The sequence below is a fragment of the Adiantum capillus-veneris genome, chromosome 12 (genome assembly GCF_014529385.1).
Source record: "Adiantum capillus-veneris isolate H3 chromosome 12, ASM1452938v2, whole genome shotgun sequence".
NCBI lineage: Eukaryota > Viridiplantae > Streptophyta > Polypodiopsida > Polypodiales > Pteridaceae > Adiantum > Adiantum capillus-veneris.
The window spans coordinates 18,152,271-18,224,359 of record NC_140942.1 but is presented as its reverse complement, the minus strand read 5'-3'; the positions used below and the strand labels follow the sequence as shown (position 1 = coordinate 18,224,359).

The 72,089-nt window shown below is 41.1% G+C and overlaps 1 pseudogene across 1 annotated transcript; it reads left to right on the top strand.

The window, feature by feature from the left end:
- The first annotated feature begins 19,686 nt into the window (after window positions 1-19,686).
- Window positions 19,687-40,257, top strand: LOC147445385 (glutamate--tRNA ligase, cytoplasmic-like; annotated as a pseudogene). The gene is made up of 6 exons (XR_015189765.1): window positions 19,687-19,914; window positions 20,075-20,162; window positions 36,167-36,320; window positions 38,025-39,096; window positions 39,178-39,645; window positions 39,727-40,257. The product of XR_015189765.1 is annotated as a glutamate--tRNA ligase, cytoplasmic-like (transcript).
- Window positions 40,258-72,089: the final 31,832 nt, after the last annotated feature.

The following is a 72,089-nucleotide window of genomic DNA, read 5'->3' as shown; positions in this document are numbered from 1 at the left end:
ACAACATCTCAAAAGGAGCAACAAGTAAAAGCCCTTGTTTGTATTGCATGGGAGGAGTCATTGGTCTTGACAAAAGAAATTGGAGGAGAGCACCTGACAGGCACTTGCAAGACCTTAACTTCCGCCCAGTGTTGGATATTTCCACTATCCAGAGTACATATTTGCACGATGCATGCACTCTGTAGAATCATTGAGAAACTTATGTTTCTGTACATTTGTTTTTCTTGGACCACTCGGCCAGCATCAGCAAAACAAAGGGCTATATTATCATTGGAAACAGTTTTCTCAGATATGGGCTTGCATGGAGGACATGTGAAAATAGAGCAGGACGAGAGGAGGTCTAAGAATGGTCGAGATGTGCCAAAGAAGTTGTCTATTGGCGGTGTGAAAGCCCGTCTCTTCTTTTCGATGCCAACAAGTGGCAAACAACGCAAAAGCTAAAGTGCTCAAGAAAGGTTGACATTGAGATACAACCGGTGGAGAAACCTCCACAATGCAGTGGTTGACCACGCAGACAATGGTGCAGCAAGGACTCTCAAAGCGAACGTGTGGAAAAGTTTGGATTCCATATTCAAGTTTTGTGAGCTCAATACTTGGAGAGATACTAACTATACATTGTTTCAAAACGCTCTGGAGACCTTCCACAGGTCTTTCATAGCTGCATGGACAAATCAACACATAACTCATTACATGGTATATTACTTTATTTGATAAAATTGTGATTATATATTTACATATAAACAATAGGCTGGTTTTTTTTTGCAGCATATCATATGCAACCACATGCCTTGGTTTGCTAGGCAGTATGGTAGCTTGGCTATATGGTCTACACAAGGTATGGAGAAAACTCACTACCAAGCCCGTACTGGCTATTTCAGCCACACTCGTCACGGAGGTGGTGCAAACAAAGCCAACAGTTTGGAGGAACTACATCAATGGACTTATAGAAAACTTATGCATAGAACACACCGAAAGGAATGTGTCAAAGACAGTCAGATTGGCCAAGCAATGAGATTAGCAAGCAAACGACGAAAGAAGGAAATATGGGAGGCATCTTTTGCGGCATCGTGACATGCAGAGTGGCGACTTCAAAAAGAACGCATCGGAAAAACTTGGACAACCCCGACCCAAGTTGTTTGAGACTTCCTAAAGATAGCGCATTGTAACACAATATAATTTTTTGTGCCAAGAGAAGACAACCAATCACAAAAGTGAGAAACATAATGTACTCATTGTTTTGATAGAAAATGTACTATTTTTTGGCATCGACAATATACATTGGAGCTTCTCTATTCTTCATCTTCGTCAGGAAAAGTTACAAAATATTCTGGACTTTTTGCCTGTTGTGTGTTATCGTCTTCTTCTTGCCTTGGTCTTTTGCAACCTAGTCCTGCAGGTTCGTTTGTCGACAATACATTTGTCTCCACCTCCACAGCCACAAGAGACATTTCTTCAGTAGGCAGATGCGCAATTGGTTGTTTATTGCGAAACATAGCATGCTTGTCATACTCTTGTAATTGCGCAGGGTCAGTGATTCCGCATGCCAAACCATATGCTGCTTCGGTCAAAAAATAGCGACTACGCAAACCATACATTCTTGGCCCTTGACCAAACATATACAATGCGGCCTTTTTTTCTAAAAGCATTATTTTATCTGCATTCCACCTGATGACGGCCCCTCCTAAATATCTTGAAAGTGTCTTCAATGTCATCAAGGGTAGCTCCGCGTTGTCATTGGAGAAGGACGAATGGAAGACCAAAAAACTCGGATACTTAAGATTCTTTAAGTATTGGCCGAGAGAGGAATTCTTCCCTAAATCTCCCATGCCTCGTCCACGAGGGCGAGGAATGAAGGTATCATCATAGACCACCAACTACAACAAATTAAAGTTATGAAATGAGATAAGTAGAAACCAAAAAGGTAAGGCAAATAAAAAAATATTACCTTCTGGTTTTCATCTTCCTCAAGTAAGTCCTCATTCCATAGGTTGATGCCGCCCTGACCTCCAGTGGGCGCATTGGAGGTTGAGGCCAAAGATGATGAAGAAGTGCTTGCCTTACCCATTTCTTCAATCCCTAGCTTTTTTTGAACTTCCATGAATTCATTTTCTTTTGGAAGTGTGCGCTCATACCTAGCAACATCATTGTAAATCATCACAAGTGCACTGGCGGGGTCAACGAACTCATCGTCATTTACATGGGCATTTATAACAGAATACTTGTCGTGCTCAGGGTCAATGACAGCATCATCCTCTTCGAGATTCTGTGCCACAATGGCAAGGCAATAGTCCTCTCGAAGGTCAAAAAGCTCCATAATGTTGTTAAGCAAGACATACTGCAAATCACCAATAGGTATGGTAGGTAGAACACTAGTAGGCAAAGCACCCTCCGGAAGCTACACTCCCTCTGAAACCTGCAAGGCAAGGCTTCCCCGAGACCTGGGCTCTTGACACTCCTCAGTCTGATCCTCTAGCAAGGCCTCTGCAGCATCAGCATGCTCATCCAAAATTAAATGCAAATATAAAATAAAACCTGCATAATATTCAGCCACTCGACACTTGCGGTTATGAAGTGTACACTTGTAGTCTGTTATCCACAAGTGCACTGGCAGCTTAAGGCAACTCCTAGAAAATATGTGTTTCTTGGAGGAGTCCGAATTGATATCCTTCATGTGAACAAAACGAACTCCTTGTATCTCGACAATGCCACCAAACGTTTGCTGCTGGTAGGTCTGCTCAAAACCTGATAGGTAATGTTGCGCGGAGACAATCCACTCATGCGAAGAAAAATCTGGATTGAACATCGGCCTGATCTCTGTCTCACGTTGTTGAAGCCCAATGTGGTATAGAAAATGAGATAGTTTGTCTTGGGGGGCATCCTCAGAGCAAGGCACTTCCTCCTCTGCTTCAACATTGAAGGGGTCCATAACGGAAATTCAAAAGCGAAGATAGACGAGAGAGCACAACATCCAAACAAAGGGCAAATGGGGGAGCAAGTCATATTTATAGGACTCCCGAGGACAATGATGACATCGATTGACGTGCATCATGGGGCCGGCGTGCACCATGCAGTCGTCGTGATGATTACGCCACTTGTCAGCTGTCGTGGAACGGTCACGCCACAACGCGAAACCGGTGCCGCCACACCAGAAAAGCACCGCTATCGCGTTTTGGCGTGACAACTTGTTGTCGCGTCATAACAAGATACGGCCAGTCAAGAGTGCTGCAGTCGGCCTCCTCGCGTTGTGCCGCGATGCCTTCTTTGTCACGCCACGCGTGCATCATTGTTGGAATTAGGGTTGCAGAGAAACACACACAGCTTGGAGAAGACGAAGGAAGCTCAAGGCACACAATAGAGAGTGTGTTACTTAGTGTGCAACGGAAAGATAGATAGCCCTAGAGTGATGGGCATATATACAATGCACGGGGGAAAAAAACCTCCTAAAGAGGGAAAAAATGCCCCGGCGGTCCTAGTGTGTTCACACACATCACTACCACATGTATATGGTAACAAATCCCCCCTGGAGTGATGCGGTGAATGAGAGCTGGCACATGAGTAAAGGGAAGTGCCATGCCCTGAGGACAGGATCAGTCCACAAAGGGGAGTAAGCCCAAAGCTTTGCGGAAAGCTTCAAGCTTCTCACGAGACAATGCCTTTGTGAAAAGATCTGCAAGGTTGTCCTGTGTTGGCACATAAGCCAAGCTGATCTCTCCTGCTGAGAGCCTCTCCCTGACATAGTGGTAATGCACCTCAATGTGCTTTGTGCGAGCATGAAAAACTGGGTTCCTCGCAACTGCCAATGCGCTCTGACTGTCAGTGTATTTTCCTTAACACCCCCACGAGATTGCAATTTTACAGAACCGGACGAGGGAACTCACAGACTCTATCATCAATTGCTTTCTTTGGTGTGTGCTACTCTTTTTTTCACAATAAATTCTTTTAATATATTCAATTTTGTATGACACGAATTTCTTTATAGTTTTGTAGTTTCAAATTTGCCTTGGAATATGCAAGCTGATGTCGTCATCCTTGACTCGAACCTCTCGGTCGTTTTGACGGCCGAGGATACATCTTTAGTGGAAGTAGTTGACTGGTTCAGTCAGTGAACATGGATATGGCAAAATTTTTTGTTCTAGCTTATCATGAAGGGTACGCAATGTTTTCAATAGTGAAATTATTTTATCTTGAACTCTAATTTATTGTGATGACATATGTTTTGCTTATGTTTATTTGTAACGGATCTCATTGGAGTCTTGTTCTCTTACACCTTGAACGAAACCGGTGCTACCTTGCTAATTCATCCCATGGATTTCGTGGTGAAGTACGTAGGTAAGAGGTTTTGTCTACATCGCATAGAATTTGTTAAAAGTCGCTTATGAAATTTAATTGTATTTTGCACAGATCTGTTCGAAAGCTTGTGTCTGCTCTTGAAGCTTTAACGCAAGAACAGATATATGAGAATCTTACGATTATTAGTTGCAAAGTCCCTAAGTAGGACGATGCCTACTCTTGTGGATGGAGGGTCTTATTCAATGCAAAAATTTTGTTAAGGGTCATCCTTGATGGAAGTCGTAGAAGTGTAAGCATTTGACACTCGTTTACAGATTTGTATCTTAATAAGTTAGTAGCTATGTTAATAAACATGATGTTCTTAACGCAGGTAATAAATTTGGCAGATTATTCAAAGGCTGATGTTTCTTCCTTTAGAAATAGAATGATTGAAAACTTGATCAATTGCACGACCATGCGTCCAGACGGAGCACGTGATGCTTTTATCCCGCCAGCACCAAGGCCCACGCCTAGGCCCCCGCTGACAAGATACCCCGTGTCTGCCACACCAACACAAGCACATATCAATATCTCCCTAGATGCCTTCCCAACCCAAGCTCCCACCAGCTCTCGTCCTGAAGAAATAGCTCCAGAACCCTCAAACCCCCCACCCAGCACCTCTCCTGCTCATGAAGCAGCTCCAGAGCCCCCCAAACCCCCCACCCAGCAACTCTCCTACTCATGAAGCAGCTCCAGAGCCCCCAAACCCCCAAGCCACCACCTCTCCTCAACCTCAACCAACAGCCCCCACATCACCGCACGCACAAGATTAGAAAGAGATTATGAAATGTACTTTTGACAAATTGATTACAAGCAGTGGATCGAAATTTGACTTTTGTTTTGATTATGGTTCAAAGTTTACAAAATGTTGAGTACAGTTTTCCAAAAAAATGGGAGAGTGAGGATCCAATGGTGTTTGGTAATGTAGAGAGCTGCCTTTGTCGAGTAATCTTTGAGAATAGTATTTGAATCATTGTGTAAAGTTAGTTCACTATTTCAAGTCTGTCCCTGGTAATCTGTGCACAAAGAGTCATTTTCTCTTGTCTGTGAGGTACCTGCAATGCAACGTACACGATAAGACATTGGGATACATGAGCACGATAGAGACATCAACGTATAAAAGTAATACATGTAGCTTAGTACCTTTCGCATGTTACACTTGGAAACAAATTTTGAAGGCAAATTGAGATCGGACTCATTTAACAAATCCTCTCGAACCTGTCTTAAAGTGACATTTGATCTAACCACAACAACTGTAAGCAAATAATTTGAAAACCATATCTTGATGGACATCAAGGGATTAAAAGCATCATCACTTAAATCTTGATCCATAGCTACCAATTGACCATTCACTCGATGCCACCTCATGTAGTAGAAAGAAACTATAAAATTATGTGATGCTATCATACACTTGCACACAACCGAGCGCTTGTCAACTTTGCACAAAATTCCTTCAGAATCACTGACATCCCAATTATCATCCAAAAAATCAAGGCAAATTTGGGATTTGCAGATGAACATGGTTTTTGTTTTTCTAACCTCCTCATCGTGGAAGAAATCTATAAAGACATGTAATGGCATAAATAGACTGACTCGTACTTGCCTGCTTGCAATGTTTGGTCGCAAACACTTCAAAATTTCCTCATGAAGATTGAGTTTAAAACACTCAGAGGTTTCTGAAGTTGGAACTGGCCACTTTGGGGAATCTTGTTGGGGAAGAGGGAAAGGTTTCAAAGTGCCAAATCCATGGACAGAGCAAGGGGCGTTGTAAAAGTAGTCGTAAAAGAAAACTCCCCTCTCTGCGAGAGCTCTTCTCGCACTAGTTCTGTACATAAGTTCTCCCGCCGAAGCATGAAAAGCATCAAAATACCAATTATGCACTCAACTGGTTGCCAGTCTTCTTTGTTAGAAGGATAAATATCTGCAAAAACAAAAGATAAGAGAATGGTCACAAGAAATAGTCAACAAAATAACTTGAAGGATCTTTAAAGGCTTTTTAGCAATATAGTAGTCACACATTTTGGTCTATGAGCAGGAAACCCCAAAGGTGACTGTTGTAGTCGTAGTTCGGAGTGCATATATGCATGCTCAATGAGCACCTCTTTCACTGTCTTTCCCATTTGAGACAAGCGAAAATCTTTCACACGTCCTTTGTAGCTGTTGATGAATTCATTTGAAATCCGTTTTCTTCTTCTTGTTTGAAGTAGAACCCAACTACCAATGGTGACTGTGGTAGATATCCAGCGACCATGGTCTAAGTCAAAGCTGTTGAATAGTTCCACAGATTTAACAGAGACGGATGGTCGTCGTGGTCGTCTTCCTTCCATCTCTGCTTCTATTAGCTGCGAAGTGACACTACACAAAACGATAAAAGAAAAGAGGCTCACTAGTTTACACAAGAAGTAGTAGCTTGAAAAGTGTTCATCAAAAGGTGTGCCTCATTGAATGTGAGTTATGGCACATTCGGCGTTCGTCGCCCATGGCAGCAAAAAAATTTGCACAAATTGCGTTGTATCTTCTTATTGAGATCTTTTTAACAGAAAAAACTCTTTTTTGAAAACGCACAAATTTGAGATAAAAATCAAATAAATTGGAGCTACCGTTGTGGTGACTCAAACTCTATTGGTCGAACAACATTCTCTCTCTAACACCAAAAAGTCCTTTTTTGAGTCCAAACTTTTCCTAATGCATAGGTGGAGTGATATATCCTCCCATGCTTTGTCAGATTCACATCTTTTATACCTAGTGGTTTAGATACAAACCTGGTGAAATCTTTTGCATTTGAACACTTTTTGACCCCCTTAAAGGCCGTTGATAGTCTGCTAACAATCCGTATAGGGTTTGATTCGTGCAGTCGATATGATTTTTTTGTGTGGATTGTGGGCAACATACATTGGTTAAGTGATAGTAGATAAGCATATCTGTCAAATATGGTGTGGTGGTGGTGGTCTTGAATGTCTATGCGAAGCAAAAAAGTTGCAGCTCTGCTGTAAGTCAGAAAATCTCTCTCTCTCTCTCTCTCTCTCTCTCTCTCTCTCTCTCTCTCTCTCTCTCTCTCTCTCTCTGACATGCACTAGAATTGGCTCTACCACCTTTCCCTCAACAACATTACCTTTTATATTATATGGACATTATGCTACAGAGTGTCCATATTTGCCACAAGTGTAGTAGTTGAAATTATGTCTGCTCTACCTCTATGAGAATTTTGATAGTGTCCTCTTCCAACCATATTGCTGGTACTTGATCCATTATCGGTGTTCCCTCGTGGCCTTTCTTGTTTGATTGGATCTAGAGCTATCATGGAAACATATTTTCTTTCCTTAAGATGATGCATCTAGATTTTATAATTATTCCATACGTGCCCAATAACTTTGTAATAAGTGCACTAGAAACATTCATTAGTGTCGTAAAATTATTCCATACGTGCCCAATAACTTTGTAATAAGTGCACTAGAAACATTCATTAGTGTCGTAAAATCTAATATCTACGTATCCCAAAATACTTTCTCATATTGAACTGATCATTTAATGTGGGAAAATGAATAGGAACAAGAGTTAGAATATAGAGTTGTGATTTTAGACATGTCTCAACACGTGACCAAAGGGAGAGAATGCTACAACTCATTTGAGGGTCCAAAAAGGAGATGGTCTACCAAAGAGCAATGAGAAGTTAATGGAGCTTAAAAGACCTTAGGATTAGCTTCATTAAAGACCTCCAAAGGTTAGTGTTAGAAGTCCTTAGACGTAGAACCTTAGGTACTTTAGACCTTAGGCAAGCTAAGCATGTGCTTAAGGTGCTTGTCGTGCTTGAGCTGACTAAGGTGCTTGAGGTGCTTGTCGTGCCTAATGACTAAGGTGCTTGAGGTGCTTCATGACCAAGGTGCTTGTGGTGTTCAAGTCAAACATGACCCTACATAGAAGGGGGCGAGCCCCAAGAGTAGGGGATGAGAGAGAGAACACACACACACTCAAGGCAAGCACAAGACTCAAAGGGCATAAAGGACACATGTCAAGCCCCTAGCCCTGTTGCTCTCATAGTGTGCCTGAATCCTATTGGATGACCTTTGAGGAGGTCCAATAAGATTTTAGATGCATTTATTTAATTAATTAAGCTCTCTCCCTCAAAGGGGGAAAGAAGCACACTTGTCCAAATGCTACCCCTATTGCTTGACATGACCATAGCTTGTGATTGGCCAAGCATGGCATGGACCAATATGGTGCAAGCTATATTATAGAGAGAGAGAGAGAGAGAGAGAGAGAGAGAGAGAGAGAGGTCGACCAAGGCAAGGGGGAGCCCTCCTTTTTGCACATTCTCCCACACACACACACACACTCATGTGTTGATCAAGAACTTCATCTCCTTCTCTAAGCTTGAGAGGTAGAGAGCCTACACCAAAACCTCTTGGCTATGGAATGCAAATCCAACCAAGAGTCAAGCTTCAATGGCATGCTCATCTTCTCTACCATCTATATTACTATGTTCTGCTAAGCTCTAAGAGCAATCTATGGTGAGGAAAGTACTCTTTCTTGTATGCTACATCTTCTTCCTCTTCCCTTCCCTCACTCCCAGCTCTTTCCACCTTGGAAGGTTATTGAGGTCTTGGGACTGAGTCCAAGGACAAGTTAATGTTTTTGCAAGTTAGTTACGGGCATAATATTGGTACATGAAGCTTACCATCTTCATGGCATCAACAACAAAGCATGTATTGTACCAAGTCTCTCTTCAAGGGAGAATCTATAATACAAAAGCCTTTTGGAGAGGGGACCAACTCCAAATAAATCCGGTCCACAATTGTTGTCAATTTCTCTAATTCTCTCTCTCTTTTGCAAGTATTATTCATACCAAGTTAACGAAGTATAATGTTTATTTTGCTATCTTCAATCAAGTACTCTCCTCATGTTCATTAAGAATCCTCTTAAGGAAATGCTCACTATTGTTACTTTAATTCCAATACAATCAATGTTATTAGCCATATTCCGTTACAATTAGAGTGATGCTCTTTGATTTGCCTTTTATGCACCATGTCTCTACTTTCCCTACTGAAGGTATGGTCTTAAAGATCTCATATATCTGCTTTGATAGCACCTCGATTTTCTTAGTGTGAGCTCCATTCTTCCCACTCTTGAATGTGCCTTTTCAATCACTATAAGAAGAGTTGAAGGTGGTTGCCAATGCTTTAGTAGATGATTCACTAGAATTGGAACCCCCTTTTCCTTTTCAGCCCTTCTCTTTCTTAGATTTTTGCTCCAATTTCAGAGCTCTTTGCACATTAAACTTTTGGGAGAGTGCTGATACCTCCTATTCTCTTAATTTCTTTACTCTGCCCAATCATTTTCATTAATGTCCTTTAGATCAACATATTGCTCAAAGGCTTGCATATGGACATCTGGATCATCTCTTCTATTGCCTTTGAAAGTGGGATACATAATTTTTAGATCGCTCGATTGTTCATCATGTCTGGATTTATGGTGATCTAATTTTTTGGCCTTCTAAAGCATTGGCCTTAGTGTTGGGCCCGTTTAGGCGTCCTTCACTCTATGGCATCCACATGGAGGCTAGAGCCGTGTGAAATTTTGGCGAGCTTTAAAGGCTTACAGGAGTCCAAACAAGTCAAGCGCTCGCCTGAGCAGCGCCCAGGGGCTGCAGCCTGCCACCCACCACCAGCGCTTTCCATCACCCATGTGCCCTAGGATATTGGGGTGCTATGACTGTTGGCGCTTCCTCTTGCCGGGTCCAACCCCGTGTATCAATCCATGTCCGTGCCTAGCTGTGGCAGACTACCATCGTATCACTGTGTTACGTTCTCTGTTGCGTGCAGTTGACGCGCATGCGGAGCAGCCTTGATGTTTGTAGAGGCTTAACTGCACCCTCGTTTCGCATTCGAGGGGTGCATACTTAACCGTTATGGAACCTACAAACAAAGCGCAGAAGTCGCTAAGTATATGCGTTACCTTAAGGCAGACCTAGTTGATCCACTCAACACTGACACCATTACTTGTGCTGTTAGCGATCAATTTATTGAGCAATTCATTGACACCCTTACTATAGGAGACTTTGTCCACATCGAGAATGTAACTGTTTAAAAAAAAACTAAGTCACATGGTTGCACATCTCCTCATGTACTATTTTTCAATGCTTCCACAGTTGTTGAAAAAACAAAGTCTTTTGAAGTCAGCCTTAGTTTCTACCTAGAGAGCAAAGTGCGTCAATTTTTGGATGAGGCACATTCGTTGCATGCACAAGGCACCCGTACACACTTTGGAACTGTAGCTTTTGTTGTTATACAAGGCCATGCTAGCACTTCAAAAGCTGGTCTTTCCCAAGGTGATCTTGTTGTTGTAGATGGGCCAGCGACTGAGGACCGTGCCACTGTAAGGCTTACTTATCTTCACCCTCCTATAGATTTACAACTTTCTAATATTTTTTCTCTCTTGCTATCACAGCTTAGCTTTGTGAATGCACGTAAAGATGATTACCACGCTATTTTTCGTGCTCTGGAGACCGATGTGCATCCTATGTTTGTTGCACGAAACATAGGTTGCTTCACAGGTCGAAGTAATACACTCTCAGTCTTGGATATTACTATCCTAGCACATGTCAAAAGTCCTTGTCTCAAGCATCGTTTGGAGGAAGCATATAAGGCCCATATTCTTGATGTTGGTCACAACCAAGAAGTAAGTATTGATCTTGCTTTTCCTTTTTCACCGTAATAACTCAAGAAAACTCTAACTCAGCAGGTGCCTCTACATAGGTAACTGGCACACTACATTTTGTGAATGTGAACTCAATTTTGGTGGAACGTTTCTGCGGTCAATGCAAATCTACTAAGATTCACCACCAACAAGAGGTGGACTTTTGCTCTATTTGCTCAAAATCTACAACTATTGTTTTGGTGCCGAAGCTTGAAGGAAAGATTTTGGCCAACAAAGCTTCCCCAATTGATGTTTCCTTAGCGGGTGACATAGTCGACAAAGTATTGCACCTTGACAAAAACTTTGTTGACTTATATGCTTCTGATGTGCTAGATGCACGTGAGCTACTAGCCTCCCTTGTTCGCACTAGTAAATTCACTGTCAACAAATTAGGCCTCATCACATCTTTTGTCGAAGAGACAAAATAGTGCTCCTCTACAACATTGAGCTCCATCACCTCCATGCCAAAGAACACCCTTTGTATTATATTGCTTTCATCCATGCTCATCTTGTAAATTCCCATCTCAATATTTCAAAAAAAAAGTTCAAAAAATTACGCTATTTTTTTAAATTTTTACACTATTTTTGTCTATTTTGGAGCGGCATTTCTCCTTTTTCTATGTCCTCAATCGGCACTTTTTAAATTGGAAATGACACGAAATTAACACAAACTAAGTCAGACAGTTGCACATCTCCTTATGTACTATTTTTCAATGCTTCGACGGTTGTAGAAAAGACAAAGCCTTTTGAAGCCAGCCTTAGTTTCTACCCAGAGAGCAAAGTGCATCAATTTTTGGATGACGCATGGTTCTTCCATACACAAGGCACCCGTACACACTTTGGAACTATAGCTTTTGTTGTTATACAGGGCCATGCTAACACTTCAAAAGCTAGTCTTTCCCAAGGTGATCTTGTTGTTGTAGATCGGCCAACAGCTGAGGACCGTACCACTGAAAGGGTTACTTATCTTCGCCCTTCTATAGATTTTCAGCTTTCTAATATTTTCTCTCCCTTGCCATCATAGCTTAGCTTCGTGAATGCACGTAAAGACGATTACCACGCTATTTTTTGTGCTATGGAAACCGATGCGCATCTTACGTTTGTTGCACAAAACATAGGTTCCTTCACAGGTCGAAGCAATACACTCTTAATCTTGGATATTACTATACTAGCACACGTCACAAGTCCTCGTCTCAAGCATCATCGAGGAAGCATATAAGGCCCATATTCTTGATGTTGGTCACAATCAAGAAGTAAGTATTGATCTTGCTTTTCCTGTTTCATCGCAATAACTCAAGAAACCTCTAACTCGTCAAGTGCCTATACATAGGTAACTGGCACACTACACTTTGTGAATGTGAACTCAATTTTGGTGGAGCGTTTTCACGATCAATATAAATTTACTAAGTTTCACCACCAACAAGAGCTTGACTTTTGCTCTATTTGCTCAAAATGTACAACTATTGTTTTGGTGTCCAAGCTTGAAGGAAAACTTTTGGCCAACAAAGCTTCCCCAATTGATGTTTCCTTAACGAGTGACATAGTCGACAAAGTATTGCACCTTGTCAAACTTTGTTGAGTTATATGCTTCTGATGTGCTAGATGCACATGACCTACTAGCCTCCCTTGTTCACACTAGCAAATTCACTGTCAACAAATTAGGACTCATCACATCTTTTGTCGAAAGGACAAAGTAGTGCTCCTCTACAACATTAAAGCTCTATCACCTCCACGCTGAAGAACACCCTTTATATTATATTGCTTTCGTCCATTGCTCATCTTGTAAACTCCCATCTCTCTCTCTCTCTCTCTCTCTCTCTCTCTCTCTCTCTCTCTCTCTCTCAGTGTGTGCGTGTTTCATTTACTTATCTTCCTTCCACAGCATAGCGTAAGGGGAGGACAAACTGCATGTACATGGCTTCCTCAACCAACCCTAATGCATCTTTTGAACAACTCATTCAAAATGAGATTGATAGTGCTTTCCTTGATGATCACCCATGGAATAATAATGTTTTTCTCATGCTCAATAAAATAATAAAGTCGCGCTCGTCATTACAAAAAATCACCAACATTATGATAGAGGCAGTGAGACTATCATTGGAGCAAACACCAATGATCACACCTTCTCTAGCACATTTGGCTTCCAGTGAACATCATTCCTCCATTTTGACCCAAGTATTAAATAGTCACACATCATCTATTAGTATTGCACTTGATATTATCCATGTGAAACACAACATTCAATAGTGGAGCCGACCCTGCGACATTTCACAAAATCATCATTGTTGATAGAAGTGGTAACCTATTTTTTTACTTGGGGGACAACCGATCCTCACACAAACGCAAGCCTCATACCTGGGACAAAAATGAGAAAGAGTCATTGACAGCTTTGATACTCCAGCAACCGAATGAAATCCCTATCTCCATCGTGAGGCAATTTGCTTGCTTGGGTGACGGAACAATTCGAGAAATAGGTGCAATAACATCAAAAATTAAAAAAACTTAAGAAAAAAATACACCCCACAGCTCCGTCCAACATAAACATTGAACAAGCTTACCCATAAAAAAAAGCTATACAACAGTACATAGAAACAACAAATGATGTTCCTATATATCGATGTTATAAATGTGGACGTTTAATGTTTTTTTCACAATTAGCTCGAAAAGGGTGTAGGTCGGCACTTGGGAGGTCTAGAAACAATGAAATACACGAAAACTATGTTTGCACTTCATGCAGTCGTAGAAGGCAAAAACATGGTGCACTGCTCGCCCAATTGAATTCCATAGGATTTAACCTTCCCTTGGCTACAATAGAGAAGCTAAATCATTTCGAAAGCCACCTTGTAAGTCCTAGGCTACCTTTCACCAAAATTAGGGAGCTTACATACGATGGTCAATTTGGCTTGCGAGGTAGCGTTGTTAATGTTTTGGCATCCTTGGGGAAAACACAACAAATATTGCCAAGGTTTATTCATGATGAAGCCTCGATAATAGTGGGTATTAAGCGTCGTCTACATTACAATCATTGCTACCTTTCTGGGGGTTTTCGACCATTGCTTACAATGAAAGCCACTGTTCAACTATTGCAAACATCTTTATACAAGAACAAAAATATTGCTTTGAACAACGAGTGGGCAAGCCACTTCCATAGTCTTCATTGTCCTTTGCCTGATGATTTTGTGGATGACAATCAACCATCAGAAGAAGATGATCTAGCTACAGATGTCATGCTCCATGGAATTGAGTCATCACAACAAGTAGTAGATCACAACGACAAAATCTTCTTTGTAGCTCCTGCCGAGGGAAATAATCCTTTGAGTATTTTCAAAGATGAATACTGTGAAGAACTTAGTTTCCCTACTATTTTCTATGGTGAGCCCCGTAAATACCATACACTTGCTAAGCATAAATATTAGCACGTGGCTCAATGAGAGATTATGCATAGTGATAGAAGGTTCTCGCTAAATGTAGAGAATCTTTTTTTCAAAACAGTCAAAGTCATGACTCAAAAAATCCTGGGATCCATTTGGATCCGTATGCGCAAAGGCAAGCTAAACCACAATACACTAGTGGCCGCACAAGTTATTTGAGATACTTACATTGAGAAGGTCTTGACTTCCAAACTTGGATATCGTGACTTCGAGGCATTGCGAACATCACCTGACTACAAAGAGAAACTAAAAAAGAACGCCTTCGCTATGATTAGACAACTTGGACCACCAACATTTTTCATCACATTTTTTGTAGGGTGAGAAACGTTGGGAACCCTTGATTAGAGCACTTGCTAAGCTCAACCCCATCACGCGTGCAAGCACACAGATAGAAGCATCATACATAGGAGATTTGGTACGAGCCGACCCTGTAACAACAACCCGCTTTTACTTGAACCGATTGAATGGGATGAAGAAATTGCTAACCAAAGATATAACCATATTGGGAAAACTCAAAGATTACTTTTTTGTGACCGAGTTTCAGAGCCGAGGTAGCCAATATGATCATGGGCTCCTATGGATAGAAAATGCTCCTATCTATGGGAAAGATCCCAATGAAGATGTTGTGGATTTCATTGATAAGTACATAACAACTGACTCCATGCTCCTTTCTATAGATTTACAAGAAATTCAAACACACAAGCATAGAAAGACTTGTTTCAGAAACTCAAGGGATGCCGCTTTGACTTTCCTCGCTACCCAATGCCTTTTAATATGATTTCAGAACCCTGCCGTTCTCCAGATAACAATATCCAATACAAAGAAAGAAACACAAACAAATGAAAGATAATCTGCTACTACTAGATTATAAAGAAAATATTACATTCGAACAGTGGCTCCTATCTATGGACTTCGATTTAATGATTACATTGAAGCTATATCATCCACAATCTCATGCCCAACACTTTTGTTGAAAAGAAATATCAAAGATATTTACATAAATAACTTCAATCCAACCATTTCAAAGCTATGGGATGCGAATTCAGATATAAAATACATTTTAAATGCACACGGAGCAGCTACCTATTGCACCTCATATATAACAAAATTTGATAACACACTCATCAAAGCAATCAAAGAACAATTTGACTCTTGCATTGAAAACAATGCAACTACATACGATAGACTTCAAAAAATAGGAAACACAATACTAAATACACAGCAAATAAGCTCACAACAAGCAGTATATATTGCACTCTCCCTACCTCTCTACAACGCAACTCGAGAATTTATGTTCATAAACACAAACCCTCCCCACGAGAGAACAATGCTTCTCAAGCGAAAACACCTCCTAGAAAACATAGACCCGGCTAGCACAAACATCTTTTATGAGACAAGCATAGACAAATACTGTTCACTTCCTGCCCAGCTCAATGCCATATCATTGACTGAATTTTCCTCCACATACAATACAACAAACAACACATACAAAAAATGTACCAAACCAAAGATTATACGATATGTCAAATATAATGCCGCAAAAAATCCAGATAATTAATTATAGAGAACAATGTCTTTTATTTCTACCATGGATAAATAATGAAACTCAACATCTAACAAATGGACTCACATGGAAAGATGTATACAATCAAAACAAACCTACCATCGATACAAACGAATCCAAATATAACAAAACCACAATACTAAAGGACAACCTTAACACCAACTCACTAGCCACCAATACACCTTCGACATCTACAACACTATCTAATATTTCCTCCCATAGTCGAGTCGACATCACACAAGACCTAAATATCCAACACCACCAATTGCATACACACACCATACCAACCATAAAAATACTACTGCAGCCAAACGATATGTATTACAAGAGCATTCTACTACTTAACACACAACAAAGGCTAATATTCGATGATATTATGCTAAGAAAACGTATATTTCCTACAGAACCAATCCATATTTTCGTGACTAGAGGCGCAGGCACATGGAAAACTTTCACCCTCCTTTTGATTGTCCAAGGACTTCTACATTTCTATAACCACAGATCACATTCCAACCCAACATCGACAAAAGCTTTGCTAATGGCATACACGGGCAAAGCTGCCTTTAACATCGGTGGAACCACTATCCACTCAGCCCTCCACTTGCCACTGCTCACATCATCTAACACTTCCCTATCTCCTAAGAGACTGAATGAACTACGACTGCTTTATCGCGACCTACAGCTAGCCGTTTTCGATGAAGTCTCCTTGATTGGAACCATCGTCTTCGCTATGGCAGACTCTCACCTGCGTGCAATAAAAAACAACTACAACCTTCCATTTGGTGGTGTTGATGTTGTCTTGTGCGGCGATCTTTGCCAAGCGAGTCCTATGCACGACTCTTGGATTTTCTCCAAAAAACATCAGTTGCTCGAAGCTATCTCACCCTCTTTCTGGCATGACCGCATAAAGTGTTATGAGTTAACAAGCACCATGAGACAAACTAACAAGACATTCATCGACATACTCAACAGGATACGTATTTCAAAACACACCAACGAAGACATTTTGTACCTCAATACACATTACATGCGCACAATACCTCATCCAGCCATCGTCTCCCACCTTTACTATGCAAACAAAGATAAAGACCTACACAACCAACATATTTTCAACACTACCATAGGGACACCACTATTTATTGAAGCACAAGGCACAAGGGCAAAAAATTGCAACAAAACTATTCAAATACCAATAGATCCAAAATTGACAGCAGGTCTTCACAAAAAACTTCACTTGAAACTAGGCCTAATTGTAGAACTTTGTGCTGGAAATATTGACATTCTAGATGGCCTAGTCAATGGAGGCGATAGTATATTCAAAGCGATAACACAACACTCCACAACACAAACAATTTGGATTCACTTTCAAACCACTAAAGTAGGCAAAAAAACTAGGTATGAAAACCAACAACTATACATTACATTGATAGATAGACAATGGACACCAATCCAAAAAATAACACGTGAGTTTCAAATAGGAAAAAACTTCCTAAACACTATTACTAGAACACAATTCCCAATTCAACCTGCAGCTACTGCTAGAACCATACACCGTGCACAAGGCTTGACACTAGACACCTTGGCTTTCGATCCGACCAACATTCGAAGTCACGGCCTTGTGTACACTGCCCTCTCTCGTGTAAGAGATCCCAACAACCTTTACCTCCTGGCAGAATTAACTCCCAACCATATTAAAGTAGACCAAACAGCTCTAACTAGACTGCCTCAAAACACATGCCACTTGGCAACCTACACAGCTTGACCTCCACTCTTTGCCCGGAAATCACTTGATAATACAATCTCTTAACATTGTGTCCCTAAAGAAACACCACAACAACCTTATTCATGATAATAGCTTAATGGCCTCCCACATTCTTTGTCTCCAAGAAACAAAACTACAACATCCTAACACAGTGGCCATAAACGGTTACACACACACTCAAACAAATGGCCCCATGGGAGTATCCCTCTTCACATCAAACACCACAACATCATTTCCACGAATGAAATAGAATGCATTGCAGCGCTCCTCAAGACGCCACATAATCCACCAATAACCCTAATAACATTGTACCACAGACCCTCAGCTCCACTTCCCTTACTCCTGCAACATTGACCACACTACTCACACCTCACCTCCAAGACACCCCTACCATTTTACTTGGTGACTTCAACACCAATGCTAAATACCAAACACCTGAATATCTTGCACTTTCTAACCTTCTCTCCACACACAACATGACACAACATATAACCCAAGCCACAACAATCTACGATTCAACTTTGGATCACATTTGGACTACAAATTCCTTCACTAACATAACAACAGGCACTAAATTCTCATTCTGGTCAGATCACTCCATTATTTACTTGCTGCTCCCACTAAACTCCAAAAACACATTCCAATGCTCCCCTCTTCCTACTTCCTAAAACCACCTCCACAAATCCTTCCATTGGCAGGCCCTCGTGATCCCTCACCTTGTTTTCCTGGCATCTGAATTTATCATTGTGATCTAGTTTTCCCTCCCAATGTCTGCACTTGTTATAATGGTTCGTATCTACTTCCCATCTGTAATTGTAGTCATCACCATTCTCAATTGAATCGGGCTCCTTCCCTCGACCGGATTTTGTGTGTGATCTTTCTCGTTTACTATGCCTTCTGGCACCACTGACATTAGCATGAACTCTTGCTTTGCCTTTCCCATCTGAATGTCGAGACCCATGAGAATGAGAGCATCTCTTAGCTCTCTCTGAATGTCGTTTTTTTGAATGTGCTGTGTTGGGAGGCTCGATGCTTTACACCCCCTCTTCTCCCTAAATTGACATCAATTTCTTTATCCCGTTAGTGTGGTTATTCATCAAAGTCTTGCTCAATGCTTCTCACTCCCTCCTCTCCCCGAATCGACATCAATTTCTTTATCTTGAGTGTGTGATCATTCATCAAAGTCTTGCTCTTGCTCTTTTGTCTACATCTCCTTCTCTTACAGACTATCATACCTATTCTCTTGTGTGTGTGTGTGTGAACGATGTCCTAGAGATGGTGAGAGGTTTTGATGGGTGTGTGTGTGAAGAAGAACAATCTAAGCTTTCATTCTGTCGTTCTCCCAACACTCGTCGAGGTGATTCCTGTGTAGCTTATCTCTAGGGACAAGCTCCCCACCAACTACATATATATCAATATAAATATAAATAAGTAAGTAAATATATAAATAAATATAAATATATAGAGAGAGATGCCTATAGAGACTCATTAAAAAATTATCAACTTTGTTTCTTCTCCATTAAAAGCTACGATTTTAAAAGAATCGGACAATTTTGGCGATATTCGACACAAGATAATAAGAGCGGGGGAGGCAAGGCCAATCATCGACAAATTAGAGGCCGTGGCAACCTTGTTGGCAATGCTAGAAGAGGCAGGCAGAGGGAGCGTCTTGTGGCTGCAAGCATTTGCAACCACGTGGAGATGCCCCAAGCCTTTTTAATAGATAAGTAGATGGATAAAAGAATGATACATGCGAAATAGAGCTAGTAGGGTTGGTGGTCAAAGTGTGGTTTCGAGCACTTGGTCCTTCAACCCCAACAATAACATTTATAGGTGGTTATATAATATTATAGGGTGTTGACCAAGTCTTTATAGTGATGCGAAAAGCAAAAGTCAAATTGTCTGTATAGAAATGCGATACACATGGAGCATGATGTCAATGACTAGGCCAAGGGTCTTGACATGCCACGCTGTAGGGGCTCGAGCCCACTGACAATGGGAACGTTCGAGCTCCATCATCCTCCTGAGGTGGTTCCACTGGCAGCCATAGCTGCAGCTACTGTGACTGATGTTCCGCTTGCTGCATCTCCATCTCTTGCAATCGCTACGACTCCTTTCCTCCTCTTACCTTCTGGGTGATTACTCTGACGATCCGAGAGAGAGAGAGAGAGAGAGAGAGAGAGAGAGAGAGAGAGAGAGAGAGAGAGCATTTATTGAATCTATCTTGGTGATGCTCTGTAAGCGCATTATGCAGCCAAATTTTAGGGTGTGTTTTGAAGGTTATTGATGCCACAGGGAGAAGCTGCATGGGTTGAACACAATATTGAGGTACTTTGCAAGAGAGGGCAATCTGTATGGCAAAGATTCATTATCTGCAGCTCAGGTTTCTCTCTTTTCATTATGTTATTTTTGAGATCGTTCATGTACTAGACTGTCCAGATCACCTCTTACAGTTTTTTTAGAGATTTAGTTCCGAGTTATATGCTATCGAAATTCGGAACTGGACTCTCTGATCACCTCTTCAAGAAAAGGGAAAAAAGAAAAGGATCTGGACAGTCTACACTTAAGTCAACATTTCCTGCCCTAGAAGATGTGTAACACATAGCTTAGTGAGTCTCATCAAGAATTCGTCCTTGAGGGAAAAGCCAAGCATTGACTTTCAATTTTGTAAATTCTCAAAGATGTCATCAAAGTCTTGACCTTCCGAATACTGTTGTCTCATCCAACCTATGATGGTAAATTGCAGAGAACTGCCACCTGTGATTTGTGGGAAAGAGCATTTGCTACCACGTTCTTCTTTTGTGCTACATACACAATCTGGAAAGGGAATTTAGACCAAGGTTACATCTGTATGTAATGGACAAGATCTGTACGGAGTTAAGAAAAAAGTTGGGCGCAGCATGGCTGTTCATGGTCGGATGGGGCTGGTGTGTATGTGTTTGGGGGGGGGGGCACTTTGTGTTGACCATGCAGATAGAGAGTTTGAGAGAGAGCGTTCTCTGAGTATTTCAAAGAAACACAAAAAGAATTCAAAAGAACAGGGTGAGAGAGTGTTGTAAGGTGTGGGGTTGCGTGGAGAGTCACTGTTCTTATTGTGTAATGGATACATGTCTAGTATGTTTGTGAAAATGTAGATATGGTCCACAATTAGATTTTAAAAAAAACTGTTTGTAACGAATTGTAAGGTGTGGGGTGTGCGTGTGGAGAGTCGTGTAATGGATACATGTCTAGTATGTTCGTGAAAATGTGATATGGTCCACAATTCAGGTTTAAAAAAAACCGGTACATAACAATTTCGTATATCCATACAGAATTACAACGTACGCTTACTTTTTGATCACATACCATACACACACCTTTGCACCTTGATTGGGTCCTCGAATAATAACTTTTCCAATCTTGTGTGTTTCTTAGAGAGGCCTAAGTGAGGAAATATTGGTCAGTATGCTCAATGAATTCTCCACCCAACAAGTAGTTTTTCCAGGAGCGTGATGACTACTAGAACTCTTACGCATAGATTTGTGCAACCCGCTCGGCCTTAGCGAGCAATGTATGACATAGGCTATTAACAAGCATCCTACATGGACTGCTAAGGTAAACGGGATGAACAAAGATTTCTTTCATTTATATTGGGAGAGAGCTCCTGGCAGTACTCTTTGTGCTCTATGGGAAAGAGACGGATATGCATGTATTGATTTGGATAGAGTTTTGGGGATTGCTACGGAGTTCTACTCAGAGTTTTTCATAGCACTATTGGCCACATCAAACATGCTTTGTGCTAGAGAGGAGATTTGGTGTCTGGTCATTCACTGAGTCCTGAGTCACTTCGTTGATGAGCTGTCTGTTGTTGGCCTCTTTTACAGTCAGAGAGATGCATGATGCTCTTGTAGGTATTGTTGTTACTTCTTGTCCATGGGATGATGGCGTCACTACGCAATTTTTCCTTGACTTATTGGGATATCTTTTACTTCCCTCTTCGTCAGGGGTTTTTTGTAGATTTTTGACATTGCTCAAATGCCATCTTCACTTACCTTGTGGCTCATTACACTTATACCAAAGGGGGGGATCGCACATTGCTTCGTCAGTGGCGTCCCATCACTCTCCTCTGTTTTGTGTATAGGATTCTTGCTTGTATGGCTAGTGCTCAACTTCGGCTTTTCTTATCAGATTTTATCCCCATGTGTCTCGAACATGTTTTGTGTAGGACCGATGCATCCTCGACAACATTTTCACATTTTATGAGAGAGTGGAGCAAGCCAGACAGTCAAGATAGCCCTTGGTGATCCTTCTTCCTAACTTTGAGATAGAGTCGATTGGGAGTTTTTGGAGGGCACTTTACATGGGATGGGCTTTCCACCGTGTGAGTGGTGTTTCAGTGTTATTCGATCCAGTAGTAGTGCGGTTGCGATTGGGGGTTTTGTTGGAGAGTCCTCATTGTGATTTGTCACAAAGTGTATGACAGGGTAGTTACCGATGAATCTGCAGGTTGAATTTGGTATGGTGCTGGCTGCACAAGAGGGGAGCCACTCTATAGCTTTGCCACAGATCGCCTAGATTGAGTAAAGTCATTGATTTGTCTTCGAGATTTTTGGGATACCGACAGGCTGGCAGTATTTTGGGGAATGACTGTATGAACATATGTACATTGCATTGGAAATTTCCTTGATTAAACTCAGGATGTGCTCTTTCATGTGTGTGTTGTTAGAGACATGTAGAGAAAGATGAAATGTCTGCAGTGTTTGGTTTGATGAATGAATTGAACTTAGTGCACCTAGACATCTGTTAGAGATCGACGAAATCTAGATGTGATGGCTAAGTGAATGAGAACTGAATAAGAAGTGCATGCTATGTGAATGTACTGTCTTGTGGGGATAGTCATAGGCACATTTTGCTTGATTGGAATGTGAAATGAAAGGATATGAATGTGACAGTAACAAGATTTAGTAGATCAAGACATTTGTTGAAAGATCAGTGCGGTCTGGATGTGATTGCTAAATAGGTTACAATGATCATGATGTGTATCTGAGACCCTCGACAGATATGTGATTGATCTATGGCTGATGTTTTTGTGAAAGTGCTGTATTTGTGGAAGTCTAGTGCATGGAGTCAGTGTCTACTTAAGAAAGTTTCTGTCCATTGGTTGTTTTGTAGGTGTAATTGAGGGCGATTACAATTCTTACAAGAAGGGGGAATGTCTCAAAGTGATGATGTGGCGTACCCAACTGGAAAGAAACGGCCAAGTGGACAAGAGAAAGACCCACAAAGTGTGGCCGTAGAGCCTAAGCAGAAGGGGTTAGAGTTTTTAAAAACCTAACTCTACCCAACTTATGCTTAAAAAGGCAAAAGCTTGAACTCTGAGGTTGAAATCCGTAAATTGCGTAGAGCTGCCACGTGGCACTGTTGTATGGATTTTCGAGATTTGCGTTGGCTGAGTTGACAGTTTCTGCGCAAGGCCTACGGGTCAGAGTTTTTTGCATGTGAGTGCTTTTGAGGCTCTGCTTTTGGGCATTTCTTATAAGTTTATAAGGACTCCTCCGTAGAGCATTTGGACGCAGAGTTTTGGTGAGAGTTGGACTCTTGGGAGTTGTACTTTGCGAAGAGTAATAATAAAGAAATACCGAAAGGGGCGCTAGTCTTGGGGACCAATGCGTCTTGGCTCGGAACTCCGTCGTGCCGTGTAGACTCTCCTCTTCTCTCTCTCTTTCTCTCTCTTCAAGTTGAGCGATTTTGCAATTTGTGTTCGTGTGTTGCTATTGATTTCTCGCTTGGAGTGTCCAAGCTTGTAACAAAGAACTTCTTGAAAAGGGTCTAATTCGGCCGAGTACATCATCGTATTATTCACCAGTGCTTCTAATGTTGAAGAAAGATGGATCATGGAGAATGTGCATTGACTATAGAGCTCTCAATAAAAACACCATCAAGAATAGGTTTCCAATATCGAGGATACTTGATAGACTGTATGGTTCTACGTGTTTATCATTAGATCAAGATCGCTCTTGGAGTAGTATACATTGTACAAGGCTGTGTTCAGGACGTCCTTCGGATTTTACAAGTATTCGGTGATGCCTTTTGGTCTCTGTCATAAAGTGATGACGTGGCTACCGAGGGTAGAAACCCTAAAACTTGCAAACCCTAATTTTTGCCAGAAACCCTAATCTGCAAAACCCCTAATTTTTGGAAACCCTAACCCTAACTGTTGGTTGAAACCCTAAATGTGGCTGAAACCCTAAATTTGGCGACAGAAATGCCACGTGGTAGCAGTACGGACTTCCGGATTGTATGGCGCTGAAAAAAAGCGTTTTGGGTGACACAATTTGGCATGGAAGGGAGAGAAGATAAATAGCTTTATTTTTATAAAACTCTCGTGTGAGAGAGAGAGAATTTTTAGCTTTTGATTTGGAAGCTTTTGGGGCTCTGCTTTTGGGCATCCCTTGTAAACTTTAAATAAGCGGTGAGGGCTCACTCTGCACAACATTTGGACGCAGAGTTTGAGAGTGAAACCCTAACCGCTCTCTTGTACTTTGACATTGATTTAATACGTAAAGAAATACCGAAAGGGGCGCCAGTCTTTGGGGCCAATATCTCTAGGCACGGAACTCCGCCGGGCCAGTGCAAATCTATTGTGATCTGTGAATTGTTTTGAAGTGGTTATTTGGTGATGTTGTGATTGATTCTTGACTTGGAGTGTCCAAGTCTGTTAGAGTGGTATCAGAGCACGGCCAATTTCTCTTCTACGGGAAATCCGATCCCCAATTTTTTTTTCTGCGGCACCAATGGCTTCACGCAAGGATCAGTCGACTCCCTCTGCATCTGGAGATGCGGGCAGGGATCACAACGAAGATTCCGGCAGAGAGTATGGCCTGCCTAGGTCTACTCAGGCGGAGCAACGAGAGATGAAGCGTCGTCAATTGATTGCGATGCAACAAAGATGATGCTCAGTTTTGCGAAGGATCCGAAATGGGCAAGATTTATGAGCGAGACTTCTTTTCAAGAAGTGCATGCGTAGTGGCAGAAAACCACTACACCACCTCCGAAACCCGCTCTCAAGAAACCTTCTAATCACAAGCAATATTCAGAGAAGGAATTAGAAGAGGTGGTTGATGCACGGATTGCTCAGCTTTTTGACGCGCAAAAGAAAGCCAAAAAGCACGGCAAAAAGCAGAAGAAAGGCATTGACTTCCCGGGTTATTTGGGTCGTCAGTCGACATATGACAAAGCAAAGAAACAGAAGAAGCGTGTTCACTTTGAAGGAGTACCTAGTTCTTCTTCTTCTTCTTCTTCTGACAGTTCTTCTAGCTTTTCAGATTCGAGTGAAGAAGACAGAAAAGGCAAAAAGCGAAGCAAGAAACAACGCTTTGGAAAGGGCAAGAAAAAGGCAAAGAAGCCTAAATCTCGCCTAGTGAGACTGACAGTTCTATTGAGGACTCGTCTACAGACAGTTCAGACTCTGATGACGGAAACTTTTATGCGAACATGAAGATTTTTTATAAAGCCAACCAATATGACTTTCTGGAAGATAAAATCAAGAAAGTCCGAGAGTTTAAGGAAGGTGGACAGTCGATCAAATTTGACACTTTTTCAGGATACTCAGATGCTTCGAAGGCTTTGTCTTTTATACAGCAGTTTGACATCGCTTTCGCGGAAGGACGCTACTCAGAGCACTCCAAGATTCGGAGAGCTGCCTCTTAGTTTAAGGGGAATGCTGAAACTTGGTGGTCCATGCTTCTTTTAAACAAGACTGCACCAGTTAAATGGCTGAAATTTAAGAAGCTTTTTATTTCTTCTTGGTTGACGCAAGAGTATGAGCGCGATATACGGGCTGCTTGGAACCATCTTCCGATGACCAAGATAGATACAATAAATGCTTACTGTGAGAGATTCTGGAGCTCTTTTCTGCCCGCCTCTTCATTCAAGAAGATCTCGTTCAGAGAAGAGACTGAGCGGTTCACCTTGGGTCTCCCTACAGAGATCCGAGATCACTGCTTGGAACAGAAGTCAGCTTCTATTCGGGAGTTGATGAGTCATGCGAAGCGGGGCTTTGCCATTCACTCAGGCAGTCTGACCTACCCCACAGATGAGGCTATGACACAACGAGCTGAACAGACTTCTGGGGAATGAAAGTAGAAAGAGAAAGAGCAACCCAGGGAAGAAGGATGCACGACCCAAGCTTACTTCTCAGGAGCGAGCTCGCTTCATCAAGGAGGGGAAGTGCTTTGGATGCGGGGAACATGGACATATCTCCACGAAGTGTCCTAAAACGGCACAGAAAGAACAGAATGATAAGGACGACGACAGGCCTGAGAGTTCAAGAGCAGCTGAGGAACGTGGACGAAAAGGCAAGATGAAAACAAGACTGGTTCCAGATTGTGTGGGTACCGATCCCAACACCATGGACGAGAGTACAAAACTTTGCCGAGCTTGGGGCAAAGTTTGATGGAGGAGCCAAGGCCAACATCATTTCACCGGAATTGGCGGCGCGGCTCGAGATCATTCCCGATGGGATGGGACCACTTGCGGAGGCAGTTCTAGCGGCATCCGCAGGGACGTAGCCATTGCACCTGCCATTGGCAAACTTCGGTTGCATTGTCAGGGGTATTTGGGGCATAAGGACTTTTTCATAATGCCTTTGGAGGGTTGTGATGTTCTCTTAGGGATTCCCTGGTACCACAAGAACAACGCCATGGTCGATTATCGGGCGAGGAAAGCGACATTGACTACAGAGAAGGGCAAAACAATTGTACTTGATATTAAATTGAAGGGCGAGTCTGTCCCTATTGTATCGGCTTCGGCCATTTCTAAATTAATGAAATCCAGTCTGTTTGTTTACTCGATCTTTATGAAAGAATTGAGCGATAAGGATAGGACAAATATGTCTAAACTTGATAAAGAACGCCAAGGTTTTCTCCACTCTCACGCCGATTGCTTCTTAGAGGGCCTACCAGGCCAGTTACCACCTGCTCTTCCTGAAGATCATACCATTGATCTGATACCTGGAAGCACGCCACCGAACCGGCCACCTTACCGTGTAAGCCGAGCACAGAATGAAGAGATTATGAACTAAGTGAAAGACCTCTTGGAAAAGGGTCTTGTCCAGCCTAGTACTTCACCGTATTGCTCTGGAGCGTTGTTGGTTTTGAAGAAAGACGGATCTTGGAGAATGTGGATCGATTATAGAGCTCTCAACAAAATCACCATCAAGAACAGATTTCTGATTGCTAGGATCGAGGATATACTCGACAGGTTACAGGGATCCTTGTGCTTTAGCAGGATTGACTTGAAGAGTGGATATCATCAGATCAGGATCGCGCCGGGAGACGTCTACAAGACAGCTTTTCGGACGACTTTTGGGTTATTTGAGTTTTTGGTGATGCCTTTTGGCTTAACCAATGCTCCTGCGACATTTATCTGGATGATGGACAGGATTTTTCGAGAGTACAGGCTTTTTGTTGGCACTTTCTTTGACGACATCATTGTTTTCTCCAAGAATGAGGCAGAACACAGAGATCATCTGCTTCAGGTCTTTCAGGCATTACGAGACCACAAGTTAGTGATTAATGCAAAGAAAAGTGAATTTTTCCTACCAGAGATACACTTTTTGGGACATATTGTCTCAGCAGTAGGAGTGCAAATGAATCCGGCCAAGATAGAGACTATCCGTGATTGGCCCGACTTGAAGAATGTCCATGAAGTTAGAAGCTTCTTAGGACTGTGTTCGTACTACACGCGGTTCATCGAAAGTTTGCAGAGGTTGCTTCCCCTTTGCATATCTTGACACAGAAAGTAGTCCCTTTCTCGTGGGATCCACAGAGGTGACTGCCTTTCAGACATTGAAAGAGAAATTGACTACGGGACCAGTTTTTACTTTGCCGGACTTGCAGAATTTATTTGAAGTATATTGTGATGCTTGTGGTCGTAGTCTGGGTGCGGTCTTAATGCAAGAAGGCCATGTCATTGCTTACGAGAGCCGATTGTTCTCAAGGCTTGAGATGACAACACAGGTTTATGAGAAAGAGCTTTTGGCGGTTATCCATGCTCTTACTCAGTGGCGGCATTACCTACTCGGAGTGGATTTTACTGTCTTTACAGACCATCAGAGTTTGCGCTACTTCTTGTCACAGAAGCAGCTATCGGATTGTCCATGTGCAGGGACAGAAGAATGTGGTGGTAGATGCTTTGTCTCGGAAGCCGTTGGTTCTGGCTATTTCCGCGATACATCATAGGAGCTTCGAGGATATGGTCGACCAGTATGCCACAGATACAAATTTTGCAGATATTTTCACACGGATACCGGAGGGGAGACAGTAGCAGGATACTCCATTCGGGAAGGCTACTTGATGAGAAAAACCATGTTGTGCGTTACACAGCCGTTGAGGGAAAAGGTTATGACTGAATGGCACTGTCCACCTTTTACGGGTCACCGCGGCATTGCTACCACCATGAAAGGGATAGAGAGATACTTCTTTTGGTCGAGACTCAAAAAGGATGTGGAAGAGTTTGTGCGCAGTTGCTTAGTATGCCAGGAGGTCAAGTTTGATAGGCATAAGTCACAGGGATTGTTACAGCCTTTACCCATACCCACCCACCCTTGGGAAAGTATTGCAATGGATTTCATTACACAGAGTGGTCACGATGGTATCTGGACTGTTATTGATAGAATTTAGCAAACAGGCTCATTTCATCCCAGTGAAGAAAACAGTCAAGCCGGATCACTTAGCGAGACTGTTTGTGCCCAGATCTTCAGATTACATGGCATGCCTGAGACGATTGTCTCCGACAGGGACCCCAGATTTACGAGTTTGTTTTGGAAGGCAATTTGGGAGAACATTGGCACGCGGTTGCAGTTCTCGTCATCGTTCCACCCGCAGACTGATGGGCATTCTGAGATTGCAAATTCAGTGGTTCTAGATTTATTGAAGTCTTATATCTCAGATCAGAAGACTCAATGGGAAAAGTACCTACCTTTGGTGGAATTTTCCTACAATAACACGATACACTCTATGACGGGGAAGGCTCCATTTGAGATTGTTGAAGGTGCTGCGAAGGTTCCACCCTTCCTAAGTACGAAAGTTAAGATCTTTGAAGCGGATGAATATACGCGCGACTTAGATACGGCTGTTGCCAAGGTTCGCGAGACTTTGCAGAAGTCTCAAGAAGGACAAAACAAGCAGCAAATCGCCATCGTCGCGACTTGAAATTGAAGGAGGATGATTGGGTGCTCTTACGTTTTGAGAAGGCACGCCTGAGAAAGAAAAAGGGAAAGGAGAGGCTTTTTCTAAAGCTTAGTATGCGATACTACGGACCTTTCCAGATCACTGAAAAGATAAATGACGTCTCCTTCCGACTGAAACTGCCTGATACTTGGAGGATTCACAATGCATTTCATGTGAGTCTCTTGAAACCTTTTAAAGGTGATGTGCCTGATGCTAGGGAGCCTGATGAGCAACCCGAAGTGGAAGAAAATGAGGAGATCCTTGTTCCTGAACAGATTTTGGCACATAAGGATACGAAGAATAAAGGTAAAGTCCGAAGGCGGTTCTTGGTTAAGTTCAAGAACTATCCTGCATTGGATGCGAAGTGGATGGAGGAGGAAGACCTAGTAGATACTCCTCAGATTGTGAAACTTTACCTCGATGCTTTTGGTTTAGCATAGTCTACTCCAAATGGAACCCAGAATTCAGCTTGGCCAGAGATCTGGTGTAGTGGGATGCACAAGAGGGGAGTCACTCCGCTCCTTTGTCAACAGATGCCTTGATTTAGATACTAGAGTCACTGATGTCTCTTTGAGCTTCAGGGATACTGAAAGCGACAGTATTCTGCTGTATGACTTTATGAAATGGAATTCCTGAATAAGATGTTGATTTGGTCTTGACTTCTTTTAAGTGCAGGAACTGATAGACGAAATGATTGCAGCATTTTGGTCTGATTGATCTCAAATTGACATGGTTGCAATAGGGGTTAGTCAATCGGACATCGATGAGGTCCCGATTGGATCTAGATACGATTGCTAGCTAAATTACCGATAAATCATGGTCTAAGATCCGAATGAATGTTGAATGTCATGTGATGTCTTGTGATGTCGAGTGATGTCTTGTGATGTGACTGTCGATTGGTACGTGTGCTAGATGTGTGTTCCTAGTATGTAGGTACTAACAGTCCGTGTTTGCTAAGATGGTTTATGGCCTTTGTCTGTTTTGCAGGCGTAATCGAGGGCGATTACAATGCTTTCAGGAGGGGGGTATGTCACAAAGTGATGATGTGGCTATCGAGGGCAGAAACCCTTAAACCTGCAAACCCTAATTTATGCCAGAAACCCTAATTTCTGAAAACCCTAACCCTCACTGCTGGCTGAAACCCTAAATGTGGCTGAAATCCTAATTTGGCGAGAGAAATGCCACGTGGCAGCAATACAGACTTCCAGATTTTACGGCGCTGAAAAAAAAGCAGTTTGGGCGACGCAATTTGGCATGGAAGGGAGAGAAGATAAATTGCTTTTTTTTTATTAAACTCTCTTGTGATAGAGAGAGAGAGAGAGAGAGAGAGAGAGAGAGAGAGAGAGAGAGAGAGAGAGAGAGAGAGAGAGAGAGAGAGAGAGAGAGAGAGAGAGAGAGAGAGAGAGAGAGAATTTTTAGCTTTTGATTTGGAAGCTTTTGGGGCTCTGCTTTTTGGCATCCCTTGTAAACTTTAAATAAGCGGTGAGGGCTCACTCTGCGGATCATCTAGACGCAGAGTCTGAGAGTGAAACCCTAACCGCTCTCTTGTACTTTGACATTGATTTAATACATAAAGAAATACCGAAAGGGGCACCAGTCTTTGGGGCCAATATCTCTAGGCATGGAACTCCGCCGGGCAAGTGCAAATCTATTGTGATCTGTGAATTGTTTTGAAGTGGTTATTTGGTGCTGTTGTGATTGAATTTTGACTTGGAATGTCCAAGTTTGTTACAGTCTCACAAATGCTCTCGCAACGTTCAACAAGATGATGGACCAGACTTTTAGGGAGTACAAGCCATTTGTGACGACATCGTCTTCTCCAAGAATGAAGCAGATCGGAACCAAAAGGAGTAAAGTGGACACATGGCAGTAGGAGAGCAACGTGCAGGGTACACACACTCTCCAGAAGCCTCATCCATGAGGGGACGCCCATTTTTGAGTGGGCGTTGAATTTTGGAGCTCATAAGTGCCTACAATGTGTGCTGATGAAGGTGATCACAATTTTAATGGAAAGCTTACTTTCTCCCTTGTCTCATGTAGCGCGACGATTTGCTCTCGTGCATCTCTCTCCCCCCTTTTGCTCATATGGTAACGCCCCACTAGTTGGGCTTCTTAGATGACCATGTACAGGCCTTGTCTGAAAATTGTTTGCCGTGGGACCCTCTCTTGTTGCCATTAAAGCCATCGGAATTTCCTTTTAATAGGAACCGGATTAGCTAATTGCTAATTCCCCACAGGTCTGAACAGTTTCACCACAAAGGATTGTGAAACGGTGAGTTTTCTCGAGTGAAAGCTCGTTCGATTCAAAGGGAAATTGTCCCATTGCGTGTCAGAGCACGTGAGACACGTGCAGACGTGTTCACTCCGCTCAAAACGATCCAAAACAGAAAATTGCTTGCTTTTTTTTTTTTTGCAGGTTTAGGGTTTCACACCTAAACTACTAGTTTAGGTGCGAAATTGCTAATCCCCCATAGGTACGCACAGTTTCATCACAGAGGATTGTGAAAATGGAGAGTTTTCTCAAGTGAAAGCTTGTCCGATTCAAAGGGAAATTGTCTCATTGCGTGTGGGAGCACCTGAGACACCTGTAGATGTGTTCGCTCCGCTCAAAACGATCCAAAACAAAAAATTGCTTGCTATGTTTTTCTACAGGTTTAGGGTTTTGCACCTAAACTGCAAGAGATCACCGGGGGAGCGTCGGGACGTGCGTGCAGGGTTTTGGGCATCCGACAGTGACAAAACGGAGAATTACAGCACGTTGAAATCAACCCGCAGCACCAAAAAGCTTCCAAAAAGCAAGGGAAAGTGTCCTTGACGTGTACTTTTGACAATATGTTGGTGAAATTGGGTAAAAAAGGTGCCATTACAGCCATGGACAGGTTTGGACAGCTTGGTGAGAGTTAGGTGAAAGTGTTCAGATTGTCTATTTGCAATAAGAATAAAGAAATATTGAAAGGGGTGCCAGTCTTTGGGGCCTGTAGGGTGTCGCTGTCTGCTTGGAAGCACTCTAGCTGCTAAGCCGTGTTTTTGTTTGAAGTGTAAATTACAATCATAAGTTTATTCGTGGAGTTTCTTTGTGTCGTAAAGTTCAAGTAAAGATTTTAGTGAAAGCTAAAGTCTACCGCCCTCTAGCGAGTCTATGGGCCGATTTCAGAGGCAAAGCTTAGTATGCAATACTATGGACCCTTCCAGGTACAAGGAACGATGTATCCTTCCGATTGAAGTGACAGATACTAGGAAGATTCACAATGCCATTCCATGTGAGTGTATTGAGACCTTTGAGACCTTTCAAAGGTCAAGTGCCAGTGGACAAGGAGTCTTTCGGCTGTTTTGATCAAGGAGTTAGCTTCTCCTTTCTGCTCTTTTGATCAAAGAGTTAGCTTCTCCTTTCGTCCAGATCGGAATTCTTGATATTCCGACGTAGTAAAATTAGCCATCACACCCAGACCATAGTGATCTTCCACGGGTGTCTTGATGCACTAAAATTACATACCCAGGCAATCTCATCCAATTAGGAATATTTAGTAGTTGGCACATCACAATGCAACACAAATGCTCACATATGCATGTACAAGACATAGAAACACAAAGCCGCCGATGAACACTCCTCCCGCATAACCTAACAAGGTCCGGGCCGGGAGATATTCAACGACTCCCTCATCACTCCTTCCGCATAACTTAAAAAGGTCCAGGTCGGGAGATATAGAGGCCTTTTACAACCAAACGCCCCCCCAGACCGCAGCCTGCGTCGTTTGGAGGTGCTTAGAGTAACCATTGCTCATACTTCTTAATACTTCTCCCGCATAACCATCCAAGTGAGGGTCGGGAGTCACAATGTCACGAGGACGTGGCAACTGCTAACCTTAGTTGTTGGTTTCTTTGCAATGATTTTTGATTAATTTTTGAGACCCTCTTTTTGACGTTGCAAATGGTCGGACATTGTATGGCCAATGTGAACGGTAGTTTCACCCGAAGACGGGAAGTTGGTCGGCGTTGGAACTCGTAAAGTAAAAGGATGTCTAGGCTCAGTTCAAGATCATGTAGGTCCCTTCGTTACACTTAGCAAGTTGGTGGATACTTTTGGATGCAGTCCCAATGAGGATAGATGGTCAGATGACCAATGGGAGCCCAACGGAAGCATCTCTTAAAAATTAGGGAACTGCTATTTTGGGCCGTGAAATCTGTTCGCGTATCAGTTGAGAGATTTTTAAGCGGGAAGCCCAATGCGGGGAAATTGTATGTATGAGTGCCAAGTGGCACTTTTTGGCCAATTTACCAAGTCTGGGAGAAGAGAACTCGTAACTGACTTTTTGGAGCAGTTTTGGAGGCTGTTAACTCTGATTTTCGGCCATTTCTCTAAATTTTTGAGCTTCCCATGATTTTACCTAGGACCAAGGAGCTCATTTTTAGCATTGGAAGGCATCAGATGCGTGTTTACAAGGCTGTTTTGCTGAGTTTTCAGCGATATGCAGGTTTTCAGCCATGGAAATCTTTTCCTTTTTGCATCTATTTGTTCACAGATGCATTACAGGTCAAGTGCAGCAGAGGGGGCGCTCGGATTATGCTGGGGGGATGCTTCATTGAGAACCTATCTCACAGGTTAAGAGCTATGGAGTGCTTGCTTTCCTCTCTATGTACAGTGTGGTGCTAGGAGTGATGACCTGCACACTACACACTGCTCTCTCTCTCCCCTACGTGCAGTTATGTGATGCCCTACAAGAGGGCTCTTCATTTGACTGATGTATAGCTGTGTGGTTTCATGCTTTTGTGTTGAGGCAAAGCCTCCTTGAGCAGGAACAAGGGTAGCTAGCTGCTACTCCAAAGCAGGCACCGGTGAGGGTCATAACCTCACCGTACAGGTGCGTTTTCAGCGCTGTGTACGCGTTGTAAATTGACTGTTTTTCAGCCATACGGACACCAAAACCATTGGGAATAGTGCCCCACAGGCAGAGGACAATTAGGGGACTGTTTGGGGCTGAAAACAAGGCAAAAACCAGTAAATACAGCGTGCTGAATTTACTGTTTTTGGGCAGGAATCAGAGGGTTTATGCCAGTGGAAGTGAGTTCCAGCAGGGGAATCGGTTTTGCGCAAGTTTTGGGGCTGTTATGTTGCCGAAATTTGGCCAAATCAAGTGGTATCTAGTTGGATATAGACAAAGGATTCCCAGGACTCTACTTTGTAAATTAACCCTCTCAAAGTATAAAGAAATACCGAAAGGGGCGCCAATTTTGGGGCCTACAGGTTGTCGGCGTCTGCTCGGAGCATTCTAGCTTCCGAGCCGTGTGTGTATTCAAGTGTTAATTCCCGTCGCAGGTTTCCTTCGCAAAGTGCTTTGTGTGTGTGTCTAAAGTAAAGAATTTCGGGTGAAAGCCAATGCCTACCGCCCCACGGGCCGGTTTCAAGGTTCCATTGCCGGGATATCAATCACTTTTTCCTCAAAGAGTGTGCCTCGGTTGTTTTGGGTAAAGACACAGAGTGCAGGAACGCGGGATTACACTATGGCCGACAAAGGGAAGGGCATTATGGAAGAGGGTTCCTCTTCACAGGACAGATAAGAAATTCTGCACGTTCGCCCTGCCAAAAGGTGGTCAAATTAGGGTTGATTTTCTGCTGCGTTTTAGGGTTTGCAAGTATGAACCAAGATGAGATAGGGAGAGGTCTCACGTTGGTAGACTGGCCACTAGATCTCCTGCGGGAGTGATGTGGGTCTACCAGGTTACACGCTGCTTGCCGATTCTCTGAGGCGATTGCTTGGATTCTTCGACGCATCGGTAAATCATCTTGAAATTTGAGCTTACTTGGTTGTGGGTGGTACGTCACAGGTTGTGGAATTATGCTCGTTTGCAGAGGCAAGAGCCTCTTGCATAGGTAAAAAGTTAAGGGACAGGTTGCAAGATGCTATGTGGTGAAGTTCAAGAACTATCCACCTATGGATGGAAAGTGGATGGAAGAGCATGAACTGTTAGAGTCACCACATGTATTGCAGCTTTACCTTGAGGCCTTTGGGTTACAGCCTAAGTATGCCCCAACCCAATGTCTGCAAAGGAGGGGTAATGATAGAGCTAGCACATCAAATGTACTCATGGATTCAGTGCAACAGCAGTGTACGGTTTGACAAAAGTATGAAGGTCTCATTAAGTCATTTGTACATATGTTTTGACAGTCTTTCTTGCAGGTACATGCGATGATAAAAGGGTGCTTACCACACAAGATCATCTATGGCATGTATTTATGGTATGCAATCGAGGACGTTTGCGATTTCAAGAGGGGGGTATGTCACGAGGGCGTGGCAATTGCTAACCTTAGTTGTTAGTTTCTTTCCAATAATTTTTGATTAATTTTTGAGACCCTCTTTTTGAAGTTGCAAATGGTCGGACATTGCATGGCCAATGTGAACGGTAGTTTCACCCGCAGACGGGAAGTCGGTCGACACTGGAACTCGTAAAGTAAAAGGATGTCTAGGCTCAGTTCAAGATCATGTAGGTCCCCCCGTCGCACTTAGCAAGTTGGTGGATACTAGGAAGTGAACTCAATAAAGGCATAAAATCAAGGTATGGATCACCAACAGAAAGTATCCGACAGTTGGGCCACATTGCACTTTTGGATGCCTAGAGAGAGACCAGTAAAATTCAGGTTGAGAGAATCAGCACCCACTTGAGAGAGAAGGGAGAATTAGAGAGAGGAAGTTAGATAGTCTGTGGCTAGGGATCCTTGCTATGATTAAGAGATTGGCATGGACCACCTTTCTAGGAAGAGAGAGTTTGTGACTGGCCGGAAATATTGAGTGATTAGTAGCTTCTCCGGTCTAGACCTAGAGACTCTAACCCTAAAAAATCATCACAGTGGACATGGAAACATTGTTATTTCTTTAAGGTTTTTGATGATTAGGGATACCTCTAAGAATAGTTTAAGTACTTGCTGGTGTCTCAACCTTGAGGTGCTTGTTTCATTGTTGTCAGCAAGGTTAATTTTCTTGTGCTGAGCCAATAAGCTGCACTTTCCTTAAAGATGAAATTGGAATTTTCTTGGATTCATCTTTGTCTACATATACGCAGTATATGTAAGCACGAACGTGCTTGTTTCCATGCAATGTGGGTGTGGGGTAAGGGCCAAATATTGCTCAGATGCAATAGGACTATTGCTTATTTTTGAGATAGCTTTTTTCATGATTGTCAGGTGGATGAATGGATTGAGTATGCTCCATCCCTCTCTATTGGAGCAGCTTTTGAGAAAGTTTGTTTACACATTGACTCGTACCTGGAAACCCGTACATTTTTGGTCGGCAATTCACCCACTGTTGCAGATATTGCCATCTTGGCAGGCCTTGCTGGTAAAAAGGTCAACCTTTGGAACCAATGTTCTGTACTAATAGTTTTGTAGTTTGCATCCAAGGTATTGTGGCCTTATGTGGTTGGATGTGAAGTATCTTGGTAGCTGATTGGATAATGCGTATTGTTAAAAGTGAAATTACGAGAGAAAAGAGTATAGTGACTGGGAATCTGATGGTCCAGGTAAAAGGTGCATGGATTAAATTCTACTTGCTAAAGTACCATAGAGATCATTCTAATTGGTGTTACAGGATGCATAGAACTCACTCTGACCCATCTACTGGTTGCATGGCAGCTTAGTCTCATTTCATCCCTAAAAATGAGGGAAATGTGAATCAAGCAAGCAACAGAGGTCTGTCAGAGCTGTCAAGACTTATGTTTTTTCTAGATGCCGTACAGGGTACTAGTGGTATCGATTGAAGAGCTGTTTCGTGAGATTAATGGGATGTGTTTGACACACAGGATGTGTCAAGAAGGACTGGATTTGTTACTTTTTTTACAGACATGAGCGGCCAACTCAGGCGGTTTAAAGCCATTGTTCTTTCCAAATAGCAGCCATGTAACAGGATTGGGTGAGGGCCACAACCTATTGGTCAAGAGCTCATCCTCATAATCACCATGATGGAAGCGTTCACGGAAGAGAAGATTTTTCTCTTTCGGTGGATCAATAATGGAAGAGGAAATTGCTTGAGAGAAAAGCAGCCCCTGACATTCCACATAAACCAAGTGAGCATAGGGGTCATGAGAATCAAAGGGACTGAAAACAACTTTCAGGGTAAGAAGCACCATGATGTTTCTTTATGAAATAGAAATTGGGTGTTAATGACCTATGCAAAGACGGACGACTCTGAGGTTCACACAAAATACCTGTTTTCAAACTGATTCTAGAACTAAAGTTAATGACTGGAGCTAAAAGGGGGAAAGGGGGGGTGTTTAATAGTTTGGAGTATACAATAACCGGGAGAAGATAATGCAGTGTAATATAAAGGATGGATCTGCATGACTAGGGGATTAGAATGCAAGCTATATGCGTTGGGTGTACAAGTATGGTGTGCTATAATCTGGCTAGCACTGTCTGGTACCATAGTGAGGGTGTAGAATGGTATATATCAATTGGGGTGTGTGTGAAGAGCTCCCTAAAGATTATGCTTGGACCTGAGTGGAGCTGAGCCTTTAAGCAAGGGATTCACACCAAGATGGCTTTTCTGCAGTCATGGTTATAACAACATAACCATCGGTGGCCTCATGAATTGTTCTTTGACTGCAGACATCCACCTCTGATTTTGTCAAGGATGAGCAAATGCATTTCGGAAAGCTTGAACATACAGATTTTGAAGCAAATTTTTCATTGCTTCTTTTAGAGCCAATCGGTTATCAAAACTTGGGATTTTTACACTTTTGTAGCTGGCGCACTCACATGAGTGATCCCCAAACACAAGATGAACATGAAATGCTTGACCTAGCTCAGGCATATCCACATTCTCATTTCATCTTTCACATATCTAAGAGAGAACCAGGCTCTTTGGTGTGCTTGCAGTCAACTGGAAATAACATGCCCCAGGGACTTGAGCTACCTGGATTTCACGTGTTTTCACATGTTGAATTTCTTCTTATACGATCTGTCAAAGTTAGGCAGGCATGTTTTAAGTATTCTAGCAGGGCTTTTGTCTGCACATCTCAAATTCTAAGATTTCTTTCTACCACAGGTGCTGGTCAGAGGTGGGAGAGTCTTAGGAAGTCTGCGAAGTTTTCTCATCTAGTGCGTTTGAATAATTCCTTACTGAATACCTACCAGGCACTGACGAATGCTTTTGCTAAGCATGTTGTGAAGAAAGACTCTAGTAGGGCGGATGCGAACTTGAATAAGGACGGAGCAAAAGCTATAGAAAAAGTGGAGGGATCCTTTGAGATTGACCTCCCAGATGCAGAAATGGGAAAAGTTTGCACTAGGTTTCCTCCTGAGCCAAGTGGTTACTTGCACATTGGTCATGCAAAGGCTGCTCTTCTAAATCAGTATTTTGCTAATAAGTACCAAGGTCGACTTATTGTCCGGTTTGATGATACAAATCCAGCAAAAGAGAACAATGAATTTGTTGAGAGTATCCTTGCAGATCTTGATATCTTGGGGGTTAAAGGTGATGTAGTCTCATACACTTCTGATTATTTTCCAGATTTATTACAACTGGCAGAGAAGCTAATGCGAGAAGGCAAAGCTTATGTAGATGACACTCCTTGGAAGCAGATGAAAAACGAGAGAGGGGATGGTATTGAATCCAAATGAAGAAATCAGACGGTAGAACTGAATCTTGCTCTGTGGAAGGAAATGATTGATGGCACAGAAAGAGGATTGCAATGTTGTCTGCGTGGGAAGTTGGATATGCAAGCTGTAAATAAATCTCTGCGTGACCCTATTACAGGTGCAATCCCATTGCTCATCACAGGGTAGGGGATAAATACAAGGTGTACCCTACTTATGATTTTGCATGCCCATATGTGGATAGTATTGAAGTAGTGACACATGCTCTGCGGTCTAGTGAGTATCGCGATCGTCAGGATCAATATTATAGAGTGCTGCAGGACATGGGGTTGCGTAAAGTGCACGTCTGGGATTTTAGCCGATTGAATATGACCTACACACCATTGAGTAGAAGGATTTTGCGGTGGTTTGTAGACAATGGAAAAGTTGAGGGCTGGGATGATCCCAGATTTCCTACCGTGCGAGGTATTTTAAGAAGAGGGCTGACCGTCGAAGCATTGAAGCAATTCATACTGTCCCAGGTTACCTCTTTTCTTTTTCCTAGTTTATGACTCAGCATGTTTGTGTGTCTTAATGTTGAAAACGTCCATGCCCTGTTTTAGGGAGCTTCAAAGAACTTGAACCTCATGGAGTGGGATAAACTCTGGACTATAAACAAGAAGATTGTTGATCCTGTATGCCCACGTCATACTGCTATTGTGAAAGAGGGACGGGTGCTTTTCTCACTGAAAGATGGCCCTGATCAAGCATTTATACGGATCATTCCACGACATAAGAAGTGGGAAGCGGCAGGGAAAAAGGCTACAACATTTACCAAACAGATTTGGCTGGAAGCTGCTGATGCAGCAGCTGTGGCAGAAGGAGAAGAAGTGACACTCATGGACTGGGGCAATGCCGTTGTCGAAACAGTGGAGAGAGATGGAAGTGGAAATGTGGTTGGTTTGGAGGGCAGGCTGCATTTAGAGGGCTCTGTAAAGACAAGCAAATTGAAGTTGACATGGTTACCTGATTTTGCAGAGCTTGTAAATCTTGCTTTGATCGATTTGGATCACCTTATCACCAAGAAAAAGGTGGAACACTTGTCTTTCTCACCGTTGCTTCTTTCTAGCAACTTAGCAGTTGCATGTATCTAATATTAGGCTTCTTTTCAGCTAGACAAAAAAGATGTTGATGATTTAATTTCATTTCTCAACCCAACAACCCGATGGGAAATCCAGGCTCTTGGTGATGCAAATATGAGGAACCTCAAACGTGGTGAGATTATTCAGCTAGAGAGAAAGGGTTACTTCGTATGTGACTCGCCCTACATAAGGCCATCGAAGCCAATTGCACTCATTGCTATTCCAGATGGAAGGCAACGGCCAACCCCAGAACACTTACCTCAAAAGTAATGTTTTGGCTACAAGCACATGCGTATTGATCTTGTCTTGCATGAAATTTATATTGCTGAGGACTACAGTTTTGGGTGCCATGAATTCCTCATAGAAATTACACCATTAATTTGAAATTTGAAAACAACAACCATTCCAAGGCAAATTCTATGACGGTTAAGTAGGACTCTCTGCTGCAATTTTTAAAATTTTGAGGTATGAATAAGCTTTTAATGTGCTGTTTCACAATGCCAGCTTGGACATGGTTTATAGGAAGGCTTAGAGAAGGTCATTTTTTCTCTCAAGGTTTCCTTTCAGTTGGTCATAACAATCATTGGCAGAGTCAACCATTTGCTTATTTTGCAAGAGACCAATATGGGCTCTTTGCGTCTCTTATGACGCAGTTAAATCTTTCTGATTTGTTTGAGACAAAAAATAATTTAAAGAAGGCTAATGAGCAAGCATTAGTCTCAATGAGGTATTGACGGTTTTGTAATTTAAATAAAGAAATTGATATTTGGAAAGGAAAGGTGAGTTATGGTTTTGAGCTGATGCCCAGCTGGGGACCAACACTGTCCAAATTAACAGTACAAAAGGTCTACTCTTTACAACTTCAAAGGTAAATGCAGAAATACGAAGTAGAGGTTATTGACAATTGAATATTGTAAGCCAGTCATTGTGATTGGGCGAGCAGCTAAGGTGGTCAGTTTTGATTATTTTGCCAAAAGCCTTTTACCAAAGTGGTTTACAGGTATCATTCAATGTGAGAGTTGAATGTAATCTAATGGAGAAGCAGTAAAATTGAGTTGGAACCTTACACACGTTGAGTTCCTAAACTGTGTTGGTGGTTGTCTATGGCTTTGCATTTTTTTGATGTATCTCAACCCCGATTTTATCAGGGACTGCATTGCATGCTGGTTTATACCAAATTTGGTATATTCAAAGGATAGTTCAGATGCTCAAAACGACCAGGCTTCTTATTCTGTTACAAACGAGAGGTGTAGATCCATCACTTTCATCCTAAGGGAGAAGTTACAACATTGTGCAAGGAACAGCTCCTTTTTTGTTTTTTTTTTTTGGTTTTTTTTGCGCTGTTTTTGGTTTTTTCGTCGGGGAGGTGATATCATTACTCAAGGCTTGCACCTCTTTAGTCCTTGTCGACTGCGGGAGTGCCTTCTCTTCCTCAAGAAACTCATCGACTTCTTCTAAATTAGACAACAAGGCAAACTTGTTGCCTCGGGTCTTCTTCTTGGGACGTTTGTGGAGAGAAGAGGGTTTAAGTGCGGAGGGCAGATTGACATGCTTGGCTGGGACCCTCTTCTCATGCTCTTATGATGGTGTAGGAGTTGGGTTACCTAGTTCGTTGGGGAGGTGGTATCATTATTCAAGACTGGAATTGGAGCTGATCTCTTGAGACAGCTAATTCCAGTGTTGGAAGATTTCAGTTATTAGTGTAGGAAGATTTTAGACAGCAAACTGGACAGGAATCAGAGACTAAACTGGAATTTGGATACTGAAATAAGAATCAGACTTATGTATTGAAATAAGGTTCAGATTTAGATTCAGAAGACTGGTCGAGAAGTCAGTATAACTGGAATATATGCCATGATTGGGATTACAGATCAAGATTATAGCGAATATAATTTCCAGAAAGAAAGTACAGTCGACAACACTGCCAATGATCCTCAAGTACAAGTATAGCCAAAGCGCTAACCCAAATGATAATAACTGTCAACCCAATTACAATGTAATGGGCCCTATTTATACACTTCGGGTTTACTATAATAATTACCATAGTAATTACTAAGTAATTCGCTGTCCATCTTCTAAGAAGACGTTCCCACATAGTGAACTATCCAGCCGTCTACATCCTTTCCTTCTTTCTTGAATTTTGACAAGATTCCAAAATTTTTAAAAAATTCTCCTGTCTGGTCCTGACGTAAGACTGAAAAATCCATTGTCTGGTTCTGATGTTGGGATGCCGGCTTGACCACTGATAGAATGGCCATACAAAGATTGCGAGTAGATAGCTGAAAAGGCCAAGGATTGCGAGAGGTGGCTGAAAAGGCCAAGGTGGAGCTCTCACCAGGCCAAGGTAGAGCTGTCATCTCCACCTGCCTGTTGAGGAGAAAAGTTGCCACTGAATTCTGAGATGGAACTACCCAGTATCCTTCCATTGGACCGTCTTCCGTTTGCCCTTTGACCTGGATGGCGACTGAGAAGTCCTAGTACCAGCATTCTCCTTCTGAATCAGTCCGTAAATGACCTCCTGCTCAAGCTGATCCCGTCGATCGGTGGTCATCTCTACTTCATAAGGCATGAGAGAATGATAGGTTTTGGTGTCAGGATCATAGAGTGTACGCCTGCCCTTGCTCAGTCTGGTTCTGACCAGCTTATGACAATGCGAAGTAGTATGGATTCATCCTTCTGGAAGAGGCTGATTAGTTTTGACTCGAGCTTCGAAAAGTATCACAGTCATCTCCCTGTACTGTGGTGCCAAACCCGGCTTTGCTGCAATGTCTTTTTCAGACAATTTGGAAGATTTGACCGTAAGTTGTAGCAACTGATTAGTAATCATGGTCAGTCCTCTGACTTGAATCTTCCACTGGCCCATACACAACTGGATTCTATGCATCTCCTCTTGCAGTGCCTGAATATCGTTGATTTGGAGAGCATCATTGAACAACGTCTACCAAGTCTTTCATTTCACAGTTGATCTTTCATACCAATCCTGAAGCTCATCAATGATTTTGAAATATGTGAGACGATCAACTGGTTCTGGATGTTGAGGATACAACGCTAGAAAAAATCTTGGCAGCTCTGTTTCTCTTGCTGCAACAACATACAAGAGAACTGGAGAATCAGGCACAAATTCTAAGAAATTGAGAACAGCCTGGTTCTATTGCTACATCATCTTTCTGGTGATTCTCACTAGCTGGAACAATGTTCGGAGAGTAGTTGCTTGTGCTCCGACTGACATTCTCGTCTTAGGTCCTTTGCTAGTGGCTGTCTGGTCTTTAAGAATGGCTTTGACTCTGATCCAAAACACCTCTGACAGTTTGCATTTGCACCAAAACTTCCTTGAGTTGTACCCTATTGCAGTATACTGCCTTTGTCAGTGCGGGTTTGTCACTCTTTCATCAGCATTGAGTATCCATTCAGGAACTCGTTCCAGCACAGCTGGACTGTACTGGGATGCGCAGGTAGACGGCAAGCTTTTTTATCATGGAAAGCTGCTGATTTCCAATGTTCTACCATTTCCCTGGCTCCCACATATAGCCTTTGAAATCTTTCCAAGTCAGACAAGAGATCATCATCCTCCAGATATTGTCTGGTTATGGAGGCCTGTTGATGTCTCAATTGCCTATTCAGGGTAATGAGCTGCAGTGAATGCTGATGATCAACAACTAGTCCCTCATCCTGCACTTTCATTTTCCCTTTAGCATCTCTGCTAAGACGGGATTGATCAGTTGGCTAATTCCCAGTATGACTGGGCTGCTGCTCTTCAGTCTGCTGGTTATCCGGCTGGTGCTCTTTGTCCTATCCTTCCTGCTGGCCCTCATTCTGGCCTGGCTGGTCTGGCTGTGAGACTGGCCTCCTTCATTTGGCCCTGTCCCACCAGTACCAAGTCTTGGAGGTGAAGATGGTGGTGGGGTATCATCATCATCCTTTGTATGCCCAGCTTCTTGATCATCCTCCTCCTGATCAGCTTCATCTTTCTGGTCTTCTTCTTCCTCATCCGGAGAAGTCTGCTGCTCAATATCATCTAATATAGCTTGATTCATTAGAGCATTATTATACTCAGTCACCTTGTCGTACAAATCACTCTGCATACTTTCCATCAAGGACTTTAAATTCTCTAAATTGAAAACAACATTGCTTGATGGATTTAAAATTTCAGACAAGATGTATCTTTCAGTCAGAGAAGCCTTTAGAGCTGTATGGCGCATTAGCAGGTTTTTGAATTCCGTCCGCTTCATCCTGAGCATTGTTCTAGCCCGCTCTGCAGCTCTCAGTGCTTCATTTCGTTGATTTTTGATGATCATTATTTCAGACTCAGCCTTAGCTAACTTTTGTTGAGCAACTCATTAGTCCTTTCTGAATGAGCTTCCAGTACTCTGTGTTGTATGTTCTGCTCTTCCCGGGCTTTTTGGAGATTTTCAATCTAATCTTGTGTCTGTCAAATCAACTTTGAGCTTTTTGACTTCCTCTTCTGATCCAACAGCCTCTATCAGTTGTCCCATACAACTGACAATGGTATTCCGGGAAGACTGTATGAGGACTGAACAACTGTCTTTGATTGTGGTTGGATCAGAATCAGTAGACTCATATATTGCCACTGGAGCTATGTAGGGTAAGGTTGCATAATCAGCTTTGCTGAGCAGAAGATGACCTTTCAATTGCTTAGTTTGCATTTGCTGCAACTTGTCCTGTTTTACCAGCTGCAGAAGGTTTCTAGTACTTGGAGTAGGAACTCCACCAGGCAGAGTCGAGGAAGCTGGACCTTTTCCTTTGTCCAGTTGGCTCTTGTCTTTGTCCCTTGACTGGTTTGCTATCTTCTCAGAAGTGGCTGGCTTTGCCTGATCTTTCCCAGAATCAGTAGCAACTGTATTTTTTACGACTGATTGGTCAGGCACAGTCTTCTGAGCAGATTGCTGCTCTGTCTGGCTCACTCCATCTTTCTCAGTGTTTACTGTCTTTACCTGGCTTTCTATCTGCTTCAAAAACTCACTGCTTTTTGTCAGTGTAATCTTTGGCTTCTTTGAATTGCCAGCCTGTTCTACAACTGCTTTTCTTTTCAGGTCGGTTGAAATGGTTTGACTGTCTGTTTCCTCGTCGTCTGAGGACAGCTCAATGTTCTTCGGTTCAGAAATTGGCTTCTCACTCCAAGCCTTCTTTACCTGCTCATTAACATCTGCAGCAGTAGCCCAATACAAGAATTGTCAAACATACCAGGCCTTGAAAACATTTTGAGATTTTAGCTTGGTAGTCTGCTGGAGTACATTATGCGAGAGAATTTGACAAAGGTTAATAGGAACCTGTGGATCCAATATCTTGGTCAACAGTATAGCAAATAGTTTTTCGGATACATACGTTGGGTTGTTTTTTAAGCTTACTGCTTCGGTTACAAACCTGTAAGCAGTGGAAGCTTCCAGTCCTGCTACTATTGGAACTCCTTGACCACTTGCCTTGCTCTTACGTTTAGCCGCTTCATCCTCCTTTAGAGCTATACTTATCTGCTATGCAGTTGCCACAGAAGGTTTGGGCTCGTTGGGCATTCTGAATGCAATTGCTATGGCTTCTGGTGTCACTGACACCTTCCTACCATTTACCATGGCACTGCCATCTTCAGCGTCGAAGGAAGCAAGAACTTGCTTGATGATGTCTGCATCAAAAGCAATTCTTGTAGCTTGCAACACAACTCGAAGATCCCAGAGTTGTCGCAGAGTCATTGCTTGATCAGTAAATACATAATGCTGGATTTTACTGTACGGGATAATGGGAAGGCTTGCCTTTGCATCAGCCACTGTGGCCTGGGTTTCCTCAAGAGACTCTTGCATCTTCTCTGAACGTTTCCTTCTACCCATACACTGTGAGGTCGATGACGATGAAACAGGCGACGGAGAAGATGACTTACTTGTCGTGTCGAAGCCGTTTCTTGGTGTCGCTGGCAAGGCTAGCTGTCAGTCAATTGTCTTGTTAGAGGTCGAAGTTTACGACTACAGCGAAGAAACCTCGGAGCTTGGCGATGGCGAATGGTTAACAGGAGGAAAGCGTCGCGCAGGGGATTTATGAGGAAAAATGCTAACTCTCTTGACTGTTATACGTGTTCGCGCCATAAAAGCTCCACCACTCGCCGCTCCTAGACTTGTGTGCGTCGTTGCTATCGTAGCAGATATGCATTGGACAAGACTGCGACCCATCCTTGAAATAATTACCATTGGCGTGCCATTTGACCGTTGGGCGCTTAAAAATTGGAAAGTGTGTCCACACTGGTACTGGACTGATTTCCAGTCTTGATTTCCAGTCTGGCTCGACCATACTGGTACTGATTCTAAGGTTAGCCTCATCTGATTTTACTGGTACTGGTACTGGTTTTGAAGTTGGAACTGGTTGCACATGAAAAAGTCCAAAAATGTCTGATTCTGGTATCTCGTGATCAGCAAGTTCCAGTTCCTTAGTACCATGTTCCGGCCCAGTTTCTCTGGGCTCTGAATAATAAAGCTTGATCTTTGCTCCATTATATACTCCTGGAAACATGAGTCCAAATAAATCTTTTAGTCTGACTGTGCCATTGGAGAAGACCCAGTCTACCTCAAATGGTCCTGCCCAGGCAATCTTCAAGTTTGACTTCTTTGGACCCAGTCTACATTGATATAGAAGCACTAAGTCTTCTTTCTGGAATTCTCCAACTTTAATTCGGCGATCATGCCAGTGCTTCCTTCGTTGTTGAACAATTTCTTGTTTCAATATAGCCCTTTGCCTGAGTTCATCTAGCCTCTTTTTAAGATTATGGTTGAAGTCTAACCCATACTTCACAGCCATTCTCAGACTGGGGATCACAAACTCCATAGGAACCACAACTTCAGTACCATACACCATTCTGAATGGTGTCATTCCAGTAGTTACCTTATAGGCTGTCCTATAAGCCCATAGAGCAGTCTGAAGTTTCAAATCCCACTGGTCTGGTTTCTTTTGCACCACCTTTGTGAGAATCGTCTTTATTGTCTTGTTGCTACTTTCAGCCTGTCCATTGCATCTGGGATAGTAAGGAGTGGATTTTCGATGCTTGACTGAAAGCATATCCAATAGGATTTCCATGGTGTCATTGATAAAATGTGTTCCTTGATCGATCACAATCTCTACTGGACATCCATATCGGTAGACAATATTCTCAAATAAAAACCTTGCAGTTGACTTGGCTGTGTTGTTAGGAAGAGCCTTAGCTTCAACCCACTTGGTAACATAACAAGTAGCCATTACTATGTACTTGTTCTTCCTGGGAGTCACCTTCTTAAAAGGTCCCATAAAATTCAGTCCCCATTTCATGAATACTCCCAGTGGTTGTATTGGCATCAAGGGAGTCATATCTGCAGCTGTTGGTCGACCCATTCTTTGGCATATGTCACAAGTTTTACAAAAACTTCTGACATCAACAATCAATGTTTACCACCACAGACCAGCTTGTAGAATCTTCTTGTAGGTTACTTCGTTGGAAAAGTGTCCACCATACTCACCATTATGCGCTTCTGAAATCACTTGCATTCTTCCTTCCATAGGGACACATCGTCGAAGTATACCATCAACACCCAGTCGATAAAGTAATCCTCCTATGATAGTAAATTTCAGGCTTTTTATGATCAGAGCTTTCTTCTGATTCTGCTTCCAATACTCTGGAAAGGCACCTTGGGAAAGAAATTGATAAATATCATACCATTCGAGATCCACTGCTTCTTCTACCTCTAACTGAAATAAATCAGCATCCACTGGTTCATCTCTCAAGGGTGATTCTGAATATCCTTCCGTACTTCTTGAAAGAAAATCAGCTCGACAATGGTTTCGATCGGGCTTATGGAAAATTCTGAATTCAAATTCCATAAGGAACATCATCCATCTTATCAACCTGCCTTGAATAATGACTTTATTAATCAGAAATAGAAGAGCTTGATGGTCCACATAAAAATGGAATAACTTTCCCAGCAGGTAATGCCTGAACTTCGTGGCGCTAAAAACCATCCCGAGGGCTTTCTTGTCAGTAGTCGTATAGCCTTGTTCAGCCTGACTGAATCTGCGACTAGCAAAATAAACCGGATAGTCTGTTCTGCCATCTGGATGAGCTAATATTGCCCCCATTGCCAATCCCGAAGCATCTACATGTACGTGGAAAATAATATCCCAATTTGGCTGCCTAAGCATTGGTTTACTGATAATGGTTTTTTTTCAGATTCTGGAAACTCCCTTCACACTCAGCAGTCCAGTTGAACTTATTGGTCTTCTTTGTAAGCTCATATAGTGGTACTGCTTGAGAAGAAAACTTGTGTACAAATCTTCTATAGAAATTCACATAACCCAAGAAAGAACTCAACCTTGAAGTAGTTCTGGGTGCTTTAGCTTGCTGAACACACTGTATTTTGTCATTGGCCATCTCTATTCCATTGCGGGAAACCACATGTCCCAGTAGCTGTCCCTTCCAGAGTAGAAAAATAGATTTGAATGGATTCAAACAAATCCGCTTCTCTTGACAGCATTTGAAAACCATTTCTAGGAATAGGTGCTGTTCCTCATCTGAATAGACAGTGAATTCATCCATGAAAATGGCGAGGAACCGATGAAGAAATTCATTAAACATCTCCATCATACACTGTTGAGAAGTAGCTGGTGCATTCACAGGACAAAAGGCATCACCAGATACATGAAAGCTCCCCACTCAGTGATGAAAGTGATCTTGGCTCTATCTTCAGGAGCAATCTGTAACTGGTTATAGCCGCTATAACCATCCATGAAGCTATACATTTCATATCCTACGATCTCATCAAGCAACATATCAGTAAAAGGCAAGGGAAATGGATCCTTAATAGTTTGGGCATTTAGTTTCCTATAGTCGACACAAATTCTCAATCTTCCATTCTTCTTGGGGACGACGACTATGGGAAATAGCCAATCACTGCTTGCCACTTTCGTAATGAACCCAGCCTTGAGAAGATTATCAATCTCCTCCTTGACCTTCTTTGCATAGTTGGGGCTCATCCGGTATCTTTGCAATCTTATTGGCCTAGCATCCGGTTTCAGTGGTATTCAGTGATGACAGACTTCAGGATCTACTCCCTTCAGATCTGTATGTTCCGAGGCAAATACATCTTTATAGTTCTAGAACATTTTTCGTGCCTTTTCCTTCATTGTCGGGTTGAGGTGCTTGTTAACCTTGATCATTCTAGGATTTTCCTCTGATCCTAGGTTCCACTCTTCTACTTCTTGGTCGTCTGGAAGCAACCAGTTTGGTCCGTCTTCTTTTCGTTTGGTCGATTCTTCAACGTAATCCCAGGATGGTCCATTCATTTCTGAATCATTATTCTGATCCAGTGGATACTCTTCAGAACATACTGGTTCCTCTACTATACCAATATCAGCTGGTTCCACCATCCTTCCAATTAGCTGAACTGTTCTTTCCCCTGTATTGACTTCGGTAAACTGATCAGGGAATTGTTTTTTTTGCTTATCAGCCTGCTCTTTGTTCAGCAAGACTGCATTCAAGTCGATTTCTGCCAAAGGGAATATGTTCATAGCCGCTAACATTCGCTCGATTTTCTTGGCTCTGTACTTCTGACACAACTCCTTCGGCCTCAGTTCCTTTTTTTCAGCTCCTGGTATTGTTGGTCTCAATTTGGATTCTGCCACTTCTATGGTCAAATTTTGGTTGCATAGTCATGAACAACATGTGCTGTTCTCAACCATGGGCACCCTGGTAGCATCCCATATGCTCTCTGCACATCTAGGACTAGGAAATTGGTTTTGAATTTCTCCCTCCCAACTCTTATTTGCATGTTTTCAATCATACATGTCACTTGTACGACTCTATGATCTGCCATTCTTACTTTGAATGGTGTTGGTTTCATATTAGTGATACCCATTCTTTGTTGAAGATGGGCTCCCATTATGTTGACTCCTGCCCCTCCATCCAGGATAACGCTTGAGAGAGGTTCCCACTGCCTCCTGACCTTGTAGTCTATCTGAATAAGTGGAACTTCATCATCCAGGACAGCCGTCAGGTCCACTGTTCTGGCCTCTGCCTCAGCCTTCCTGCGCTATCTGATAAAGTTGGCCACCTCAGGCAAGGTTTTTCTTATATCCTCTAGCTCTACGGTCAGCTTCTGAATTCTATCACAAATTTTCACATGAATTTCTTCTGTCTCCTGGTCAGACTGATTGTCAGAGCTTGAAGAACTGGTATCTTCACACTGCCATTCTTCTTTTGCAGTGCTTCCATTCTTTCCATCTACTCCCACTTCATCAGCTAGTCCATTTACCACAGCTAGCATGGTCTCAGTCATGGCCGGTACTGACTGATCTTTATCAGTCGATTGGGCTGGTATCCTCTGAATGACCCTAGCTTCGGAACTTTTTGGCTGCTCTGGCAGCTTCTTGGCTAAATCCTCCATGATTTTAGCTGCTAGTTCCCTTTGCTCTTGCCACTCATCTACCACCTTTTCTTTACCTTTGGCCTTCCAAACTTCTCTTTGTTGAGCCCACTTGCTACTGTTAGGATTAACTGGTGCTGCTGTTAGGATTAACTGGTGCTTCCGAAGTGTTTGGGATTTCTTCAATGACTACCCCCTTGCTTTTGGTAACTACCCTGACTGGGACTGGCTCTGGTGCCTTAGCCTCAGTAGTAGTCGTTACAGGTGCATATGGGCATTGAACCGCAAAATGACCATACTTCCCACAAGTATAGCAGTTCATGCTCCTGTTCTGGAAGTTGCCTCTTCCTCTGCCTCTGCCCATTCCTGGTTGGTATCGGCCACGTCCCTGACCAGTACCACTGGTACCTGGTCTCTCCTCATGAGCTACTTTGACTGGTTCTACCTTCACTTGTTCAGTGTAGGCAACCATTGACAGATCTTTCCCTTTCTTAAAATGGTGAATTCTGATGCCACAATTATTCCATAGGTGACCAAAGGCCTTGCAGTAGGTACATTGTGGACATTCAGTGGAGATATGGTCCTTGGATTTGCACCTTGAACACCAAGTATCCATCTTTCGAACTGGCTGTCTTGTGTGGCTAATTTTCGCAATCTGCCTAGCCATCTCTTCAATTTTCTTGGTCCATGATCCCTTCTTTGATTTCTCCTTTGCTCGTTCATTAGAGCTGCTCTCGGAGCTACTGGACATTTCACTAGAATCAGAAGTTTCAGTAGCAGAGCTACTACTACTGGTCCTTCGATTCTTATGGCTCTTTTCCTTCTTAGCCTGTTGTTCCAGCTTTAATGCCCTTTAGACCAGATTATTAAATTTCTTGGTAGGGTCTCGTACCTCTTGTTCCCTAAGCTTCTTGCTTCTAAACCCATTCAGGAACCATGCCCTCAACCTCTTCTCAGATGGCGGTTCTTGTAACTTCTTAGTTAGCTCCTTTATCTTTTCCACATAGCTGCGGACTGACAAATTTCTCTGTTTAATCTTATTTAATTCACAGAGAATATCTTCGTCCCCTCTATTGTCAGAATATTCCAACCTGAAGGCTTTGAGCAATTTTTTATATGATCTGAGCTGGCAGGCAGGGTAATGGTATTACCATTTCCTTGCTGCCTCCTTCAAGGTTTGTGGAAAATATTCCCCCCAATCATCTTCATCAATGTTTTTTAGTTCAGCATACTGCTCGAAAGCTTGTATGTGAACATCTGGATCATCCTTTTTCCCCCCTTTGAATATTGGAAAGGAAATCTTCAGTGAAGCTGTGTAATCATTACGATTACTAATGATCCTGCTACTTTTTTTCTTGGATTCAGAATGACGCTTGGGAGTCTTCTTGCAATTGTCAGTGTCAGCATCCCAATCAATCTTTGTTTCTGTCTCAGTGTCAATGTCTTCTCTGGTTTGTCTGCTAGAAGTACGGTGACTTCCCTTATTGCCCTTGGTATCCTCATCTCTCTGCCGAGACCGAGAACTCTTGGAACTCTTTGCCTTCCGTGCTTCCCGTTCTGCCCGTCGGCGTCGAGAATGACTGGAGTGCTGTGAGTCCTGCGCCTCATCAGCCTGACTATGCTCCTCCTGAGCCTCAGTGTCAGTCATCTTCTCTTGCTTGGGGTCAGACTCTCTTCCTGACTCCTCAGGAATGGGGTCCACACGAATGGTAGATTTCCGGCCACGATTGGATTTTGGTGCCATTGCTGAAAACTTCAAACTGGGAGAAAAGTCTTTTTAGTCAACGAGCTTCAGCTCGAGCCACCGTGATCGCCAAAATGGAATTGGAGCTGATATCTTGAGACAGCTAATTCCAGTGTTGGAAGATTTCAGCTATTAGTGTAGGAAGATTTCAGATAGCAGACTGTACAGGAATCAGAGATTAGACTGGAATTTGGATACTGAAATAAGAATCAGACTTATGTACTGAAATAAGGTTCAGATTCAGATTCAGGTTCAGATTCAGAAAACTGGTCGAGAAGTAAGTATAACTGAATATATGCCATGATTGGGATTACAGATCAAGATTACAACGAATATGATTTACAAAGAGAAAGTACAGCCGACAATACTGCCAATGATCCTCAAGTACAAGTATAGCCAAGGTGCTAACCCAAATGATAATAACTGCCAACCCGATTACAATGTAATGGTCCCTATTTATACACTTCGAGTTTTCTATAGTAATTACCATAGTAATTACTAAGTAATTCGCTATCCATCTTCTAAGAAGACGTTCCCACATAGTGAACTATCCAGTCGTCTACAAAGACAATCCTAGATAAGATGCCCTTAGAGTGGTACAATGGATACAATATTACGAAGAATGCTTGTAGCTGATAGTATACTAGTAGGGGGTACCTAATTATTTTTATTGGTTTAATAGAGAGAATAGGGGAAGATCCTCTGGCGAATGCGAAGGGGTGACGCGGGCTCCCAACAGTTTATGAGAGTTTTGTGTAGTCTTGCATGCGGGCGGGGAGAGGGAGAGAGAGAGAGAGAGAGAGAGAGAGAGAGAGAGAGAGAGAGAGAGAGAGAGAGAGAGAGAGAGAGCACATAGAAAATGCTTTAGTAACTTCTTGTTGAGGGCGTCATTGCTTGGAGCAAGGTGGCGGCAGGGTAGAGTCCATATACAGAGGCTACAAGTACATTTTGTTGTCTTGTGCAATCCGTTGCGCTGATGCAGTTGAGGGCCGTTGCGCAAGTGGTTAGATTGCAACACTTAAGGTGTTTGCTACCTTCACGTAGGTTCGGGCCCTCTTATCTCTACCTTTTTATGAGGTAAGGGTAATATGGTGACTTTAAGAAGTAAGGAAGAGAATTTTAAGGAATCTATGTGATAAATGAATAAACCAGAGAAGCTGCCAGTAGTACTAGTAGTATACTATTGGCTTCAAAAAAAAATTAAAATTCACTACCTACGTAGTGTATGCATAGAGCTTCTTGAAAGAAAGCTCTAAAGGAAAGAAAACGTTGGATGCAAGGTAAACAGAAGAATAAAAGAAATTTATCAATGTACACTTTAAGGTCAAACACCTCTTTATATGACATGGAACGTCCTTTGACTTTTCATTTCCTAAACTCACCCTTAACTTATTCATTTATTCATTTGAAAGGTTTTGAAAGAATTTTTTTTTCCCCCGAGACTGGGTTGAAACAATTTTGAATTGTCATGAATGAGAATCTTGCACGTAGCTCATTTTCATAATCAAGTTCCATGAGCACTTGAGAGTTTAGCCGTATCCGAGGGGTGCTATTGGAGAGGAAGATAACGAAGTTCCACCCACATATTTCTTTACAAAATAAGGGCCCATGGATATTGTATCAATGTTTCTTATCATTAAAAAACTTCTAGCGTATCTTTGGGTACAAACGAAGTAAGCCAATGAGCTATTTGGTCACACATCAATATCAAATTGAGTCAAATAAGCTTCAATGGGATACGGAAGGTGTGATAGCAAGTTTTTGAAAAGGTGAAGTATAGAAAAGAGCTCGAGGTCTTGAAAGCATGACACATAAAACCCTAGACAAGAACTCACAAGGCGAGAAACTGCAACTTCTTCACCTTCACCTCCACCTCCTCCACCTCCACCAAGATAATGACACTACTAATGAGGGCTTTATACAAGCATTTGATAATGTGAGGACTTTGACGGAGTGGGAGGCAAAGTCAATGTATGCGTATAAATCATTGCATGCTAGTAACTTGGTGTCCATTCTCAATGTTTTGGTGATGATTTCCTTGACATCTTAACACTTGCTCTCAAGCTTAACTTAATCTTATGAACTTTTAGCATGATCTAAAAATCCATCCTTCTTTTGTTTCGTTTTGGATCCATGCATGATACGTTGGATTCTTTTCTTTTTGTGAAAAGGACGTTTGTATGTTCTTTGATTTATCAGATGCCATTATGGATATACTGATTTCTTGATGACTACATGCTACTAAGATGTTCATAAAGTGTGAAAATCTTCTCGTTGACCTAGAATACCAAATTAGTTAGCTAGTTTGCATAGCTACCTCACATGTTGTTAAACTGAAGCTCAAATCATGCCCTTGTAGAAGATAGTGGCAGCGTGTTACCTTGCTCTTAGTGACAATATCACTCTCAAATGAGAACCTAAAATTGTAATTAGACCATGTTTACACTAGGGAGAATTACCAAAGTGCCCTTGAAATTTATAACAGTTCCGAAATACCCCTCATTTGGTAAAATTTTCCAAACTTTGCAAGCCCTAATTTTTTTCTAAAATTTCCAAAATACCCCTTTCCTATCTCATAATCATCTCTAAAGAAAGTATTTTGTTCAATTTCTCATGGGAAAATTTCATGGAAAAAGTGTTCTTCCTTCATGAAAGATGATAGAACTAGGACTTTAGATGGTATTATCCACTGTCAAGAAAGTACATTATCTCTAGGCATAAATGCCACTAATCGTGAGCTCATTGGTGCAAATTTTGTTTGAAATGCTCAAAGATAGATCTTTATCATGATAAAAATAAATGACGCAAAAATTGAAGCAATCCATCCAATATTAGTACATGGGCATTTTTAAAGTTTGAGGGAATTTTCACAAATTTCACATGTTTTGGTAATTTGCCCTTTAACAAAGTAACAATTCAATTTCATTTATGTGGCCATACACCTAGATGCAAAAAAATTGATGCATAAACCGAAGGCTTATTCTCAAATGAGAACATAAAACCAAAGGTATATTGTGTGTTTAAAATATTCCATGTCCAATTTCTAGCTATGTGGTCATGCATTCCTAACAAAATATGATCTAGATGTGGATTGTGAAGAGCTTGCATTGATCAACGTACCAAGCCAACAGTAACATGAATCAAGCTATAAAATATCCTCTTGTAGATTAAAGGATATTTAAACACCTGACTTGTATCCATAGTTATTTTACCATTTTAACATAATGGTATGCAATCGGCTCATCGTCAAGTATACCATGCTAAGACAACATGACCAACACATAAACACCCTCTTTTTTTTGCTGATGGACTAATGAAAAATATAAGTGGTCTTAGTGTCAAGGAAGAAGCACGCATTTCCCAAATCCTTCATACAAGTATCTACACAAAGAAGGCCTTTCGTCTCAAGAATGCTCCAAGCGGTGATGTCTTATTTGGGCCACCGCTCTTGCACTTACAATGTATCTTCTTGAATAATTATTCTAATTCTTGGGTGCCCAGTGTTCCAGAATAATGTATAGCTTTTAGGAACATCTCACTCAATTAATCTCCACTATCTTTGCAAAAAGCAAGGAGTTATGCGACCCTAGCAAGTAAGACTTCCTAGATTATATGATTCTCTATTTGTCCATATAATATTTACAAAAGGTGTTTCTCTCGATTAAAAAAAGTAATAGCCATACATTGCCTATGAATTTCCAGTCAACACCAAGAGAGTGGACAACTTTGTGGGCTATATCAATGTCATACCAACTATCGCTAATTGATTAGGATATATCTAGATATTCCTTTGCCTTTGAATCATATGTCCTTTTCAATGGTCTCTCTAAGAGGTACAAGCGTTCAACCACCTCAAAAAGTGCCTCACTGAAACGCCTATTCTAGTAGCATTGGACTAGTCAACAACATTTCATGTTGTGAATACTAAAGCTAGCATTATTGTAGTGGCCAAAGATGACCTATAAGAAAATCATGTACTATGGGCATCAATGCCCCTATCTAGAAGGTGCATCCACTATTTGGTAGTGTGGTATAAAGTTCTTTGATAAGTGTTGGTCCTCGTCTATACACTATTCACTTGCCATTCTTCCTTGCTTCTTTCACTCTATCTAATTCTATTGGATTATTCTTAAGTGTAGTGGGGCCAATACATCAGCTATCCTCATTTTTGTCTTGTGAAGAAGTCTTTCTCATAATTGCTATCCGTTCTATCATATCCTTGTAGCAAATATTTACCTGCATGCCTTTTAACTAAAAATGAGATGGGCTGCCCCAAGTTCAGAAAAGGGATTACCTTGACCAATTTCTCTATCAAGACGCCAATCTCTAATATGTAGTCTTCTTGATTTTTGTAGTAATGTTCTGTCTACCCTAGCCGAGGTAAAGCCCTCATATCTTAGCTTCCTTGTTATTCCCTTAGTTCTTTCCTTTCTATAAAATTTGATACGATTCTTTGCAAAGTGTTCTAAGTTTATAAATTTACCTCGATATCTAATTAGTCAAAATTGTCTACGTTATGGGATCGTCTCTTGCAAATTGTTGCTTTGTCTTCATAAAATGTGCATATGTTTGTGGCTTAGCAATTTCCACGTCCTTCTTTATATTATTTGCTTCATGAATTCCATTTCACCCTTCAATTTGTTTTATTCCTACAAAAGGTAGGATGACCATGCCAACTACTCAATAATGGGAGGAAAATTGACGATCGTTGAGCATTATAATTGTAGCAAAAGACTTCATCCTCTCCATGTTTGGTGTTGCAAAGGAGAGGAATTTTTTAACAGTATCCCACCCAAGGGGTACCCTTTCTCCCTCTTAGTGTTTTTTATCGGCTATAAGGCAAGTACCCTTGGGCAAGGGCAACAACAAAAAAAACCCAAAATTTTGAACCTAGGTAATAAGTCTCCTAAGATACAACCATGGCAACAAAGGCAGGAAATAAGGGAGGTAGTCAGAACACAGAAACTCAATAGATGACAGATGAAAAGACGAGATAGAGTAGTGATTTCACAAATTTATAGATTAACAAAAAGCTTCCATAGTGGGAATTACAATGGTAGTGTGGATTTGGTAGCATAGGAACTACTCCCCCCAGTAAAAAAGACCCACGAGGCTTGGTGAGGACAGTATAGGGAAGATTATCCAGAGAAAATTGAATAGAAGCATTAGGGTGAATGGTATATGGGGTAAGCTCGAAAATAACATCAGCACCAATGGTAAGATTCGTATTAGGATGGGGATGTAAATATAGGTAAATTTGCATCTTGGAATTCCCTAAAGCCAGCTTACAGAGAACAGTTTTGTTGATTCGACCCTTTGAATTATCAGCATATGAAACGGTGATGCCATAAGAAAGGCTTTGGATGAGGTGTGCAAGAACCAATGCTTGGTTAATATAAGGGATAACAGAGCTTGAATCCCAAAGAGCATCCAATTGAAAGGATTGTTCTTGGGTAAATTTTAATCCATACCTCAGAATAGTATGCTCTATTGTAGGCTGGATTTAATTGAAGAGTATGGCACCCATTTATATTGCGTTCAGGGATCCAATCTACTGTTAGTTCATTAGCAATCTGTGCTAATGCAACGACCTCTGACAAAAGTTTGACCGTACCATAGACGAGATCTAATTTAGCTTCAGTGGCTACAAGTTGGGATTGAACATATAGCAATTGATGATGTAGTTGCTCGCATTTAGTGTTTACCTGTTGGATGACTTCCAAGATAGCTTTATCATTTTTACTACAGATTTGAATGTAGTCAGCAGCTTCGTTTATAGGATGCAAAGCTGATGTGGAAGCTTCTGGATAGATTGTCAAAGTAGAGGTTTGATTTTGAAGATTATTCCCAACTTCAAGGTTATGCATGACCTCTTGCCTTTGATGTCTTGGTTTAAGTCAAAGTCCCAGATGCATGAATGTCTAAACAGGTGTAGTGGAGTATACTTTTGTTGCTCCTTACGGGATAGATTTAGCTTTAGAGGTTGTTGCTCTTGTTGCCAGGATTCTATTTCATCATAAGAGTAAGGACTAGAGCTCGAGGTAGATGTTGGAACATACCTTTTTTTCTATGGAAATGAAAAAGGCTTCTTAACCATATTGGTTATCTTGGGCTCATTATCATCAGAAAAATCTGGTATTTCAATATCCTGAGAAGAAGTCGATGTAGAACATCTTCAGACTGTTCCTGATCAAAATCTTGAGAATCATATTATGCATATTCTGCAATAGGAATGTCATTATGTTGCAGCATGTTGCAATAAATGACTTCATATTCGTATTTGTCTTTAAGGATTGCAGTTCCAAATTTTCATTTTCTTTGAGGGCATTCTAGGGCAATATGCCCTTGCTTATTGCAAATATTGCACCTTACTTGTTTCCTTTCTTCTTTACTGAGCTTACGTTTGCGGCGTGGTATTTTGAACCTTTTCCCATATTTGTTTTGTTTTGGTTTAATCTTTCAGTTGCATTTTCCTTTATCTCTGCACCCAAAGGTCTTGACCTTTGTTTCCTTGTCGCATAAGTGAGAGTTGAATCCTTTAACTTTTTTGATATCCTTCTTCATCCTAATTCTAGCACATTCCAAATCCGTGACTTCATCAATGAAAGCATTTATCTAGGTTATGGAAATATTTTTGTCAAGATGTAGACCAACTGCTTTAATTCTTTCTTTTACCAGATTAGCAAATGACTCAAGAAAAGAGTTAAGATAGTACTGCTTATATTTTGATTTGAAGTATACTCCAGAAAACTGATACATCAGATGAGTCATACATTGCTGATATTTTTTTAATCTGAGTTAAGTCACATAGCTTACTTCTAAAGAAGGCTTCCTTATTCCTCTCTTGATTCTTGTTAGTCGATCCGAGGAACTGCATGACTAAAGATGCAAAGAAAAGTGAGATGACATTGCCAAAATTTTCATGACTACCATCATCACCTCCTTGCATAATTTAGGCCTTGCTGTCTACACTTAGATCATCCCACCATGCTTGTAGCATTCCTTGAAATCCTGCTATGATCATGAAGACTGATTGTCTTTGCGTCAAGTCTTTGTAATGGATTCCATAATGGGCAAAATTATAGATGAACTCAAAGACCTTCCAGACCTGATCTAGATTTAATCCATCAATGTCAAGAATGGTCATATCTAAAATCTTTGAAACTCCTAATAGAGTGGCAGAGGAAGATGATGACGGGGTTTCAATCTTTACCTCCTCTGCCTGCATTTTAGTTGGATTAAGAATTCAAACTTCTTCTCCATAAGTGATATCGAAAGAATTATAAGAAGATTCATCGAGAGCTGGGAATATGTGAGTAATGACTATATCCAGTTCATCTAATTCCTGTTCTTCATATTCAACACAACTATCATCTTGAAAAACTATCCATTGCATGTCTTCTGGTAGAATAGTTATGATTACCTCCCCCATTTCTTGCCTTTGCTGCCATGGTTGTATCTCAGCATTGCTTCCCCAACGATGATATGGATTAAACCCTTCTTCGATGTCTTCTACCGTAAAAGGTGACATTTTTGGAGGAAATCTAGAATCAGAAGTAATCACTGGTTCTTGTAATACTGTAGAAAACATGCGAGAAAAACTCTTATGTTGTGAGCCATAACGAAAACTAATGGCTTGTTGCAAAGCGGTCTGTTGCATATTAATTACTGGTGCTTTGCCTTTATTTGAAGTAGATACCCCCGGGGAAAAAAGATGTGGGAAGTGGTTAGAGAAAGTTTGGAGAGTACCTAATATTGCAAGAGGGCGATCTCTTTAAGGGCATTGATATGCCAGTTAGAAGTTGACTCCAAGGGTTGCAGGCGAGTGTTTGGAGAAGGGACAATATAAGAAAGATTATGGGTAAGATCCTTCTCATTGATGGCTGCCTTGGTAAGGAGATCAATACCATTAGAGACAAATTTAGAAGCAATGATGCGATTACAGAGTTTGCATCAAAACAGCCCTTCATAATCTTTATATGTTTTAAGATGAATACATGCCAATGCTAGAGGAGAATGGTGCTGATGGGAAGTTGATGCAGAGGCTTGATTGGTTGGATAATCAAATGTTCCGAAGGAAATCTGGTATACTGGTTTCTTAATGACAAAAGCAATATCTTTGCGGGATTTAGATCTACCTAAGATTTTGTATTGTGCGGTAGATTCAAGCTTTTGAATATTTAAAGATATGGGTTGCTGAACCTCATTGAGGAGAGTCTTGGAAATATCCAATTTCCATTTTGCAGGAAATTCAACTTCTTGCCAGTTCACCATTTTAGGCAAACTGTTTAAATTTGTAGCATCCACCTTGGTAACAATATTCTGACCTCGGATTTGAGATTCATAATCTTGCAAATAGCCAAAATTATATTCAGAGTGTAGACACCTATTGATAGTACGGATTATTATACGATAGGCTATCTGTAGATGGTTAGAGTTGTGTTTTAAGTCTAAACCATGTGTTTTAATGAAGAGAGAGATCACCTCATCAAAATATTAATCTGTGAGACAACAAGGAAAGTTGGGAAAACATTCTATGTAGATTGGCCCATCAGACTTCCTTGCAAGACACTAATTGTCTGATAAAGTAAGTTACTATGCCTAGTATCAAGTAGAGCCCCTATACATGAAGCATTAATGCCTTTTCGAAACATAGATATTATGCCTACGGCTATATAGCCTATGTGTAGAAATTGATGTCTTTTGTTTAATACCTTCTTCCTAAACTCAAAGAGTTCTTCGAACAGATGTATGATATGATTATCAGAATCACTATCTTTGATAGTTAGTTTACCATGAGTTTCATGATAAAGGTTATTGTAGCGGAAAGAGCAAAAACTTTGTTATGCTTATATACCTGGGAAGTAGAAACTCTAGGTAAACTCCATTTACCAGCAAGATTAGCTTCTTCAATCTTGACGTTGTAAGAGAGGAGTCTCTTCAAGGATGATATGATCATCACCATGTTGAATATTTGATTATGCCTATGAAGTAGCTAGCTCTCTAGGGTATCAATGGATTGCAGATATGCAACACTACTAGATTGTGGGATAAAAGGAGTCTGAAGTAGCTGAGAATGCGTATGATTAGTGGCACCTTGCCTGCGAGTGCGACTGGCCAAGGATAGAAGCTCCTGACCACAGAATTCTAGGCAATACTCACGAGCACTGAGAGGTTACTAGTAATACTTCTCACGGTTAATCATAACCAACATACACTAGGGCTCTAATACCAATTTTGCAGCACACAGAAACTCAATAGATGACAGACGAAGAGACAAGATAGAGTAGTGATTTCACAGATTTAGAGTTTAACAAAAAGCTTCCATAATGGGAGTTACAATGGTAGTGTGAAGGTAGAGTAAAGAATGGTAACTAAGAGATAGTGATCTCTCCAAAAAACTCTCGCTCTTAACATGAAGCAAGGCTTCCTTTATATAGAGGATTGAGCACTTGTGTTATTCTTACGTGAGGCTACGTGTTACATTCTTTTGTAAAGTACTTTTTACAGTAGTGGGTTTTGATGGCGTCATTGCCGATCTCATTTTATTTTGTCTGTATGACATCAGTGCTTTTGTCACTTTTTACTCCATGAAGAGATTGATCGTCTTCTTGCAGATGGATTAATTGCTCCATCCAACAATGCATTCGCATGTCAGGCAGGCCTTTATGTAACTAATCACTCTGAACAAAAAAGAGGAAAAAAGAGATTGGTGATTAATTACAAAACAATCAGTGACTGGCTGGAACATAGAAGATTTCCTTTACCCCCTAAAAGATAAATTGCTATGAATAATAAAGCATTGTCAGGTATTTTGGTATAATAGTTCTGACTACCTCCCCCATTTCCTGCCTTTGTTGCCATGGTTGTATCTCAGCATTGCTTCCCCAACGATGATAGGGATTAAACCCATCTTCGATGTCTTTTGCCATAAAAGGTGACATTTTTGGAGGAAATCTAGACACAGAAGTAATCATTGGTTCTTGTAATACTATAGAAAACATGCGAGGAAAATCCTTATGTTGTGAGCCACCACCAAACTTTGACACTTGCTACCAAATCCACACAAAAATGAGAAGTTTCTACAATGGTTTGCCAATGAAAAAACCAAGTACTCCAAACAACTTCAGCTTATTGCTTCTCAACTAGCACAACAAACAAGTGACAACCCACTGGCCTTTTGGGTCAAAGAGGAATATTGGATATCTTTTCCAGGTGACCCTAAGACTACGGGGCTTAAAGCTACACATCCTGGTATGTCCCTAGAAGATACTAAGTTATGCCATGAAGAGATTGATCGTCTCCTTGCAGATGGCTTAATTGCTCCATCCAACAATGCATTCGCATGTCAGGCCTTTTATGTAAAAAATCACTCTGAACAGAGAAGAGGAAAAAAGAGATTGTTGATTAATTATAAACCCATCAATGACTGGCTGGAACATAGAAGATTTTCTTTATCCCTAAAAGATGAATTGCTACGAAGAATAAAGCATTGTTAGGTCCTTTCCAAGTTTGACCTAAAGAGTGGCTTCTGGCAGTTTAAGATCCAACCTCAAGACATATATAAAACTAGTTTTGTTGTCCCCCAAGGTATGTACGAACGGAATGTTCTTCCCATGGGACTCAAAAGCCAGCCCCTTCTCTCTATCAAGAAAGAATTGAAATCATCTTTGTTGATTGTAAATAATTTCTACTTCTTTACATTGATGACATTCTAGTCTATTCAAAGGATATTCAGAGCCATGTCAAGCATCTTCAATTGCTCATATAGAAGCTTGATTGGTTGGATAACCTCTGAGTGAGGATTGCCTAGAATTCCGTGGTCAGGAGCTTCTATCGCTATTCAATCGCAGTTGCAAGCAAGGTGCCACTAGACATAGACATTCTCAACTACTTCAGACTCCTTTTATCCTACAATCTACTACTGTTGCATATCTGCAATCCATTGACACCCTAGAGATCTAGCTACTTTATAGGCATAATCAAATATTCAACATGGCGATGATCATATCATCCTTCAAGATACTTCTCTCTCACAATGTCGAGATTGAAGAAGCTAATCCTTTTGGTAAATGGAGTTTACCTAAGGTTTCTACTTCCCAGGTGTATAAGCATAGGAAAGTTTTTTCTCTTTCAGCTAATACTCTTTACCATGAAACCCATGGTAAACCAACTATCAAAGATAGTGATTCTAATAATCATATCATACATCTATTCAAATAGCTCTCTGAGTTTAGGAAGAAGACATATAGCAAAGGACATCAGTTTGTGCACATAGGCTATATAGCCGTAGGCATAATACCTTTGTGTTGAAAAGGCCTCAATGCTTCCTGTATAGGGGCTCTACTTGATACTAGGCATAGAAACTTACCTAACCAGACAATTAGTGTCTTGCAAGGAAGTTTGTCTAATGGGCCAATATACATAGAATGTTTTCCCAGCTTTCCTTGTAGTCTCACAGATAAATATTTTAATGAGGTAATCTCTCTCCTCATTAAAACACATGGTTTATATTTAAAACACAACTATGACCATCTACAGATAGCATATCGTATGATAATCCATACTATCAATAGGTGTCTACCCTCAGTATATAATTATGGCTATTTGTGAGATAATGAATCTCAATCCGAGGTCAAAATATTATTACCAAGGTGGATGATAGAACTTTAGGCAGTCTGTCTGAAATGGTGAATTGACAAGAAGTTAAATTTCCTGTAGAATGAAAATTGGATATTTCCAAGACTCTGCTCAATGAGGTTCAACAACCCATCTCTTTAAATATTCAAAAGCTTGCATCTACTACACAATACAAAATCTTAGGTAGATCTAAATCCCATAAAGATATTGCTTCCGCCATTGAGAAACCAATATACCAGATGTCCTTCAAAACATCTGATTATCCAACCAGTCAAGCCTCTCCATCAACTTCCCATCGGTGCCATTCTCCTCCAGCATTGGCATGTATTTATCATGGAACACATAAAGATTATGAAGGGTTATTTTGATGCAAACTCTGTAATTGCATCATTGCCTCTGAATTTGTCTCTAATGGTATTGATCTCCTTACCAAAGCAGTCATCAATGAGAAGGATCTTACCCATAGTCTTCCTTATATTGTCCCTTCTCCAAACACTCGCCTGCAACCCTTCAAGTCAACTTCTTACTGGCATACCAATGCCCTTAAAGAGATCGCCCTCTTGCAATATCAGGTACTCTCCAAACTTTCTCTAACAACTTCCCACATCTTTTTCCCCCGGGTGTATCTACTTCAGAAAAAGGCAAAGCACCAATAACTAATATGCAGCAGACCGCTTTGCAACAAGCTATTAATTTTGGTGGTGGCTCACAACATAAGGATTTGCCTTGCATGTTTTCTACTGTATTACAAGAACCAATGATTACTTCTGTTTCTAGCTTTTCTCCAAAAATATCACCTTTTATGTCACAAAACATCGAAGATGGGTTTAATCCCTATCATCATTGGGGAAGCAATGCTGAGATACAATCATAGTAGCAAAGGCAGGAAATGGGGGAGGTAGTCAGAACTATTCTACCAGAAGACAAGCAATGGGAGTTTTTCAAGATGACAGTTGTGTTGAATACCATTATGTAAGAAGGTCCTGATGCTCATGAAAATTTTGACAATTTCATCTCATTTTTCTTTGCAGCTTTAGTCATGCAGTTCCTCGGATTGACTAACAAGATTCAAGAAAGGAATAAGGAAGCCTTCTTCAGAAGTAAGCTATGTGACTTAACCTAGATTAAAAAATATCAGCAACATATGACTCATCGGATGTACAGTTTCTTGGAGGATACTTCAAATCAGAATATAAGCAGTACTATCTTAACTCTTTTCTTGACTCATTTTGTAATCTGATAAAATAAAGAATTAAAGCAACTCGTCTACATCTCGACGAAAATATTTTCATAGCCCAGATAAATGCTTTCGTTGATGAAGTCACTGATTTTGAACGTGCTAGAATCAGGACGAAGAAGAATATCAAACAAGTTAAAGGATTCAACTCTCACTTCTGCGACAAGGAAACAAAGGTCAAGACCTTTGGGTGCAGAGATAAAGGAAAATGCAATTGCAAGATTAAACCAAGACAAAACAAATATGGGAAAAGGTTCAAAGTAGCACGCCGCAAACGTAAGCTCAGTAAAGAAGAAAGGAAACATGTAAGGTGCAACATTTGCAATAAGCAAGGGCATATTGCCCTAGAATTCCCTCAAAGAAAATGAAAATTTAGAAATGCAGTCCTTAGACAAATACGAATATGAAGTCATTCCTTGCAACATGCTGCAACATAATGACATTCCTATTGTAGAATATGCAGAATATGATTTTGATCAGGAACAATCTGAAGGTAGTTCTACATCGCCTTCTTCTCAGGATATTGAAATACCAGATTTCTTTGATGATAATGAGCCTAGGATAATCAAGATGGTTAAGAAGCCTTTTTCATTTCCACAGAAAAAAGGTATGTTCCATCATCGACCTCGAGCTCTAGTCCTTACTCTTATGATGAAATAGAATACTAACAACAAGAGCAACTACCTCTAAAGTTAAATCTATCCCGTAAGGAGCAACAAAAGTATACTCCACTGCCCCTGTTCAAAAATATGGCTGAACAAGCAAATGCCATTGCTCAACAAGATGAATGGAAAACATTGATGCATCCGGGACTTCGACCTACAACAAGATATCAAAGACAAGAGGTCATGCATAACCTTGAAGCTGGGAATAATCTTGGAAATCAAACCTCTACTTTGACAATCCATGCAGAAGCTTCCACATCAGCTTTGCATCCTATAGAAGAAGCTGCTGAGTACATTAAAATTTGTAGTAAAAATGATAAAGCTATCTTGGAAGCCATCCAACAAGTAAACACTAAATGCGAGCAAATACATCATCAATTGCTATCTGTTCAATTTCAACTTGCTCTTTGGGATTCAAGCTCTGTTATCTCTTATATCAACCAAGCATTGGTTCCTACACACCTCGTCCAAAGCCTATCTTATGGCATCACCGTTTCATATGCTAATAATTCAAAGTGTCGAATCGACAAAATTGTTCTTTGTAAGCGAGCTTTAGGGAATGCCAAGATGCAAATTTATCAATATTTACATTCCCATCCTAATATAGATCTTACCATTGGTGCTGATCTTATTTCTCGGCTTACCTCATATACCATTAATACTGATGCTTCTATTCAGTTTTCTTTGGATAATCTTCCCTATACTGTCCTCACCAAGCCTTGTGGATCTTCTTTACTGGGGGAAGTAGTTCCTATGCTACCAAATCCGCACAAAAATGAGCGGTTTCTACAATGGTTTACTAATGAAAAAACCAAGTACTCCAAACAACTTGAGCTTATTGATTCTCAACTAGCACAACAAACAAGTGACAACCCACTAGCCTTTTGGGACAAAGAGGACTATTGGATATCTTTGCCAAGTGACCCTAAGCCTACAGGAATTAAAGCTACACATCCTGGTATGTCCCTCGAAGATACTAGATTATTCCATGAAGAAATTGATGCTCTTCTTGCAGATGGGTTAATTGCTCCATCCAACAATGCATTCCCATGTCAGGCCTTTTATGTAAATAATCACTCTAAACACAATAGAGGAAGAAAGAGATTGGTAATTAATTACAAACCCATCAATGACTGGCTGGAACATAGAAGATTTTGTTTATCCCTAAATGATGAATTGCTACGAAGAATAAAGCATTGTCAGGTCTTCTCCAAGTTTGACCTAAAGACTGGCTTCTGGCAGTTTAAGATCCAACCTCAAGACAGATTTAAAACCAGTTTTGTTGTCCCCCAAGGTATGTACAAATGGAATGTTATTCCCATGGGACTCAAGCCAGCCCCTTCTCTCTGTCAGGAAAGAATAGAAGTTATCTTTGCTGATTGTAAATAATTTCTACTTCTTACCATTGATGACATTCTAGTGTATTCAAAGGATATTCAGAAGCTGCACAAGATAGGGCTGGTGCTAAGCCTAAAAAAGATAGAAGCTCATGACCACATAATTCTAGGCAATTCTCACGAGCACTCAGAGGTTACTAGGAATACTCCTCACGGTTGTGATTATTAGTGGGGATGTTAAGAGGAAAAAGATTCTCGAAAACATGCTTGATATTCATCAGTGCTTGTGATAACTCATCAAACCAAAAGACAATTTTACTACTTTCAAGAGTTTTGAAGGGTAGTAAATCCTTGGCAACTTGAGGATACCGAGGAGAAATCCTTTGCAAGCATCCAATAAACTTTTGCAGCACATAGAAACTCAATAGAATTTTGCAGCACACAGAAACTCAATAGATGACAGACAAAGAGACGAGATAGAGTAGTGATTTCACAGATTTATAGATTAACAAAAAACTTCCATAATTGGAGTTACAATGGTAGTGTGAAGGTAGAGTAAGGAATGGTAATTAAGGGATAGTGATCTCTCTGAAATTTCATTTTGCTAAGTCTCCATGATCATAGCTGGAACATAGAAGATTTCCTTTACCCCTAAAAGGTCAATTGCTACGAAGAATAAAGCATTGTCAGGTCGTCTCCAAGTTTGACCTAAAGAGTGGCTTCTGGCAGTTTAAGATCCAACCTCAAGACATATATGAAACCAGTTTTGCTGTCCCCCAAGGTATGTACGAATGGATTGTTCTTCCCATGGGACTCAAGCCAGCCCCTTCCTTTGTCAGGAAAGAATATAAATTATCTTTGCTGATTGTAAAGAATTTCTACTTCTTTACATTTATGAAATTCTAGTCCATTCAAAGGATATTCAGAGCCATGTCAAGCATCTTCAATTGTAAGCTGCACAAGATAGGGCTGGTGCTAAGCCTAAAAAGGATTGAACTCTGCAAACCACAGGCAGAGTTTCTAGGAATTGAAATTTTTGCAGGATGTATTAAACTACAAGAACATGTGTTGCAAAAGCTACAAAGCTTTCCCAATCAACTCAAGGATCGCAAAGAAGTCCAATCCTTTATTGGATGTTTGCAATGGATTGATTCTCAGTATCCTCAAGTCACCAAGGATTTACTACCCTTCAAAACTCTTGAAAGGAGTAAAATTTTCTTTTGGTCTGATGAGTTATCACAAGCAATGATAAAGATCAAGTATGTCTGCTAGAATATTCCTCCTCGTAACATCCCCACTAATAAACCTCTTATGGTTTACTCCGATGCATCTGATGAAGCATGGGGAGGCATTCTCTACGAAGATCATAATGGTACCCCTATCGTCTGCTACAGTGGGATTTATGACGCTTCAAAGATGCAGAGATCCAGTATCACTCAATTCAAAAAGAGCTTTTGGCGGGAGTCAATGCTATTCTATCTTTCCGCCTGTTTCTTATGGGAATTCCTTTTACGCTTTAGAGTGCTCTTCATGACACTTTGATAAGTTTTTAAAAGAAAAGAATGCTGGTAAAGTATGGGCCTACAAGCTCAGTCACTTTGATATTATCTATGAATATATTCTTGGAAATAAAAATAATATTGTAGATCTTTTGTCTCGCATAAAAAGTGACAAAAGCACCGATATCATACAGGCAGAATAAAGTGAGATCGGCAATGATGCCATCAAACCCACTACTGTAAAAAGCACTTTATAGAAGAATGGACCATGTAACCTTGCGTAAGAATAACGCAAGTGCTCAACCCTCTATATAAAGGAAGCCTTGCTTCATTGTAAGGGCAAGAGTTTTTTGGAGAGATCACTATCCCTTAGTTACCATTCCTTACTGTACCTTCACACTACCATTGTAACTCCCATTATGGTAGCTTTTTGTTAATCAATAAATCTGTGAAATCACTACTCTATCTCGTCTTTTCATCTGTCATCTATTGATTTTTTGTGTGCTGCAAAATTTGGACATCTGGTATAATGGTTTCTCAATGACGGAAGCAATATCTTTGTGGGATTTAGATCTACCTATGATTTTGTATCCATTCTACAAGAAATTTAACTTCTTGCCAATTCACCATTTCCGACAAAATGCATAAAGTTGTATCATCCACCTCGGTAACAATATTCTGACCTCGGATTTGAAATTCATTATCTTGGAAATAGCCAAAATTATATACTGAGGGTAGACAGGCATTGATAGTATGTATTATCATATGATAGGCTATTTGTAGATGGTCAGAGTTGTGTTTTAAATCTAAACCACGTGTTTTAATAAGGAGAGAGATTACCTCATCAAAATATTTATATGTGAGACTACAAGGAAAGTTGGGAAAACATTATATGTAGATTGGCCCATTAGACAAACTTCCTTGCAAGACACTAATTGTCTGATTAGGTAAGTTACTATGCCTAGTATCAAGTAGCCCCTATACAAGAAGTATTACGGCCTTTAAAAAAAAAAGGTATTATGCCTACGGCTATATAACCTATGTGCACAAATTGATGTTCTTTGCTTAATGCCTTCTTCCTAAACTCAGAGAGTTCTTCGAACAGATGTATGATATGATTATCAGAATCATTATCTTTGATAGTTAGTTTACCATGAGTTTCATGGTAAAGGGTACTAGCGAAAAGAGTAGAAACTTTGTTATGCTTATATACCTGGGAAGTAGAAACCTTAGGTAAACTCCATTTACCAATAGGATTCGCTTCTTTAATCTCGATGTTGTCAGAGAGGAGTATGATATGATCATCACCATGTTGAATATTTGATTATGCCTATGAAATAGCTAGCTCTCTAGGGTGTCAATGGATTGCAGATATGCAACAGCACTAGATTGTGGGATAAAAGGAGTCTTAAGTAGCTGACAATGTCTATGTCTAGCAAGACCTTGCATGCGATTGTGATGGAACAATGATAGAAGCTCCTGGCCACAGAATTCTAGGCAATCCTCACGAGCACTCGGAGGTTACTAGTAATACTTCTCATGGTTAATCATAACCAACATACACCAAGGCTCTGATACCAATTTTGCAGCACACAGAAACTCAATAGATGACTGACAAAAAAACGAGATAGAGTAGTGATTTTAGAGATTTCTAGAGTAACAAAAAGCTTCCATAATGGGAGTTACAATGGTAATGTGAAGGTAGAGTTAGAAATGGTAACTAAGGGATAGTGATCTCTCCAAAAAACTATGGCTCTTACAATGAAGCAAGGCTTCCTTTATATGGAGAATTGAGCACTTGCGCTATTCTTATGTGAGGCTACGTGTTACAATCTTCTATAAAGTGATTTTTACATTAGTGAGTTTTGATGGCGTCATTGCCGATCTCATTTTATTTTGTCTGTATAACATCAATGCTTTTGTCACTTTTTATGCAAGACGAAAGATTCGCAATATTATTTTATTTCCAAGAATATATTCATAGGTAATATCTAAGTGGTTGAGCTTGTAGGCCCGTCAATAATTCAAGCATTCTCAACTTTACCAGCATTCTTTTCTTTTAAAAACTTATCAAAGTGTTTAAGGTCACTTTGAAGCGTAAAAGGGATTCCCATAAGAAACAGACAAAAAGATAGAACAACATTGACTCCCGTCAAAAGCTCTTTTTGAATTGAGTGATACCGGACCTCTGCATCTTTGAAGCGTCCTAAATCCCACTTGGAAATGATAGGGGTACCATTATGATCTTCGCAGAGAATGCCTCCCCATGCTTCATCAAAAGCATCGGAGTAAACCATAAGAGGCTTATCAGTGGGGATGTTAAGAGGAGGAAGATTCTGGCAAACATGCTTGATCTTTGTCACTGCTTGTAATAATTGATCAGACAAAAAGAAAATTTTACTCCTTTCAAGAGTTTTGAAGGGTAGTAACTCCTTGGAAACTTGAGGATATTGAGGAGCAATCCATTGCAAACATCCAATAAAGGATTGGACTTCTTTGTGATCCTTGAGTTGATTGGGAAAGTTTTGTAGCTTTTGCATCACATGTTCTTGCATTTTAATACATCCTGCAAAAATTTCAATTCCCAAAAACTCTACCTGTGGTTTACAAAGTTCAATCTTTTTTAGGCTTAGCACTAGCCCTATCTTGTGCAGCTTCGGTATGAACAATTGAAATTAACAAAAATCTTCCATAATGGGAGCTACAATAGTAGTGTGAAGGTAGAGCAAGGAATGGTAACTAAGGGATTACAAAGCTGATGTGGAAGCTTCTGGATGGAATGTCTAAGTAGAAGTTTGATTTCACAAATTTATAGATTAACAAAAAGCTTCCATAATAAGAGTTACAATGGTAGTGTGAAGGTAGAGTAAGGAATGGCAACTAAGGGATAGTGATCTCTCCAAAAAACTCTTGCTCTTACAATGAAGCAAGGCTTCCTTCATATAGAGGATTGAGCACTTGCGTTATTCTTTCGCGAGGCTACGTGTTACATTCTTCTGTAAAGTTCTTTTTACAGTAGTGGGTTTTGATGGAATTTATTGCCGATCTCACTTTATTCTGTCTGTATGACATCAATGCTTTTGTCACTTTCTATGCGAGACAGAAGATCTGCAATATCATTTTTATTTTCAAGAATATATTCATAGGTAATATCAAAGTGACTGAGCTTGTAGGCCCATCGATAATTCGAGCATTCTCAACTTTACCAACATTCTTTTCTTTTACAAACTTATTAAAGTGTTTAAGGTCACTTCAAAGCGTAAAAAGAATTACCATAAGAAACAGGCGAAAAGATAGAGTAGCATTGACTACCGCCAAAAGCTCTTTTTGAATTGAGTGATACCGGATCTCTGCATCTTTGAAGCGACCTAAAGCCCATCTGGAGATGATAGGGGTACCATTATGATCTTCACAGAGAATGCCTCCCCATGATTCAAGCATCGGAGTAAACCATAAGAGGCTTATCAGTGGGGATGTTAAGAGGAGGAAGATTCTGGCAAACAGGCTTGATCTTCATCACTGCTTGTGATAACTCATCAGACCAAAAGAAAATTTTACTCCTTTCAAGAGTTTTGAAGGGTTATAACTCCTTGAAAACTTGAGGATACTGAGGAGCAATCCATTGCAAACATCCAATAAAGGATTGGACTTCTTTGCGATCCTTGAGTTGATTGGGAAAGCTTTGTAGCTTTTGCAACACATGTTCTTGCATTTTAATACATCTTGCAAAAATTTCAATTCCCAAAAACTCTACAACAATTCATCTTTTAGGGGCAAAGGAAATCTTCTATGTTGCAGAAGCCAGTCTTTGATGGGTTTGTAATTAATCACCAATCTCTTTTTTCTCTTTTCTGTTTAGAGTGATTATTTATATAAAAGGCCCGAC